This window comes from Scyliorhinus torazame, chromosome 7 (assembly GCF_047496885.1).
Source record: "Scyliorhinus torazame isolate Kashiwa2021f chromosome 7, sScyTor2.1, whole genome shotgun sequence".
In the NCBI taxonomy this organism is placed as follows: Eukaryota; Metazoa; Chordata; class Chondrichthyes; order Carcharhiniformes; family Scyliorhinidae; genus Scyliorhinus; species Scyliorhinus torazame.
This window is the reverse complement of record NC_092713.1, coordinates 316549766-316621854: the sequence shown is the minus strand read 5'-3', so window position 1 is coordinate 316621854 and position 72089 is coordinate 316549766.

Genomic DNA, 72089 nt, shown 5'->3' with positions numbered 1-72089 from the left:
GGTGGTAATATGGCAGGCTGAGGTTTTTCAGTGCAGCAAGGCAGCAGTACTGGTTACACAAACTAGAGATCCATGTCGCATGACTCCCACCTGTTGTGGGTCCGGGTTTACAGAACCCCACAGTGTTTCATGGAGTTCAGCCGACCCACAATTTTTAATAGATTGTGGTGTGGGAAGCACACGGCGTACTCTACAGGTGTGGTACAGCAATTTTGGACAAATGGTTTTTAAAACAAAAAAATGTTTATTCTATGAACTCAAGTTAACCTTTTGAAAACAAACATTGAATATCTTAACACCCATTACTTCAAAGAGAACCCCAAAAGACTACAACCCTGAATAATCCTTCAAACTGTTCCTTTAAACATCCAAAAGACTTCAAACCTTCAAAAATAAGAACACACCAGGTTACGTTCAATATATTTATAGTCCTTGGATTGCAGACATCAACAGACCAGCTCTGTGTTTCTTCCTGCAGCTCTCAGCGAAACACACAGACACTCCCAGCTGCCTTCTTAAACTGAAACCAAAAGCAGAAGTGAGCTCAGCTCCCCCCACCCTCTGACATCACTTCAGTAATATGATCAGCTCCATTTCTTAAAGGTACATTGCTTAAACATCCATTTAGACCATAAGACCATAAGACATAGGAGCGGAAGTAAGGCCATTCGGACCATCGAGTCCACTCTGCCATTCAATCATGGCTGATTTCAACTCCATTTACCCGCTCTCTCTCCATAGCCCTTAATTCCTCGAGAAATCAAGAATTTATCAACTTCTGTCTTAAAGACACTCAACGTCCTGGCCTCCGCCGCCCTCTGTGGCAATGAATTCCACAGACCCACCACTCTCTGGCTGAAGAAATTTCTCCTCATCTCTGTTCTAAAGTGACTCCCTTTTATTCTAAGGCTGTGCCCCCGGGTCCTAGTCTCCCCTGCTAATGGAAACAACTTCCCTACATCCACCCTATCTAAGCCATTCATTATCTTGTAAGTTTCTATTAGATCTCCCCTCAACCTCCTAAACTCCAGTGAATATAATCCCAGGATCCTCAGACGTTCATCGTATGTTCGGCCTACCATTCCTGGGATCATCCGTGTGAATCCCCGCTGGACCCGCTCCAGTGCCAGTATGTCCTTCCTGAGGTGTGTGGCCCAAAATTGCTCACAGTATTCTAAATGGGGCCTAACTAATGCTTTATAAAGCTTCAGAAGTACATCCCTGCTTTTATATTCCAAGCCTCTTGAGATGAATGACAACATTGCATTTGCTTTCTTAATTACGGACTCAACCTGCAAGTTTACCTTTAGAGAATCCTGGACTAGGACTCCCAAGTCCCTTTGCACTTCAGCATTATGAATTTTGTCACCGTTTAGAAAATAGTCCATGCCTCTATTCTTTTTTCCAAAGTGCAAGACCTCGCACTTGCCCACGTTGAATTTCATCAGCCATTTCTTGGACCACTCTCCTAAACTGTCTTTCTGCAGCCTCCCCACCTCCTCCATACTACCTGCCCCTCCACCTATCTTTGTATCATCGGCAAACTTAGCCAGAATGCCCCCAGTCCCGTCATCTAGATCGTTAATATATAAAGAGAACAGCTGTGGCCCCAACACTGAACCCTGCGGGACACCACTCGTCACCGGTTGCCATTCCGAAAAAGAACCTATTATCCCAACTCTCTGCCTTCTGCCTGACAGCCAATCGTCAATCCATGTTAGTACCTTGCCTCGAATACCATGGGCCCTTATTTTACTCAGCAGTCTCCCGTGAGGCACCTTATCAAAGGCCTTTTGGAAGTCAAGATAGATAACATCCATTGGCTCTCCTTGGTCTAACCTATTTGTTATCTCTTCAAAAACTCTAACAGGTTTGTCAGGCACAACCTCCCCTTACTAAATCCATGCTGACTTGTCCTAATCTGACCCTGCACTTCCAAGAATTTAGAATACTCATCCTTAACAATGGATTCTAGAATCTTGCCAACAACCGAGGTTAGGCTAATTGGCCTAAAATTTTCCACCTTTTTCCTTGTTCCCTTCTTGAACAGGGGGGTTACAACAGCGATTTTCCAATCCTCTGGGACTTTCCCGGATTCCAGTGACTTTTGAAAGATCATAACTAACGCCTCCACTATTTCTTCAGCTATCTCCTTTAGAACTCTAGGATGTAGTCCATCTGGGCCCGGAGATTTATCAATTTTTAGACCTCTTAGTTTCTCTAGCACTTTCTCCTTTGTGATGGCTACCATATTCAACTCTGCCCCCTGACTCTCCAGAATTGGTGGGATATTACTCATGTCTTCTACTGTGAAGACTGACGGAAAGTACTCATTTCTTAAAGGCACTCTCACATGACACCTCCCCCCAAGAAAAAAAAACCCATCAAACTTCAAGATGGTTTCATTTTTCACCTTTGCACCATCAATTAAGAAATGCACACAGTAAAAATACTTTACCGGTTCAAAAAAAAAACACATGCAAACAAGTATAATAATATAGTCCATTTTTTTTTTCCTCGTTCTTATTCCTCCAACTGAAATCCTTTTCGATTGACAGTCTCTTTGAACAAGAAATTCTCTGCACAATCCACCCATTCCTCTACGCCTCGGCATTTCTCTTTAAAGTTAGATACTTTAGTTCAATCGGATCACAGAGTCCCTTGCAATTCTCCAATACAGGAGCATCGGTTACCCAGCTTTCAGGCAGTCAAATGCATGTTGAAACTCCGCTGCCAATTGAAATTTTTAAATACGTTTCTTCAGCAAGTCCGTCAGTGGAGCAATCACGCTACAAAACTCTTGCACAAATATTCGATCAAATCCACTCATGTCAAGAAATCGCATTATTTTCCTTCCGGAAACTCCTCAAGGAAAGTGATTTGGGCTTTTCCAAATTCACTTCTGGCTAGGTTTATCACCAAACCCGCCTTCTGAACTCGATCGAATAACTCCATAAGATGTTTTAAATGTTCTCTCCATGTTGGGCTGAAAATTATCAGATCGTCGATGTGTACCGCACAATTGGGTAATCCTGAAACAACAGTATTAGTTAACCGTTGAAATGTGATTGGGACGTTTTTCATGCCAAATGGCATAACTTTGAATTGGTATATACCATCTGCAGTCACAAAAGCTGAAATCTCCTTCGCCCTTTCGGATAAAGGTACCTGCCAGTTACCTTTAAGTAAATCCAGTTTGGAAATAAAAGCGGATTGTCCCACTTTCTCAATGCAATCCTCCAAATGTGGGATAGGATAAGAGTCCATTCTTGTAACTGCATATAGTCTATAGTCCACAAACAACCGTTGGGTACCGTCTGGTTTAGGTACCATCACTATTGGTGAGCTCCATTGCCTGCAACCCACTTCAATTATGCCATTTTTAAGCATACTCTCAATCTCTTTGTTAACCTGTGCCAATTTTAAAGGATTAAGTCTATATGGATGTTGTTTGATTAGAACAGCATTTCCCACATCTGCATCATGTATAGCCATTTTAGTACTTCCCAATTTATCTCCACAAACTTGCCCATGTGATTTCAATAACTCTTTCAGGTCAGTTCGTTTTTCCTCTGGAAGGTAACTCAACAATTTATCCCAATTTTTAAGAACATCCTCATTTTCCAATTTAATTTGAGGTATGTCAAATTCACAGTCATCTGGATTTGGTTCGGCACTTTGAGTTAGAATCATTAAAACCTCCTCTTTTTTCTCTCCTTCCCTTTCAAAGTACCTTTTAAGCATATTCACATGACACACTCGGTGAGTATTCCTTCCATCTGGTGTTTTTTACCACACAGTTCACCTCACTTAATTTCCTTTCAATCTGATAAGGTCCACAAAATCTAGCTTTTAAAGGTTCACCTACCACTGGTAACAACACTAAAACTTTATCCCCACTGGCAAAACTACGAACTTTGGATTTCTTGTCCGTGACCCGTTTCATCACATTTTGTGCAACTTTCAAATGTTGTCTAGCCAATTCACCTGCTCTATTTAATCGCTCCCTAAAATTTGACTCATTATGTGCATTCCTAATTGCAAACAGTACGAATGGAATTCCTTTATCCCAACCCTCTGGATAATCTTGATAATATTGCCTTTAATATCTGATGCCACCTTTCTAACGCTCCCTGCGATTCTGGATGGTAAGCAGTTGATTTAAATTGCTTTATTCCTAAACTATCCATAACTTCTTTGAATAACTTTGAGGTAAAATTTGATCCCTGATCAGATTGAATTTCTGTGGGTAGTCCATATCTAGTAAAGAATTCAAGTAATTCCTCCACAATCTTTTTAGCTGTAATATTACGTATTGGAATGGCCTCTGGAAACTTAGTAGACACATCCATTATAATCAAAAGATATTTATTCCCACTTTTTGTTTTTGGAAGTGGTCCTACACAATCAATTAGGACCTTTGTAAAAGGTTCCTCAAATGCTGGAATGGGTATTAAGGGCGCTGGTTTTATCACTGCTCAAGGTTTCCCTATCACTTGACATGGATTTCAGTAAAGCGTTTGATAAGGCTCCCATCGTAGGCTACTGCAGAAAATACGGAGGCATGGGATTCAGGGTGATTTAGCAGTTTGAATCAGAAATTGGCTAGCTGGAAGAAGACAAAGGGTGGTGGTGGATGGGAAATGTTCAGACTGGAGTCCAGTTACTAGTGGTGTACCACAAGGATCTGTTTTCGGGCCACTGCTGTTTGTCATTTTTATAAATGACCTGGAGGAGGGCGTAGAAGGATGGGTGAGTAAATTTGCAGATGACACTAAAGTCGGTGGAGTTGTGGACAGTGCGGAAGGATGTTACAAGTTACAGAGGGACATAGATAAGCTGCAGCGCTGGGCTGAGAGGTGGCAAATGGAGTTTAATGCAGAAAAGTGTGAGGTGATTCATTTTGGAAGGAATAACATGGAGACTGAGTACTGGGCTAATGGTAAGATTCTTGGCAGTGTGGATGAGCAGAGAGATCTCGGTGTCCAGAGACATAGATCCCTGAAAGTTGCCACCCAGATTGAGACGGTTGTTAAGAAGGCGTGTGGTGTGTTAGCTTTTATTGGTAGAGGGATTGAGTTTAGGAGCCATGAGGTCATGTTGCAGCTATACAACACTCTGGTGCGGCCACATTTGGAGTATTGCGTGCAATTCTGGTCGCCGCATTATAGGAAGGATGTGGAAGCATTGGAAAGGGTCCAGAGGAGATTTACCAGAATGTTGCCTGGTATCGAGGGAAGATCTTATGAGGAAAGGCTGAGGGACTTGAGGCTGTTTTCGTTAGAGAGAAGAAGGTTAAGAGGTGACTTAATTGAGGCATACAAGATGATAAGAGGATTGGATAGGGTGGACAGTGAGAGCCTTTTTCCTCAGATGGTGATGTCTAGCACGAGGGGACATACCTTTAAATTGAGGGGAGATAGATATAAGACAGATGTCAGAGGTAGGTTCTTTACTCAGAGATTAGTAAGGGCGTGGAATGCCCTGCCTGCAACAGTAGTGGACTCGCCAACACTAAGGACATTCAAATGGTCATTGGATAGACATATGGACAATAAGGGAATAGTGTAGATGGGCTTTAGAGTGGTTTCACAGGTAGGCGCAACCTCGAGTGCCGAAGGGCCTGTACTGCGCTGTAATGTTCTATGTTCTATGTTCTATGTGTGACATGATTGACAAAATTCAACTACATCCTTATGTAGTCCAGGCCAATAAAAATGTTTCTGGATTTTTGCTTGAGTTTTCCAAATCTCCCACTGGTACCTCATGTGCGACTCGCAACACCTCCTTTCGATACCCTACCGACAATACTACTTGATGAACTCCTGCCCACTTTTCATCCGCCTGCATATGTACAGGTCTCCATTTTCTCATCAAGACATCACTTTTACGGTAATAACACTCTGGTATACTCTCAGATTCCTCTTCCGTATATGCTTTCTGATATATCCGTTTTATTTCTACATCTTTCTGTTGTAACTCCGCCAATGTTCCTGAACTAAAGATATCCGCCTCATCCTCCACCTGTTCTTGTTCTTTTTCAACCATCTGACCAAAATTCGTTTCTGATAATTGCACTTCAACTTCATCTTCTCTCTTTGATTTCTCCTCTTGTCTTAACCTGTGACTTTGCGACCTCGTTACTACACAATCTGGAAAAATCCCAGGATATTCGTCCTTCAACACTTCAGTTGTCTGATTTTCCACTGGCTTATCAACCACAGTAGGCATCACTCCCACCTGCGACCCAGCTATATCATTACCCAAGATAAACTATTCCTGGACAAAGTAGTTTATCTATTACTCCTACTACCACTTCACCACTCTTCACTGGACTTTCCAACCTTACCTTATATAATGGAACGCTACTCCTCTCACCCTGAATTCTGCATATCACCACCTTTTCTGGCAACATTCTTCCCAAACTACATCATTCCTCATCTCTTACCATTAATGATTGACCAGCCACTGTATCTCTTATAATTGTGACTTCCTTACCTGCTCCTCCTGATACACATGAGTAAACTTTACCCACACAAGTAAATTCTTTCAAGAGATCTGGCACCTTCTTATCAATCACCTCTTGATCAGGCTGTACAATCTTTTGCACCTCCTTCGCTTCACTTGGGCTTTCCTTTACCACTTTAACAAATCCCATTGTCTTATCCTGTTTTACCACATCAGCCTTCCCATTGCTTTTCTTCAACCACCAATACTGTGACTTTGCATGGCCTAGTTTATTGCAGTGAAAACATTTGAAACTTTTCATTCTTTTCCACCCTCCTGGGTTTCTCTTTTAATCTGAGGTACACTCTCCTTATTATCTCCCATCAGATCACCTTTACTCTTACCACTTGACTATTTCTCATGTCCCCAGTTTCTATCCCTCACAGCCTGAAACTGATGTCGGAAACCAATCTTTGATTTATGAACTAATTCATAATCATCTGCCATTTCCGCTGCTAATCTCGCAGTTTTAACCCTCTGCTCTTCCACATGAGCTCTCACTACTTCAGGAATTGAATTTTTAAACTCCTCCAAAAGTATAATTTCTCTGAGAGCTTCATATGTTTGGTCTATTTTCAAAGCCCTTATCCACCTATTAAAATTACTCTGTTTGAGCCTTTCAAACTCCATGTATGTTTGACCAAATCTTTCCTTAAATTTCTAAACCTTTGTCTGTAAGCTTCAGGCACTAGCTCATATGCACTTAAGATGAATTTCTTCACCTCCTCATACGTTCCAGATACCTCCTCCGGTAGTGATGCAAACACTTCACTAGCTCTACCTACCAGCTTTGTTTGAATCAGTAACACCCACATGTCCTGTGACCATTTCATTTGTTTAGCTACCTTCTCAAATGAAATGAAAAAGGCTTCCACTTCCTCCTCGTCAACCTTGGCAATGGTTGGACATGTTTAAATAGATCCCCACCACGTCATCGACTTTGACGCTCTTTCTCACTCTCCTCATCACTATCATCCAACTGTACGTTTCCCTTTACGTCTGCCAATTTTAACTGACTGTCATGTTTCATGGCCATTTTCTGAAGTTCAAACTCTCTCTCTTTATCTTTTTCCCTGATCTGTATCTCCCTTTCTCTTTCTTTTTGTTCTGCTGGTGCTATTCTTTCTTTTCTCATTTCTCCTCTCTCTTTTTCTTTTTCCTTTCTCTCTCTTTCTTTTTCCTCTCTACCTCTTTCGTATTCAAGCTGCTTTAATTCTTTCACATGTTCCATTTGTTTAATTTGCAATTGAATTTTTGCCATTTCCAATGAATCAAACTCAGGCAACTTTAAATGCTTAACCACCGCCATAATTACCTCATCTTTTCGCATTTTGTCAGGTAATGTTAACTGCAATATTTTTGCCAAATCTAACAGTCTTCTTTTAGTCTCTGTCCGTAAGGTACTGCGTGTGACCGTCTCCACCCCCAAAAACTTCTGAGCCTCTGAAAGAGCCATTGTCCACAACACACTCCTCACTTAAACTAAAATACCACACCTGAAAAGCAACCACAATATGCTCACCCCTCACTGTCTTTAAGTTCACTAAGCCAATCCAATAGATAGATTTTTATCCCGGACGAGCCCCAATTGTTATGGGTCCGGGTTTACAGAACCCCAAAGTGTTTCATGGAGTTCAACCGACCCACAATTTTTAATACATTGTGGTGTGGGAAGCACACGGCGTACTCTCCAGGTGTGATACAGCAATTATGGACAAATGGTTTTTAAAACAAAAAAATGTTTATTCTATGAACTCAAGTTAACCTTTTAAAAACAAACATTGAATATCTTAACACCCACTACTTCAAAGAGAACCCCAAAAGACTACAACCCTGAATAATCCTTCAAACTGTTCCTTTAAACATCCAAAAGACTTCAAACCTTCAAAAATAAGAACACACCAGGTTACGTTCAATATATTTATAGTCTTTGGATTGCAGACATCAACAGACCACCTCTGTGTTTCTTCCTGCAGCTCTCAGCAAACACACCCAGACACTCCCAGCTGCCTTCTTAAACTGAAACCAAAAGCAGAAGTGAGCTCAGCTCCCCCCCACCCTCTAACATCACTTCAGTAATATGATCAGCTCCATTTCTTAAAGGTACATTGCTTAAACATCCATTTCTTAAAGGCACTCTCACATGACACACCTCACTACAATTGTATCCCTCGTCTGGATTTTTGAGGGAGTGAAATATCCCAACCATTAAGAACGGAAAGGAAGTTGGTGGGGACCTTTGTCCTAGCAGATGAGTAGACTCTGGTTGACCAGCCTGTGCTATGAAATGCAGGTGGCCTTTGTATAGTTCTCTTTGAATTTGGTCTCCATTGCCAACATGAAGTCTTTGCACAGATAACGATACTGCCACGGGAGCTCCTTTTGTTAAGGCATCACAGACAGTCATTGTTTCAACCATTTTAAGGTGTCTGTACAGTTTTTGAAATTTTGGAAATAACCATGAGAATATCTGTATATATTTTGTAAAAAAAATATACAGGATGAGGTCATAGCCCCCTCACAATCACCTTGGCGCTCCCCAGCTCTGTAACATTTTCCAAATGGCCAAAGGCTGGATCAAACGGGTGGGTTTTTTCAGAAATGTTTTAGAAAATCAAAGCGAGGGGAAGAGTTTTAAGGTGGGAAATTCCAGAGTTTAAGACCGAGGGAACTGAAATCACGGCCACAAACAGCGAAGTGATGGAATACACAAATGTGCAAGAGACCGGAGTTGGAGGGATGCAGAGGGGCTTCGGGCTGGAGAAAGGTTCGGGGGGGGGGGGTCGGGATGACTGATCCTGGAGGGGTCTGAAAACGAGGATGAAAACTTCAAAATTGATTCTTTGTCGGACTGGGAGCCATTGTCTCAGCGAAAAAGGAAAAAAGGAAGACTTGCACTTTCACATCACTTTTCACAGCCTCAGCATGCCCCAAATGTCTTCACGGGCAATGAAGCACATTTGAAGTGGCGTCATTGTGGTAATGAAGGAAGTACGGCAGCAAATTAATGGACAACAAACTCACATAAATGGCAATGTGAAAATGAACAGATATTCTGCTCTTGTGACGTTAATTGAGGGATAAATATTGGCCTGGACACCGGGGAGAATTCCTCTGCTCTGCATAAAATAGCGCCATGGAATCCCCTGTGTCCATTTTGGAGACCGGACAGGGCCTCAGTTTAATGTCTCATCTGCAAAAAATCATCCTATCCCTCAGAGCATTCGCGCATTACTGCATCTTGACGTTAGAGGGCGGTAGGGTAGCACAATGGTTAGCACTGTTACTTCACAGCGCCAGGGACCTGGGTTCGAAACCCGGGTTTGGGTCACTGTCTGTGCGGAGTTTGCACTTTCTCCCCGTGTCTGCGTGGGTTTCCTCCGGGTGCTCCGGTTTCCTCCCACTGTCCAAAGGTATGCAGGGTAGGTGGATTGGCCATGATAAATTGCTCCTTAGTGTCCAAAGAGGTTAGGTGGAGTTACTGGGTTACGGAGATAGGGTGGAGGCGTGGGCTTAAGTAGGGTGCTCTTTCCAAGGGCCGGTGCAGAATCGATGGGCCGAATGGCCTCCTTCTGCACTGTAAAGTGTATGATTCTATTACCTTGGTTGGGGCAAGGGCGGGCTTCCCGTCCGAGGACATGACTGCCACAGTGTACAATCGCATCCCGGAGGGAATCCCCGCCATTTAATTTCACATTGTGCACATTGCCTCAAAATTTGGGGAGGGGTGTGATGGGTTAGCATTAAACAATGACCATGGAAAGGCCTATGGCCCAGAAAAATGCCTTTCGACTAATCATGTCTGTGCTTGTCACAAATGACTGGTCTGGTGCCACTTTCCAGGTCTTGCCTCTAGTTGTGTGGGTAACGACACCTCAAGTGCACATCCAAGTGTTTTATTTTCAAAGCAATGGGCGTTCCTTCCTCCAGCATCCCTCCAGGCAGTGAGAACCAAACACCCACCAACCTCTGGGTGAAGAAATGTCTCCTCAATTGCCCCGTTGATTCTTCACCTTTCTTTCAGTCTGCGCATTTTGGTTGTTGACCTCTTTGCTCAGCGAAAACAGGCCTGCCTGTCCATTATGTGTAAGTCCTTCATCATTTTGCACACCTCATTTGAATCTTCCCACAGCCTGCTCTATTCCAAAGAAAGTAACCTCAGCCCGCTTAATCTTTCCACAGAGCGAAGGTGTCCACTCCAGGAAATGTCAGCTTTGTGGGATTAGTCGCTCTTCAACTTATGAATCAAAACTGGTAAAAATAGAATTTGTCGCAGAGAAATGCGACAGTGGGCCCACGCGCGAACCTTCACCCACACTCCATCTCACCCGACTAGCTTATATTGCTATTCCTTTCTTCCTCAGATATTTATTGAGCTTCACCTTAAGGGACATCTACACTATTCACCTCATCTCCTCTTCCTGGTGGTGAGTTCCATCCAACTACTCTTGTCAATAATGTAGGCATTCCAAAATTCTTTCTCGGATTAATCCATGGAACGCAAACGAGAACTGCACCACAGTCTCCAAGCACAGGCCAACCACATTTGAAAGAACCTTCCTGCTTACGAATTCTATTCCTCATTGCTCCCAGTGATCACATGTCAGAGTGAAGCTCAGCAGACATTCAGAATGGCCTGCCGTTTTCTGAAGGAAGTGTTAAGAGTTGCCCTTGTGCTGTGGCCAGCACTCCCCTTTTCATTTACACGCTTTGGTCATTATCTGGGCGCACGATGGTTGGCACATTAACAATACCTGACAACAGGTGTACAGCACTTTGCAGGGCAGTGCAGCTGAGAGGTGCAAAAATGTGCCAGGAGAATAGATTTTGGTTTGTGTAGTAATCCAGGAGCACAAGGGTGAAAGTTCAAACAGATTTATTCTCAACTCAAAAGCAAAGCCGCGCCTGTATTGCACAGACCGGGACTAATGGAACCCCCGGTCCTGGTCTGGGATTCTGATTATCAGCGTTCTCCCCTTAAGGCCCGGTGATGTCTGGGCCGTCCTCCCTCCCACCCTATTCCCTGAGACATGATTGCCCCCTCCCTCACTCCCTGCCCTGGAAACCATACCACTTACCTGTCCTCTCCATCCCGGGTCCTCCTGCCAGGTAGCTCCTTGCAGTACCTCTTCCGGCCGCGGCAGCGCTGTGTCTGCAGTGAGCTGTCTGCCGATCTGATTGGCCATCAGCTCTCCGAGGCTGGGCTCCCTCCCAAGTCCTGCCCCTTTAACGGGCTCGGTAACACGTCCCCGCTGGGCGGGACTCCGTCCGTTACCATGGGAACTCGTACTTCACGATCCTCACAGGGAGATCGATGAGGGTCATCACATCCCTCGCACTCCAAATCCAGATCCTCCCCCTCAATCCTGCGGTGATGAAGCCTCTTTGTTTTTTTGCGCATGGCCTTGAGTCCAACATTAATAATCTTTATTGTCACATGTAGGCTTACATTCACACTGCAATGAAGTTACTGTGAAAAGCCCCTCGTCGCCACATTCCGGCGCCTGAGAGAATTCAGAATGTCTTTCGGAACTTGTGGGAGGAAGCCGGAGCACCCGGAGGAAACCCACGCAGACACGACGGGAATGTGCAGACTATGCACAGACAAGTGATCCAAGCCGGGAATCGAACCTGGTACCCTGGCGCTGTGATGCTGTGAAGCAACAGTGCTAACCACCGTGCTACCGTACCACGATCGGAGCCAGATCTGGGGGGGGGGGGGCTAAAGATAGTTCCAAGGACATTGAGAGCATTGCCCCACCTAGTGTAGCTTCTGCAGTAGAGGGTTCTTTCTTCCTGAGGTGGTCCACGTGTTTTTTCTGGTCTTCTCCCTGGTCTTGACATGCGGCCAATCTTGTCAGCTACAACTCCCAGGATCCAGGGGGATCAGTCTCTGAAAGCAAAAACATCGATGGAATCTCCCGGCCTGACGGAACTGTCGGGCCATCGGGTATTGTAATTATTTTCTGGGCCTCTTGTTTTGACTCCCGTTCGCACCGAGTTTGGAAACATTAGACTGAGTCTGGTCCGGTCCATCACCAATCCACTGGCCCAACCCCCGTCCTGGTTTGTGGCCTGGTCCTGTAATTGAAGAGGAACCAAGTGAATTTGGTGTTGAGCGAGCTGGCAGTCTGGTTACTTCAAGGTTGGGCACTGGCCTGGGTGAGGGGCAACCACTCAGGCCTCCCACAGGATGATGCCATCTTCCATGCCGAATTCTAGGCATTTAGATAGGAATGGCTTCAGATCCACCCCTCAGGATCATGCAGTGATTTTGCCAGCATGAGGTCTTTCTGGGCCCATGTCAGGATTTGCTTGGCGGATACGGGCAGGGTGTTCCAGACTGGGACTAACGGAATACCCTGTCCGGCTCTAGGGTGGCATTTAAAGGGCTCAGGAATGAATCCCTGCTGGCGTGCCTCCGCACGTTACCGTGGAAGCTCATACTCCACGAGCCCCACAGGGAGATCGATGAGTGACTCCCCGTGGTCGTCGGGAGGGTTATCACAGTTTTCCGCTTTTTACAGATGTTATGCCACCTACCAAACATTATTCTGCTTCATGGGACCAATCTGAACTCGAATGATGCAGAGGAATTTAATTAATATTGGGGGGTTCCTGCGAGTTGACAACCAGTCTGTCGACCATCACTGCAGCTGTGCAGCTGCCTGGACCCTCTTCTCCCTCTTTTCACGTGACTCCGCCCACTTTTCCCACCGAGGGGCTGCCGTACTGATGTGACAGGATGTTGGTTGGACAGGATCACTTAACGTTCTATTCAACTGACTGTTGTGCTTTTGTCACTCGGGCCTATAGATATTCCCTATTATTGGAATTAATGAGTACAGGGATGGGAGCAGGAGCAGCCCGGCTATTAATAAATATATGACCTCATACCCTGATTTGCTATAAATCATTTGAAGCAGCATGGAGTGTCTAAGGAGAGGAGACACTATTTAATTCTCTCACATGGAGATTAAACGGGGAACAATATCTATCTATAGAGTATTACAATATCTCATTATTCCCTCATACCGACTAAGCCCAGTTAATTTGACATTTCCTTAAATTAACATTCCGAAAGCCTATTGTCCACAAAAGAAACTTAATTAACTGTCCTTCCAAACCAAAGCCTTCCCAATAGGACAGTGTGCAGTCTTTAGTCACTCCATTTAAATAGTTTATGAAGTGGAGTGCCCTGTACATCTCATTTCATAAACACCCTGACTATTGGGACAAGAATGCGCAAAAGAGTAGGAAGGCTTCAGATTCGAGGCCAGCTCCGTGCTCGGTTAAATCAATGCGAGCCAATTAATTTGCTCCCAGTTTCGAGGGGCAGAATGAGCCCAGATGTCCCCTCCTGTTGACCGTTACAAATAGAAGCCAATTTGATATTTTTTTCAGATGTTGTCACTGTCATAATGTAGCAAACACAGCAGACAGTTTGCACACAGCAAGGTCCCACAACCAGCAACGTGCGAATGGCCATGTAACCAGTTTTTGTAAAATTGATTGAAGAATAAATATTGGCCAGGGCACAAGTGAGAACTCCCTCTGTTCTTCTTCAATGTATTGCCACACGGGATCTTCCACACCAATTGAGAGAGATGATGAGGAAAATAGTGCCATGAGATTGTTTTGCTCACAGAAGGACAGATGGAATCTGGGTTAAACATCTCATCCGTGAATTAGCTTATTTGGCAGCGTTGTACCTCCACAGTACTGCCCTGAAATGCTAACCTAAGTTTGGGCTCAAGTCAAGTCTTTGGAGTGGGTCTTCAACCCACAACCACCAGTGGTTCCTGCGTGTGGAAGGTGGGCGATAATTCGACGAGGCTTGTCCCGTCCTCTGCGGTCATGGGAACATGCAAATTAGTGGCAGGAGGAGGCCACTCGGCCCCTCGAGCCTGCTCCGCCATTCAATAAGATCATGGTTGACCTGATTGTAACCTCAGTCCCCCACATTCCCACCTACCCCTTCGCTGACCAAGAATCTATCTGGCTCGGCTTTAAAAATGTTCAACGATTCCACTTCCACCGCCTTTTGATGAAGAGAATTATGAGACTCACGACCCTTTAAGAGAAAAAAAATTCTCCTCAGCTCCATCTTAAACAGTCAACTTCTTGGCTGGAATCTTAGGGCCGTACATTCCAGAGAATTCTTCCGGTCCTGCCGATGGCACACCCGGTCCCGGTTTACCGGTGGTGAGGCAAACTCACTCAACAGGAATTCCTATTGACACGAGTGGGCCCAGAAGACCCTGCTGCTGTCCAATGACAGGCCGTCTTGGTGGTTGGGTTGAAAATCCCACACGAGTGACCCCTAGTTCTAGATTCTCCCACAGGAGGAAACATCCACTCCACATCCACCCCGTCAAGACCCCTCAGGGTCTTAAAGGTCTCGATCAAGTTGCCTCTCACTCTTCTAAACTCCATTGGATACAAACCTAGCATCTCCAACCTTTCCTCACAAGACAATCCGCTCATTCCAGGTATAAGTCCAAAAAACCTTCTCTGAACTGCTTCCAACACAAATAAAAGTGGCCAATGTTGCACACAGTACTCCGGATGTGGTCCCATGAATGTGCTGTATAACTGAAGCACAATGGGCCAGATTCTAAATTTCTGCCGCGCCACGTAGAATTCCCGGCCTTCACGAAATAAACGGCTGACGAATGTCCGGATCTCTGGCCGCGCATGCACATGGCCTGCAGCGGTCGCGCCGTAAAACATGGCACCGGTCATGCGAGGACCCGACCTGCCAGATAGTGCCCCCCTGGACACCCCCACGCCACCCCCTGGCCACCCGCCACCAATCCCCCCAGCCCTCGTGAACGCACCCCCCCCCGGCCAGCAGCACGGCTCCCACCTGACTGTGGTGGCGCTGGACATAGTCCGCAGCCACCACGCCGGCTTCCCGATGGGCTGAGACCATGAGTGAACCGCGTGGTCGGGAAATCGACCCATCGGGAGCGGAGCATCGGGAGAGGGCCTTCAGGCGCTGAGAATTCAGAATGCCCAATCCACCTAACCTGCACATCTTTGGACTGTGGGAGGAAACCGGAGCACCCTGAGGAAACCCACGCACACACGGGGAGAACGTGCAGAATCCGCACAGACAGTGACCCAAGCCAGGAATCGAATCCGGATGCCTGATGCTTTGAAGCAACAGAGCTAACCACTGTGCTACCGTGCTGCCCATTTTTATTTGATTTGAGCTTGATTTTAATCATCAGTTTAATGTCATGATGTTTCCAGTTTTGATCGTTGAATTGGATTTTGGCAGAATTTGCTCTCTGGATATGTGCACTGATACCTTCATTAACAGTGGCATTACCAGAGAGCACATGGCCAGTATGTGAACATTCCTACAGCCTTTGCTGGCCTCCCCGAACAGGTGCCGGAATGTGGCGACTAGGGGCTTTCCACAGTAACTTCATTGAAGCCTACTTGTGACAATAAGCTATTATTATTATTATTATTGAAAGGACTATCCGGTTTAATCCCACCCTCCAGCTCTTGGATCACATCCCTGTAGATTACGGCATCTCAGGTGCATTTCCGAGGAATCTTTCCATGCGACAAGGTTTCCAGGGAGTGACTTCCAGAACTTCACCAGGCTCTGGATGACAATTAGATGCTATTTCATACATTTATGTTCTCAATGAGCAAGATGGGAACCTCACACCCGTCATTTCCCTGCCCTGTCTGATCTCACACCAATAGTGTGGCCTCCTGCTGGGTCTGAATGGCCTGGTGATGTTGGATGGAGGTCAGTGGTTGTCCTTCCAGCAGTGTGAGGTTGAGAATGCCTTCGTATTCCAGGCTCAGGTGACAAAGAATGGCTACATGTACAACATATCCAAATCTCTCCCCAGGGAACTGTACCCCAGGAAGGGGAGAAAATCAATGGGGAAATGAGGGGCAAGATAAACACCAATGAGAGGTGGATCATTCTAGCCCAACTGTGTGACAATAAAGGCATTCAATATGGACATTTTTATGATTGGCCAACACTTAGCAACAGTCCTGTGTGGGATTGTATGAGCTGATCCGAGACTGTCTCATGCGCCGACCATGTTTGACGTTCCCAGAGATGAGATTCCCTTTTGGGCTCTGACCCTTACAGCCTCTGAGGCCTCAGCCGCAATGTGAATTCACTCCTCAGCTCTGTCTGTAGCTCATGCAGCAGCTGTGAAACCACAAAGGGAATCACTGCCGTCCGTAATAACTTTATAATGGAAACAATATCACAGCTGTAATCCGGACAGAGACATTTTTACTCACAATAATCCATGATCACGGCAGCATCTGTTTGTCACTGGAGGAAGTGGAGTGGGGTTGCATGGGAAGAGGTCAATAGAGGTTTGTGGCCTGTGTTTTCTCACTCACAGTTGATTGTAAATAATAGACTGCAGTTTGTAGTCCGCAGGCCCTGGCTGACCTTATTAAAACTAGTTTGTTTCCTATAATATCATTTTATGAGAAAAAGGATATCTACTTGTTGCCGCAGCTGGACACAATAAGTTAGAGCATTTTTCTGCAAACTATTCCATGCCCCTTAAGCTCTTGTCATTTTTCAAATGATTAACAAGCAGGTCAAAGGCTGGGAATTCTTCAGCAAGTAACTCACTTCCTGTCTCCCAAAACCTGACCACCAGCATCAAAGGCCAAGCCTAACGAGCGCCAACAATTGCACTCAAGGGACTCAACAGCACACAGGACAAGGCCACCCACTTGATTGTCCCATCCAACACTTGAAACATTCATTAACTCCACCATCGGTGCACCATGGCAGCAGTGTGTACCATCTGCAACACGGCTTTTCAACGCCGGGTCGCGACCCGTGGATGGGTCGTGGGCAGGTATCGGGTGGGATTGCGGAGCGATCATTTGTGAAGCGCCCAATGACTGCTACTGGCTTTTAAGAATGTGGGCCGCGACGGCTTTTAAATGAGAGCTATGCAGTCACCCTGCCAGAAGTGGTGACAGAGAGCAAGTCACACACCTGTCACGAACACTGATGTCACGCACCCTGTACATCCATGCTTTTGGCGCAAAATCAAAGAGGAGGGATTCCTCCATTTTCTAGCTGCGAGAAAGAAAGGCAACGGAACTGTGAAGAACTGAGGATGGTTTGATTTCTTACAAGGAAGAGAGAGCCGGAGGCACAAACAGGCCAGGATCTCACAACTGAATCTTCTAGAGAGAGCTGCCTCAGGAGAGTCCACAGCAGGACAAACAGTGCTCGTGTAAGCTGCTCAGGAGAACCCACGGCAGGTCAAAGCAGCGCTAGTGTCAGCTGGATACAGAGCTCAAGGGTCTCTGGTGAGCAACCTATTAAGAAGAAACTGAATTTGGGAACAAAGCAGTATAAAGGTGATTTCTTGATGTATGGCTTTGTTAATTGTGCAAATGCAAATTTGGATGCAAAGCTCATGTGTGTTATATGCAGGAAAGTACTGGCAAATGAGAGTTCGATGCTAACTATGTCTTACGTTTGCAGACATCATTTCAATTCTAAACAAATTGAATTTCAAATTGCAAGGGAAGGATGATGTTTGCTTTCGTTGGCTGATTGGTAAAAGTGGGTCTCGGGGAAAACGCTGGTCGATGAGATGCACGAAAGCAACTCGACAAGCTCCCTTCAACAGCACCTTTCAACCTCACAGCCGTTACCACCTAAGGGTAGCAAACACATGGAAACAACACCACCTGCAAGCTGTCCTCCAAGCCACACACCATACTGACTTGGGCATATACTGCTGTTCCTTTACTGTCGCTGGGTTAAACCCCTGCAACACCCGCCCTGACAGTACTCTTCGAGAATTCTTCGAGACAGAATCTACTCCCATTTGGAAGCAAGGGGTCGTATTAGCGAGAGGGAGCACGGTTTTGTGAAAGGGAGGTCGTGTCTCACTAACTTGATAGAGTTTTTCGAGGAGGTCACAAAGATGATTGGTACAAAAGGTGACTGGCAGACTAGTACAAAAGGTGAAGTCACACGGGATCAGGGATGAGCTGGCAAGGTGGATGCAGAACTGGCTAAGCCGTAGTAGGCAGAGAGTAGCAATGGAAGGGTGCTTTTCTAATTGGGGGGCTGTGACCAATGGTGTTCCACAGGGATCAGTGCTGGGACCTTTGCTGTTTGTAGTATATCTAAATGATTTGGAGGAAAATGTAACTGGTCTGATTAGTAAGTTTGCAGACGACACAAAGGTTGGTGGAATTGCGGATAGCGATGAGGACTGTCAGAGGATACAGCAGGATTTACATCGTTTAGAGACTTGGGCGGAGAGATGGCAGATGGAGTTTAATCCGGACAAATGTGAGGTGATGCATTTTGGAAGTCTAATATAGGTAGGGAATATACGGTGAATGGTAGAACCCTCAAGAACAAAGAACAAAGAAGAACAAAGAGAAATTACAGCACAGGAACAGGCCCTTTGGCCCTCCAAGCCTGCGCCGATCCAGATCCTCTATCTAAAACTGTTGTCTATTTTCTAACAATCTGTATCCCTCTGCTCTCTGCCCATTCATGTATCTGTCTAGATACATCTTAAATGACGCTATCATGCCTGCCTCTACTACCTCCGCCGGCAATGCGTTCCAGGTACCCACCACCCTCTGCGTAAAGAACTTTCCACGCATATCTCCCTTAAACTTTTCCTCTCTCACCTTGAACTCGTGACTCCTAGTAATTGAGTCCCCCACTCTGGGAAAAAGGTGTACAGGTCCACAGGTCACTGAAAGGGGCAACACAGGTGGAGAAGGTAGTCAAGAAGGCATACGGCATGCTTGCCTTCATTGGCCGGGGCATTGAGTATAAAAATTGGCAAGTCATGTTGCAGCTGTATAGAACCTTAGTTAGGCCACACTTGGTGTATAGTGTTCAATTCTGGTCACCACACTACCAGAAGGATGTGGAGGTTTTAGAGAGGGTGCAGAAGAGATTTACCAGGATGTTGCCTGTTATGGAGGGCATTAGCTATGAGGAGAGGTTGAATAAACTTGGTTTGTTTTCACTGGAACGAAAAAGGTTGAGGGGCGACCTGATTGAGGTCTACAAAATTATGAGGGGCATAGACAGAGTGGATAGTCAGAGGCTTTTCCCCGGGGTAGAGGGGTCAATTACTAGGGGGCATAGGTTTAAGGTGAGAGGGTCAAGGTTTAGAGTAGATGTACGAGGCAAGTGTTTTACGCAGAGGGTAATGGGTGCCTGGAACTTGCTGCCGGAGGAGGTGGTGGAAGCAGGGACGATAGTGACGTTTAAAGGTTTTGTAAGGGCCACGAAGAATCCAGCACGAGTTTTAAGGATACAAAGTAATAACATTTATTTACAATAACATATATATATAACAGCAGCAGCAACTTCCCTTGCTGCACACTCCTTCCTGCTGGTTCCAAACTGGCCAGCTTTATTTATACATGGAGTTTACTAATGGTTTCTCCGCCCCCCTCTTTGGAGAAGCTCATACTCCCACAGGATTGCGGGATTGTCATTAGTCCCCAGCCAATGGTAAGCAGGCAGGTTATAACATCCCTCCCCCCCAAAGTCCAAGGAATCCACCGAAGACCCTGGTGAAGGAGGGGGTCGGACTCGTTTTGCCGGAGGCCGGACACCATTTGCACGCGGCGCTGGATCAGGCGGCGTGTAACGAGACGGAGACCGGCGCTTCCGTGATGCACAGCGTAACGGTTGTACATCCACGGCCCGTGGACCCGAGGATTCCCTGGACTTTTGGGGGGAGGGATGTTATAACCTGCCTGCTTACCATTGGCTGGGGACTAATGACAATCCCACAATCCTGCGTAGCCTGGATAGAAAGTTGGCAAGGGATTCTCCAGGGTTCCACTCAGCGGTATTAAACGGGTAACGCTGGACTATCGTGGATGGGGTTGGGTTAAAATGTTGCCCCACTATATTCACAAGTTCATCAAACGTTTTGGTGTCCGGCGCAGCTGGGTACGTAAGGCTCCTAATCACCCCAAACGTATGCAGGCTGCAGGCGGTGAGCAATATGACCACCTGGCGCTCGTTTTCGGTGATATTGTTTGCCCGGAAATAGTAACGCATCCGTTGTGCGTACTGGTTCCAGCTTTCCAGCGCAGCATCAAAAACATCCAATCGTCCGTACAGAGGCATGGTATAATAGAAAACAACTTCCAACCTGTATCCAACAAAAATCCAGGGAGGTGGCTTCAGCAGTGTAGATAGCTATTCACTTTAACCCTCGTCGCCAGTTTTGTAAGGGCCACGAAGAATCCAGCACGAGTTTTAAGGATACAAAGTAAGAACATTTATTTATAATAACATATATATATAACAGCAGCAGCAACTTCCCTTGCTACATACTCCTTCCTGCTGGTTCCAAACTGGCCAGCTTTATTTATACATGGAGTTTACTAGTGGTTTCTCCGCCCCCCTCATTGGGGAAGCTCATACTCCCACAGGATTGTGGGATTGTCGTTAGTCCCCAGCCAATGGTAAGCAGGCAGGTTATAACAAAGGGCCATCTTGACAAATACATGAATAGGATGGGAATAGAGGGATACGGACCCCGGAAGTGCTGAAGGTTTTAGTTCAGGTGGGCAGAATGGTTGGCGCAGGTTTGGAGGGCCGAAGGGCTTGTTCCTGTGCTGTACTTTTCTTTGTTCTTTGTTCTTTAGTACTGTGGATGCACAGGTATTGTTGGGGTTTAAGAAGGTGGCACATCAGCACTATCATGACGGCAATTAAGGATGGGCAATAAATACTAGCCTGGCCAATGATGCTCACCTTCCATGAATGAAGAAATAGTAACATGCTCTGTCACTTCCTGCGCAGTACTGATAGAGCTTTGCTTAGTCAGAGATCCTTGACGGAATTCTCCGTTCCGGAGACTAAGTGTTGACGTTGGGTCAGGATTCATGGACTTCTATGACAGCAAAACTGGTGCCGCACCTGGACCGATTCAACGACTGTGGAGAGGCTAGCATCAGCACTACCTGGAACACAATCCTAGCATCAGCGCTACCTGGAACACAATCCTAGCATCAGCGCTACCTGGAACACAATCCTAGCATCAGCGCTACCTGGAACACAATCCTAGCATCAGCGCTACCTGGAACACAAGCCTAGCATCAGCGCTACCTGGAACACAATCCTAGCATCAGCGCTACCTGGAACACAATCCTAGCATCAGCGCTACCTGGAACACAATCCTAGCATCAGCGCTACCTGGAACACAATTGTTTCCAATGAAAAATGGTGCCGGATTCGCCGGGTCCGTGATTGACACTCGGGAGACTGACAAGCTGTGTCCGCACATGCACAGCACCCTCCCCACACACACTCATCCCAGCCAACAGGATGGCACAGGCGGCGCTGGAGCGCCCCCATCCCACTAATGGGTCGGCTGGGGCCAGAGGGCATCTAGGGGGGTGGCCTGGGGGAACACCTATATGGCCTGTGGCTCTAGTTTCACAGATGGGCAGTCAGCAGTGTGCGCAGCTGCATGGCTGCCTTGCCGGCTGCGTCAATGGTTCTGTGCCCGGCCACCCTGACCCCACAGCTGCTACTTCCCCCGGCCCTGGTAGAAGCCCCCTGGCTAGTTGTACAGATGTCAGCAAACTATGGCGATGTTGGACACTTTCCGTACCCACTCTCTCTCCCTCAGCAGCCACGCCGCCTGTTCTACGATATTTAAAAGCACAAGTGAACCTCGGGATCGGGAGCTCCCCCAGTGGAAGCAAAGAATCGCGGAGCCCCAGAGAATACCGGGTCAGGCTTGCTAATGATATGCAAATGGAGTTTACTGTCCATGCGAGTGGAATGCATTGAAGCCGCTGTCGATGCGCCGGAGAATTGTGGTTTGTCGTGAAACCGGCGCCCGCCACAATTTTGGCGTCAAAAACGATTCTCCGCCCAATTGGGTTTCCCGATTCTGGAGTCGGCTGATGGAGAATCCGCCCTCTGCTTTTCAGATGATATTTTAAATCTGTTTGCCCTCTCAGGGGGCTGGCATTGCACTACTTTGTTGAAGAGCAGGTGAGATGTCCCCAGTGTCCTGGCCAATAAATATCCCTTAACCATCATCATTAAACCAGAAAAAGCACTTCATTGGTTGTGAAGGACTTTGGGCATCCTGATATCATGAAAATCCGATGGCCGGAATTCTTCGGCCATTCGCTGGCGTTGGGATTCTCTGGCCCGCCGGCAGATCACCCCTTTCCGCGGGTTTCCTGACGGCGTGAGATGGCTTCAATGGAAGCTCCCATTGACGATGGCGGGAGCACAGAGTCCCGCCACCAGTGAATTGCACGCTGCGTCCCGCTGCCGAGAAACATGCGGCTGGGAGGCCGATGTAAATGTAAGTCTTTCTTTTGTTTTTTTCACTCTTTGGCCTTTTGAAACCTCAGCTTGTCCGATCCAACCTTTACTCGTAGACTTGTCTCGCCTTCTCTCTGAATTTTATTCCCTCCATTTGGTGAACTGAACTATGAGCCGTTTCCCTTCACTGAGCTTTAGAGTCCAATATTAGACATTTAAAAATCCGTTCCCATAGGCTTGGGGTGGGATTTAATAATGATCTTCATTATTGCCACAAGTAGGCTTACATTAACACTGCAATGAAGTTACCGTGGAAAGCCCCTAGTCACCACATTCCGGCGCCTGTTCGGGTACACAGGGCGAGAATTCAGAATGTCCAAATTATCTAACAGGAAATCTTTTGGGACTTGTGGGAGGAAACCGGAGCACCCGGAGGAAACCCACGCAGACACGGGGAGAACGTGCAGACTCCGCACAGGCAGTGACCCAAGCCGGGAATCGAACCTGGGTCTCTGGCGCTGTGAAGCAACAGTAACAGTGCTAACCACTGTGCTACCATGCCGCCTCCTCCCTCTGGGTATATTATAATGTGATGTATAATACGGCGGAACTGGAATAAGCTATTGGACGAGATTGTGGCTGAGCTTCGACCTCAGATGCACCTTCCCGATCTATCGCCATACCCCTTCATTCCCTCAGTATTCCAATATCTCTGAACCTCTGTCTGGAAAATACTCAAGGAACAAGCGTCCACAGCAATTCCAAATATTCCCAACCGCTGGAGTGAAGTAATTGTTTCTCACCTCGGTCCTAAATGACCAACCCGTGATTCTGAAGATGTGACCACGTGTTCTAGATTCCCCAGACAGTGGAAACACTTTTTCAGCATCTCTCCTGACAAGACACTTCATGATTTTATATGTTTCACTTTCGTGACCTCCTCTATTCCTAAACTCCAGTTAAATGCCCTCGTGTGGGCAATCTCTCCCCAGAGGACAAGCTCCCCATCCCAGGGGTCAGTCTCGTGAACCTTGGATCCACCTGTCTCTGTTCAGCGCTGTTTAGGTTGGGAGACTGAAGCTGCAGACAGCACTCCAGATGTGGCCCATCCAGGACAACAGGCCAGAAGGTGAAGAGCGATGCACTTGTTTGTTCTCTTGTATATGTGGAAGAAGTTTTGAGCAATGCTCTTGACGCTGTGAGTCCCACACCCTAGATCATAGTACATCCAACAAGTGGATCGCATACAGAAGACTTAATAGAATGACATTCCCATCCTCTTGCATTTTGTCACTTCTCATTACTGGCTTTTTGAAACGCAGCAGATTGTTATTAATTTTTAATTAAACACTGCGCAGAATAAACAGGATCTCATGTCTGGGAGTTCAGTGTAGTTGACATGTCACTTGTATGAGAGACAGTTATAATGTGCTCAGATTAGCAATGTTAATGAACCAGATAATATTTATTGTGAGATATTTCAGTGTATATTCAGTGGCAACCCTTTGCCATTCAGGATGGGAATAAAATCGACGTGGTTTGGCAAAGAAATGGAGGATGGTGATTCAGGGATGAAGTGACAATAAAGTGTCGTCCTCACACGGCTTCTCACCTTCCCCTCCCCACAGAGGGAGAAAGGATCGGGAATGCAGGGGAAAAAGAATGGAGAGAACCGAAAAGAAAGAGAAAATGAAAGAGTAGAAGGAAGATTTAATGTGCAGGTGTGGAAGCCGTTTGCTTTGAGTATCCCAATGCTCAGCCAATGAAATACTTCACTGTTGTTATGTAGGAAACATAGCAGCTAATTGTGCACAGGAAGCTCCCAAAATCAACAGTGGGAGGATTTTCTTCATTCTTTCACTTCCCTGGGTAGCCCAACATTTACCACCAGCCCTATTTGTCTTTGATTCTTGTCCTTCACTGAACAATTGCCAGGACAGCACGGTAGCATGGTGGTTAGCACAATTGCTTCACAGCTCCAGGGTCCCTGGCTTGGGTCGCTGTCTGTGTGGAGTCTGCACGTCCTCCCCGTGTGTGCGTGGGTTTCCTCCGGGTGCTCCGATTTCCCCCCACAGTCCAAAGATGTGCAGGTTTGGTGGATTGTCCCTGATAAATTGCCCTTAATGTCCAAAATTTCCCATAGTGTTGGGTGGGGTTACTGGGTTATGGGGATAGGGTGGACGTGTCGCCCCGAACAGGCGCCGGAATGGGGCGACTGGGGGCTTTTCACAGTAACTTCATTTGACAATAAGCGATTTTCATTTTCATTTTCATTCAGGTGTGGGCTTGGCTAGGGTGCTCTTTCCAAGAGCCGGTGCAGACTCGATGGGCTGAATGGCCTCCTTCTGCACTGTAAATTCTATCTATGACAGCCACACTGCTTTTATTCAAATTTTGCTGCCTGAGATGAAACCTCATTTGAACGTCTAAACTAACAAGCAGCAACTCTCCTGTCGTGCAGCACTCCCTCAATCCCTCTCCTATAGTGCAGCACTCCCTCAATCCCTCTCCTATAGTGCAGCACTCCCTCAATCCCTCTCCTATAGTGCAGCACTCCCTCAATCCCTCTCCTATAGTGCAGCACTCCCTCAATCCCTCTCCTATAGTGCAGCACTCCCTCAATCCCTCTCCTATAGTGCAGCACTCCCTCAATCCCTCTCCTATAGTGCAGCACTCCCTCAATCCCTCTCCTATAGTGCAGCACTCCCTCAATCCCTCTCCTATAGTGCAGCACTCCCTCAATCCCTCTCCTATAGTGCAGCACTCCCTCAATCCCTCTCCTAAAGTGCAGCACTCCCTCAATCCCTCTCCTATAGTGCAGCACTCCCTCAATCCCTCTCCTATAGTGCAGCACTCCCTCAATCCCTCTCCTATAGTGCAGCACTCCCTCAATCCCTCTCCTATAGTGCAGCACTCCCTCAATCCCTCTCCTAAAGTGCAGCACTCCCTCAATCCCTCTCCTATGGTGCAGCACTCCCTCAATCCCTCTCCTGTAGTGCAGAACTCCCTCAATCCCTCTCCTATAGTGCAGCACTCCCTCAATCCCTCTCCTATAGTGCAGCACTCCCTCAATCCCTCTCCTATAGTGCAGCACTCCCTCAATCCCTCTCCTATAGTGCAGCACTCCCTCAATCCCTCTCCTGTAGTGCAGAACTCCCTCAATCCCTCTCCTATACTGCAGCACTCCCTCAATCCCTCTCCTATAGTGCAGCACTCCCTCAATCCCTCTCCTATAGTGCAGCACTCCCTCAATCCCTCTCCTATAGTGCAGCACTCCCTCAATCCCTCTCCTATAGTGCAGCACTCCCTCAATCCATCTCCTATAGTGCAGCACTCCCTCAATCCCTCTCCTAAAGTGCAGCACTCCCTCAATCCCTCTCCTATGGTGCAGCACTCCCTCAATCCCTCTCCTGTAGTGCAGAACTCCCTCAATCCCTCTCCTATAGTGCAGCACTCCCTCAATCCCTCTCCTATAGTGCAGCACTCCCTCAATCCCTCTCCTATAGTGCAGCACTCCCTCAATCCCTCTCCTATGGTGCAGCACTCCCTCAATCCCTCTCCTATAGTGCAGAACTCCCTCAATCCCTCTCCTATCGTGCAGCACTCCCTCAATCCCTCTCCTATAGTGCAGCACTCCCTCAATCCCTCTCCTATAGTGCAGCACTCCCTCAATCACTCTCCTATAGTGCAGCACTCCCTCAATCCCTCTCCTATAGTGCAGCACTCCCTCAATCCCTCTCCTATAGTGCAGCACTCCCTCAATCCCTCTCCTATCGTGCAGCACTCCCTCAATCCCTCTCCTATAGTGCAGCACTCCCTCAATCCCTCTCCTATAGTGCAGCACTCCCTCAATCCCTCTCCTATAGTGCAGCACTCCCTCAATCCCTCTCCTATAGTGCAGCACTCCCTCAATCCCTCTCCTAAAGTGCAGCACTCCCTCAATCCATCTCCTATAGTGCAGCACTCCCTCAATCCCTCTCCTGTAGTGCAGAACTCCCTCAATCCCTCTCCTAAAGTGCAGCACTCCCTCAATCCCTCTCCTAAAGTGCAGCACTCCCTCAATCCCTCTCCTATAGTGCAGCACTCCCTCAATCCCTCTCCTATAGTGCAGCACTCCCTCAATCCCTCTCCTATAGAGCAGCACTCCCTCAATCCATCTCCTATAGTGCAGCACTCCCTCAATCCCTCTCCTATAGTGCAGCACTCCCTCAATCCCTCTCCTATAGTGCAGCACTCCCTCAATCCATCTCCTATAGTGCAGCACTCCCTCAATCCCTCTCCTATAGTGCAGCACTCCCTCAATCCCTCTCCTATAGTGCAGCACTCCCTCAATCCCTCTCCTATAGTGCAGCACTCCCTCAATCCCTCTCCTATAGTGCAGCACTCCCTCAACCCTTCACTGCAGTCTCAGTGAGAATTATAGGCCCTGGACTGTGTCAGAGACGTGAGCACCTTAATGAGTCAGGATTGACATTAATATGCCGTAACCATTAGAAAACTTCAACAGCACTTCAGATCCTAAATCCAAACAATTGACACATTCTGTTTTTGAAGGGTTGCTTACTTAAAATTACTTTGGGGCCCTTGACGTTTTATGCATGTCCTTTTTATACATATTGTGAGCGGCTATGAGCTAAACCGATGCACTGGAGTGTGGTGCGCACATCGACAGAGCTCCAGTTTTTTTGTCTGACATCAAGGGGACTTTAACTTGACTGGCCCCAGTGGTATTAGCATATTCCATCACAGCTGAATCACTCACTCACTCACACTTACTCACTCACCCGCTCACTCAGTCACTCACTACACCTCACAATGCGCCACACCTCTTAATCGGGGTTAAAGTTCCAGTCCTGCCATTTGAGAATAGATCCAGGCTGATACTTCTGTTGTCCACATGAGGCGTGTTGTACGATTGGGGGTGCATTCCATGAGATGTGGTGTTAAATTGTGGACGTGTTTGTCCTCTCAGTGTGAATGTAAAAGATTCAATGGCACGATTTGTAGAAGAGCAAATGAGCTCCCCCCTTGGTGCCCTGGCGAATAGTTATTTCTCAACCAACATCACAAACAGTATCGATGGCATGGTCATTTCCATATCAGCCATGATCTCATCCAATGGGAGAAAAGGCTGAGGGGCCGAATGGCCTACCCCTCCTCCAAATGTGCATGTTCGCCTTTGTGAAATCTCACTGTGCACAAAAATCGCCCACCAATTTTCCTCTGTTGCATTAGAGATTGGACTTCAAAAGTACTCCATTGCCCTCAAGCGGCTTTGTGAGTCGCGAAGAGCCAAATAAGGGCAAGTATTTATTTTATGTGTTCACATTTCAGCAGAAGCTGACAAACGCTGTTGAGGAATGGTGACTCATTTGGACCCGGTGTAGCTGCGCCAGCCTGACCATCATCAATTTATGCGACATGGTCACTTTAAGGACACTGCGATGTATTTTTTCAGTTTGCCCGTATCAATAATACGGTTTTCAGACTGCAACAGACTGACCACAGCACAGTGACGCAATTTTAACAGTATATTATTTTTCAGGTACAATTGAATAATTTGGCGAGATAGAGAGAACGTGGGCGGGATTCTCCGCTTGTCGACGTCGATTTCGTAATCGACAAACGAGCGGAGAAACCCTTTTTACGACCACATTGGGGGCGCCGCCAGTTTTCGGATTCTCCGCCCGCTCCGAAACGGCTTCATCGAGGAGTGCGTCGCACAGCGTTGGGACGGCCTCAGGACGTCACCTGAAGGCCCTCCCCGGATGCTTCGCCTCCCCCCCATGGGCCACGTTCACGAAGGCGCTGGCCACTCGTGTTCTCAGTTTTCGTGAACCTGGCGTGGCAGCTGCGTACTGTGTCCAGCGCCGCCACAGTTGGGGGGGGGGGGGAGGCTTCGGCGAGGGCTGGGAGAACTGGTGGGCGGTGGTCCGGGGGTGGCGAGGGTATGTCCAGGGGGACACTATCTGGCAGTTTCAGTCTGCACGCGGCCGGCACTATGTTGTACAGCACGACCGCTGCAGGTCATTGCAGTGGCACGCGCGGCCACGGTCCCGGCAATTCTCCGGCCGTTTATTTCGTGAAGGCCGTGTGTTTTACGATGAGCGGCTGCTAACCCCTCACCCCGTCAGAGGGTCGGTGTTGGGGCCTCCCCTATTTTTTCATCGTAAAACTAGACACTTCCTCTGGACATAGCCTCAAAATCGGAGAATCCAGCCCACTTTCTTTGCTGATATGGGGCAGTCCAGAGCAAGAAGGGCACAACCTTAAAATTGGAACTATTTGGGGCAAATGTCAGGGAGCATCGCACTCCACAAAGGATAGTGAAAATCTGACACGGGATGTCCCCAAAAATTCTGCTGGGGGTTAATTGAAAATTTCAAAACTGAGATAGGTTTTGTTGGATAAGAATTTTTTTTACAGTAATCTTTATTGTCACAAGTAGGCTTACATTAACACTGCAATGAAGTTACTGTGAAAATCCCCTGGTCGCCACATTCTGCCGCCTGTTCGGGTACACAGAGGGAGAATTCAGAATGCCCAATTCACCTAACAGCACGTCTTTTGGGGCTTGTGGGAGGAAGCCGGAGCACCCGGTGGAAACGGGGAGAACGTGCAGACTCCGCACAGACAGTGAACGAAGGGGGGAATGGCCTACTCTGTTTCCATAACAGGTAATCGTTGTTTTCGCCACCAAACCAATGACCATTCAATTTGTTTTTAGATAAGCCAGGTAAAAGGATTGTTCAGGATAAGTGTGTAACTCCCTGTCCTTCTTCTCAATGCCGTGGGGTCTCCAACGTTCACCTGATTGGACAATCAGGACTTCATTGCCTTTCTGGAAAAGAGTATTTCTGACAATGCCGTAATTCCTCTCTGTCTGCACTTCAGACTCAATTACCCACTCCAATCCCAGAGCCACTGAACTGGAGGCAGGAATGTTACCAACAGGGCCACGGCCAATTGTTGCAGGAAAAAAATCCGCATTGAAGTTAATTTATTTTGGGACGCAGTTCATTGGAAGCAGCATTGAAATCTGAAAATACCCTTGGATCCTCAGGAGACTAAAAGGAAACTGGCCATCTCGAGCAAGAAAATAAGCTGTGCTCACAATCACCTTTGATAACATCAGACACTATTTCAGGTTCAAAAAGCTCTGATGTTTGCCGTTATGCAAAACCTCATTAATGTGATTTAGGATATAACAACATTGAAGTTATCATCATAGTCATTTGCTAATTCCAGACTCAATTCCATTCCTTCCTGATGTATTGCAGTAACAGAGGGTCTGTGCAGAAAGGGCTTTATTTAGCTGTTTGTTAAATTAGTCAGCGCATGGCTCAGCCGACATCAATAAAGGACAATTAACCAGCTATCGGTTCATAGAAGAGGTCACGAGGTAATCGTTTTAAAGAGTTAAGGTCGCGATTTTTCAGCCCCCGCCCCATGACAGATTATCCCATGATGGGTGGTCTTCTGGATGAGGCGAGACATTGGTTGTCAATGATATCACCTGGTCTCAAACATTTGCCTAGCTCTCCCCACTTTGAGGGGGGTCAACTTCAGCGGGATCGGAAGATGCCACTGGTGGGAAGGGCCGGAACATCTCACGCTGGGAGGCGGGGCCGGTGATTTCTGAATAAATGCCGCTCCTGGATGAGAACACATTTTCAAATCTACACAACCAAATCTTTATTGGTCTGAGGTTTTTCTTAATCATTCTCTGTTCATTTGCACACAGAAGGGTCTTGAAGACATCACTGGGGTAAACGACCAGTTATTCTGTGCTATGTGTTCTTGTTCACTTTTGGTTCCTAAACATTGTGCATTATCGCACTTTGAGCTTGCGATGATCAGAAACGCTTCCTGTTAACTTGTGCCACAGTTCAGGGAATGGGACTGTGAGGACCTTGGGCGGATTGACATAAGAAGTGAGGAGGTATTGGAGGCTTTGACGGGCTTAAGAACAGACAAATCCCCAAGCCCGGATGAATTGCAGCCCAGGCTGCTGCGGGAGGCGAGGCAGGAAGTTGCAGGGGCCCTGACGCAAGTTTTTAATTCCTCGCTAACCTCGGGGGGAGTGCCAGAGGACTGGAGAACAGCTAACATTGCCGCACTTTTCAAAAAGGGTGGACACAAAAGGTGGTGGTGGAAGCTGTTTGAGTAACCGGATGCCAATATTCAGTGCTGGGTCCCCTATTGTTTGTTACACATATAAATGACATAGACAAGAGTGTGGGGGGCATGATAAATCCATCCGCAGATGACAGCAAAATCGGTAGGATGGTTAACAAGTGAATAAAATGGTCATAGGTTACAGGAAGATACAGATATAGATAAAGAGGCTGGTTTAGCACACTGGGCTAAATCGCTGGCTTTTAAAGCACACCAAGGCAGGCCAGCAGCACGGTTCAATTCCCGTACCAGCCTCCTCGAACAGGCGCCGGAATGTGGCGACTAGGGGCTTTTCACAGTAACTTCATTTGAAGCCGACTTGTGACAATAAGCGATTTTCATTTCATTTCATTTCATGTGCTGGTCAGATGGGCAGATGGTATTTAACCATGATAAGTGCGAGGTGATGCACTTTGGAAGAAGAAACAGGACAAGGGAGTAAGCAATGAATGGCAGGACACCAGAAAGCTCAGAGCAACAAATGGTACTTGTTCCCAAATCCCTGACGGCAGCTGAGCAGGGCAATTAAGAAGCATATGGGACACGTACCTTTCTCAGTTGTGGTATGGAATATAAGAGTAAGGAGGTGATTACATGCATAGAATTACATAGAATTAACAGTGCAGAAGGAGGCCATTCGGCCCATCGAGTCTGCACCGGCTCTTGGAAAGAGCACCCTACCCAAGTCCACACCTCCACCCTATCCCCATAACCCAACCCAATTTTGGACACTAAAGGCAATTTAGCTTGGCCAATCCACCTAACCTGCATATCTTTGGACTGTGGGAGGAAACCGGAGCGCCCGGAGAAAACCCACGCAGACACGGGGAGAACGTGCAGACGCCGCACAGACAGTGACCCAGCGGGGAATCGAACCTGGGACCCTGGAGCTGTGAAGCAATTTTGCTAACCACCATGCTACCGTGCTGCTCCAAGTTGGAACTGTACAGAACGTGGTGAGGTCACAGCTGGAGTACTGTGTGCAGTTCTGGTCACCTCATTGTAGGAAGGATGTGATTGCACTGGAGGGGGTACAGAGGAGATTCATCGGACGTTTCCTGCGATGGAGCATCTGAGCTATAAGGAGAGACTGGATTGGCTTGGATTGTTGTTTTTTAGAGCAGGGAAGGCTGAGGGGGATATGATTGAGGTGTCTAAGACTTTGAGGTGTCTAAGATTATGAGGTGTTTGGACAGGGTAAATAGAAAGCAGCTGTACCCCTTCATTGAGGGGTCAATCACAACGGGGCATAGTTTTAGGGTGAGGGGCAGGAGATTCCGAGGGGATTTGAGGAAACCAAATTCACTCAGAGGGTGTTGAGAATTTGGAATGCGCGGCCTGGGAAGGTAGTGGAGGCTGGAAACCTCTCAACCTTTAAAAAGCACTTGGATAAGCACCTGAAAAACCATCACATTCAAGGATATGGAGCAAGAGCAGGTAAGTGGGGTTAGCGGGAGATTGGGGTAGTTACTGTCAGTGCAGACTCGATGGGCCGAAGGGCCTTTTTTACACTGTATGACTCTATGACTCTAAGTGGTGAGTTGCCACACTGCACGAGCGACCTTGTCGTCCCTACGTTAGCAAGAGTCATGCTTGCTAATGCTGTCTCATTTTCTGGTTGTGCTGTTAATATTGTCTCCCTGGATATTAATATTTCAGGTGTTATTGATCATCTTTTCTGTTTTCCCAGCTCTGGGTTCAATCCAATATGAGCCCTGTTCCTTCCCCTTTGTTTACTGGTTTTGGTTTCAATGACGTTTGACCTGGGTGTGGTGGCTTCTGCAGCAACCTTTGCTGGGTCCATGTTTTCATGATCGCTTTGTGTACCTGCAAACTTTGTCCTTTCTACAGCTCAGGTTCCGATTGAGCAGACTTGTTGGAATACTCACCTCCTCTTTCCTGTGCTTCAGTGAGATGTTCTCTCACTCCCTCCTGGCCACAGAGCAGTTGCATATTTCCTGCCATTCTGTACCCTGCCGCTGGTATCGTGTCAGCGTTGAGCGTTGTGAATCGGAGTGACAATAAGGCAAGGTTTGGCTCTTCCTTTTTTTCTCTGCGTTTCATGGAATATTTTTTTACAGTCCAGAAGGAGGCCATTTGGCCCATCGAGTCTGCACTGACCCTTGGAAAGACCACCCACTTAAGCCCACACTTCCACCCTACCGTAACCCCTCCTGACCTTTTTGGACACGAAGGGCAATTTAGCATGGCCAATCCACCTAACTTGCACATCTTTGGACTGTGGGAGGAAACCAGAGCACCCGAAGGAAACCTACGCACACACGGGGAGGATGTGCAGACTCCGCACAGACAGTGACCCAAGCCGGGAATCGAACCCGGGACCCTGGAGCTGTGAAGCCACAGTGCTAACCGCTGTGCTACCGTGCCACCTCATGTTTCGCGAGGATTCTTTTAGCTGTTTGAACATCTTTCATGGTGTCCTTGAGGGTAATGTTGTGATGAGGTGATAATGTTGAACCAATACTATTCCGTGAATCCCTTAACTTCCCTGTCATGTTTTTACAATGATATAAAGGCACCAATCACTCATAAGGGTTGTGTAAACAGGCGGTGGGTTCATTTCTATAGACTGTGCGCAGGGGAACATTTGTACAAAGGTAGAAAATTTGGAGACATCAGGAACAGGGCTGTGTCTGTTGTGTTCTGCTCACCAGCTGAAGTGAAGCTGTGAAACATGACACATTTCCCTTCTAGCGATGTCATGCTGCTATTCCTTGAAGGCAGATTACAACATCCTCTTTTCTTTTTAAAGACACATTCCTCCATTGCAATTATTTGCAACACATGTTTAGTTACCATTACACAAGTGTATAGAACTGATGCACCTAAGAATCTCAGAAGCATTGACGTAATCTGATGGTACGGCCAGATCTTGTAATGGTAAGCTCACCTGGAGATTTCTTTAATTGTTCACAGTGATCTGTGGGGTCATTGTTCTTAGATGTTGTTCCTGGTTGGATTTTGGATCTTTTCCTTGATACAATCGGACTTCATGGCGATTGAGGAGCTGGAATGGATATCATTTGTCCTCGATTACGCTTCACCGTTGTGCTTTTTCATGCAGTAGCATCATAGCATCTCGATTCTCAACAAACCTTTATCACCTCAGCTCGGTGTCACGTAACGTCTGTGGGATCCCAGAAGCAAACCTATTGTTCCAACTGTAAACTTGGCAATTTTATACCCGCATTTATATCGTGAACATTGGTTATCTTCTCTTGCAGATCTGAAAGTTGCTCTCTAGTTTTTGGAGAGAGTATAATGGGTAAGAGTAGGTAAATTGATACATGAAAAATAGACAATAGGGGCAGGACGAGGCCATTCTGCCTTCGAGCCTGCTCTGCCATTCAGTATGATCATAGCAGATCATCCAACCCAATAGCCTGATCCTGTCTTCCCCCATATCCTTTGAGCCACTTTGTCCCAAGTGCTATATCTAATGATTCGTGAAAACATGCAATGTTTTGACTTTAATTACTTCCTGGGATAACAAACTCTACAGGCTTACCTCTCCCTGGGTGAAGACATTTCTCTACATCTCTGTCCTCAATGGTCTCCCCAGAATCCTAAAATCCCTGGTTCTGGACACCCCCCACCATCAGGAACATACTTATTTCATCGACCTGTCCAGTCCTGTTAGAACTTTGCAGGTTTCTATGAGATTCCCCCCTCATTCTTCTGAACTCCAGCGAACACAATCCTAACTGACTCAATCTTGCCTCATACATCCATCCTGCCATCTCCAGAATCAGTCTGGTAAACCTTCGCTGCACTCCCTCTGGAGCAAGAGCATCCTTCCTCAGAGAAGGAGACCAAAACTGCACACAATATTCCAGGTGTGGCCTCACCAAGACCCTGTATAATTGCAGCAACACATCCCTGCTCCTGTACTCGAATCCTCTCGCTATGAAGGCCAAAATAGTTCTGCCTTCTTTACCACCTGCTGTACCTGCATGCTTATATTCAGCGATCGGTGTAAGAGGATACCCAGGTCTCATTGCATATTCCCTCCTCCTAATGTATGGCCATTCAGATAATAGTCTGCCTTCTTGTTCTTGCTACCAAATTGGATAACCTCGCATATATCCAAATTATACCGCATCTGCCATTCATTTACCCACTCACTCAACTTGTTCAAATAACACTGAAGGATCTCTGCATCCTCCTCGCAGCTCACCCACTCACCCAACTTGGTGTTAGTTGAAAATTTGGAGATATCACATTTTGTTGTCTCATCTAAATCATTAACATATCTTGTGAATAGCTGGGGTCCCAGCACCGATCCCTGCGGTACCCCACTAGACACTGCCGGCCAATTTGAAAAAGGCCCGTTAATTCCTACTCTTTGTTTCCTGTCTGCCAACCAGTTTTCTGTCCATCTTAATACACTACTCCTCATCCATGTGTTTTAATTTTACACACTAATCTCTCAGGTGGGACTTTGTTGAAATAAACCAACATCCACTGGCTCTCCCTAAGCAACTCTACTAGTTACATCCTCAAAGAATTCCAGTAGATTTGTCAAGCGTGATTTCCCCTTCATAAATCCATACTGACTCTGTCCAATCCTGCCACTGTTTTCCAAATGCTCTGCCATAAAATCTTTGATAATGGATTCTAGAAATTTCCCCTCTATTGAAGTCAGGCTTATTGGTCTATAATTCCCTGCTTTATCTCTACCTCCCTTTTTAAATAGTGGAGTTACATTAGCTACTCTCCAATCTGCAGGAACTGTTCCAGAGTCTATAGAATCCTAGAAGATGGCCACCAATGCGTCCACTATTTCTAGAGCCACTTCCTTAAGCACTCTGACATGCAAATTATTAGGTCCTTGAAATTTATCAGCCTTCAATCTCAGAATCAACGACTTCACTCTCTACCTTGATGAAAAATTCTATCATATTATGGTCGCTCACCCCAGGGGGGTCACACACAACTAGATTGCAAATGATTCCCTTCTCAAGCCCCTGGGGCTGAGGGAAGTGCTGAATCGTATCAGGGGTACGAAGTCAGGGAAGGCCCCTGAGCCGGATGGGTACTCAGCGGAATTTTATAAGGAATTTGCGACGGACCTGACACCACATCTGTTGGGGGCGTTTAATGAAACACTGGAGAAGGGGGAGTTGCCGGAGACGATGACGCAGGCAGTAATCACACTAATCCCAAAAAGGGGAAGGACCCGATGGAATGTGGGTCGTATAGACCCATATCACTATTGAACACGGATGTGAAAGAATTGGCTAAGTTGTTGGCGGGGAGGCTGGAGGATTGTGTCCTAGGGGTGGTTTCAGAAGATCAAACAGACTTCATGAAGGGCAGGCAGCTCGCGAGTAATATAAGACGGATGTTGAATGTGGTCATGAATCCGTCGGGGGCTCTGGTACTGGATGTGGTGATGTCCATGGACATGGAGAAGGCATTTAATCGGCTGGAATGGCGGTATTTGTTCGAGATTTTCGGAAGGTTTGGATTTGGGCCGAGATTTGTGGCATGGGTGTGGTTGCTGTATGTGGCAACAAGGGCGAGGGTGAGGACGAATGATATGAACTTACGAAGCTTTGACTTACACAGGGGTACGAGGCAGGGGTGCCCGCTGTCGCCGCTGCTGTTTGCGCTGGCCATAGAGCCATCACCAATGGCTCTCAGTGGATCGGCGGTGTGGCGGGGATTATGAGGGGACAGAGGGAGCATCAGGTGTCGTTCTATGCCGATGACCTTTTGCTGTATGTTTTGAATCCATTGGAGAGTATAGGAAGGATTATGGGCCTGCTGGGGATGGTTTGGTGGGTTCTCGGGGTACAAAATGAATGTAGGGAAAAGCAAGGTATTCCCGGTGAATGAGCTGGAACAGCAGGCTAATTTCGGGGGGATGCCATTTACTGTAGCGAGGGATAGGTTTAGGTATTTGGGGATTCAGTTAGCGAGGGAATGGACGGGGCTCCGTAAGTGGAACTTAATGAAGCTGGTGGAGGAGGCCAGGGAGGATCTTAAGAGGTGGGATACACTGTACGTAACGTTGGCGGGGAGGGTCCAAGTGGTGAAAATGAATATTCTGCTGAGGTTTTTGTTTATCTTTCAGGCTCTCCCGATCTTTATACCAAAGGCCTTTTTTCGGAAAGTGAACACGATCATTTAGGACTTTGTATGGGCGGGGAAAGTGCCGAGGGTGGGGAGAACCCTGCTACAGAGGCAGAGGCAGCAGGGGGGGTTGGCATTGCCGAACTTGCATTATTATTGGGCAGCAAATTATTATTGGGTGGCGAATGTGGACAAGGTGCAGTGGTAGTGGGAAGGAGAAGGGGTAGAGTGGGTTAGGATGGAGGAGGAATCTTGTAAGGGGTCTAGTTTGAGGGCTATGGTGACGGCAGCATTGCCAATGGCTCCGAGTAGGTATTCGAGGAGCCCAGTGGTGTAGTCCACGGTGAAGATATGGAATCAGCTGAGGAGGCATTTTAGGGTGGAAGGGATGTCGGTGCTAATGCCACTGTGTGAGAATCATGGGTTTGAGCGGGGGGTGGGCTAGTGTATGCAGGAGGTGGAGGGGGAAGTGGTGCTGGTCAAGGTGAGGGATCTGTATTTGGAGTAAGGGTTCACCAGTCTGGAGGAGCTAAGGAAGAGGGTAGAGCTGCCGAGGGGTAGTGAGTTCAGGTACCTGCAGATTAGGGACTTTGTGCGAAAGGTCTGGAGGGGGTTCCCTAGATTGCTGGGATACACCCTGCTGGAGCGACTGCTGCTTCCGGATGTGGAAAGGGAGGGAAGAATTGGGGATATATACAAGTGGCTGGGGGAGCAGGGAGGCGAGCGGGTGGGGAAGATCAAGGAAAATGGGACCCGGAGTTGGGAGGAGAGATCAACTGGGGAGAATGGAGTGAGGCACTGCGTAGCGTAAATGGGACCTCCTCTTGTGCAAGGATGAGCCTGATACAGTTTAAGGTGGTGCACAAGGTGTATATGACTCGGGCGAGAATGAGTGGGTTCTTTCAGGGGTAGCAGATGAGTGTGAGAGGTGTGGGCGGGGGCCAACGAATCACGTGCACATGTTTTGGGGTTGCGAAAAATTGAGAAGATTTTGGGCGGGAGTGTTTGCAGTCTTAGCCAGGGTAGTGGAGGAGGAGGTGACCCGGACCCTTTGGTGGCGATATTTGGGGTTTCAGAGAAGCCGGAGGTCATGGAGAGGAGGAAGGCCGATGTCGTGGTCTTCACCTCTCTGATTGCACGGCGGTGAATTTTGCTGGAGTGGCGGTCGGCATCGCCACCGGGGGTAGAGGCGTGGTTGGGTGATCTGTACGACTTCCTGCGTTTAGAGAAGATAAAGTATGAGTCAAGGGGCTCAGCAGGGGGATTGGAGGAAAGGAGGGGAATGTTTGTGACCGTGTTTGAGAGGCTGTTTGTCGCGGGGGCGGGGGGCGGGGGGCGGTGTGGGGGGGGGGGGGGGGTGAAAAAGGGAAAAAATCTGTGCAGGCTGTATAGTTGATTGTTGGGAAGTATGTTTCCCGGGGTGTTTATTCACTGTAACCTGTTTTGATCCATGTTTGTAATAAAATATATTTAACAAAAATGATTCCCTTCTCATTACACATTTGCCAATCTAGAATAGCTTGTTCTCTAGTTGGTTCCTCAACGTATTGGTCCTGAAAAGCATCCCCTGACTAATTTGAATTGCTTATCTATATGCAAATTAAAATCACCCACAATTACAGATGTTCCTTTATGCGTCTCTAATTTCCTGTTTAATGTCACATTAACATCATCACCACTGCAGTTCGAGAGGTCTACATACAACGACCACGAACGTTTTCTGCCCCTTAGTGTTTCTCAGCTCGACCCAAACAGATTCCACATTGTTGGAGCTACAATCCTTCCTCACTATTGTGTTCATCTCCTCTTTAACCAGCACTGCCACTCCACCATCTTTTCCTTTTTGTCTGTCCTTCCTAAATGCTGATTGCCCCTGGATGTCCAGTTTCCATCCTTGGTCACCCTGCAGCCATGTCTCCGTAATCCCGATTATATCATACCCGTTTACATCTATTTGCGCGATTAGTTCATCCACTTTATTGCAAATGTTCTACGCGTTACGACACAAAGCATTTTGGTTTGTCTTTTTAACATTACTTGAACAGGAGAGGTGCCAGAGGACTGGAGGGTAGCCAATGTGGTTCCATTCTCCAAGGAGGGAGGAAGGGATAAACCAGGAATCTACAGACCAGTCAGTCTGACCTCAGTGGTGGGGAAACTATTGGAAGCAATTCTGAGAGACAGAATTAATCCCCATTTGGAGAGGCTTTCGAGTGAGTCCAGAGGAGGTTCACAAGAATGATACCGGGAATGAAGAGCTTGTCATATGAGGAGCAGTTGAGGACTCTGGCTCTGTACTCGATGGAGTTTAGAAGGATGAGGGGGCATCTCAGAGATAGATAGGTTCTTGATTAATAAGGGGATCAGGGGTTATGGGGAAAGGCAGGAGAATGGGGATGAGAAAAATATCAGCGATGATTGAATGGTGGAGCAGACTCGATGGGCCGAGTGGCCTAATTCTGCTCCTATGTCTGATGATCTTATCTCATTGAAACTTACAGAATACTGAGAGGCCTGGATAAGGTGGAAGAGAGGGAAAATGCCTGTGATGATGACACCATGTAATCATGTGACACACTTCAGAGAGGGCATTGGTTACAATACAAACCATCCCTTCCCTTTACTCCTATAGAGTGACAATTAATATTAACTTAAACTTTTACTCTTGGTGAACAGTAAATATCTGACCAAGTATGATTATCATACAATTATATATATAAACACATCATCATGAGAGTTTTTTAGCCTTTTTCCAAACTTTTTGGTTTTGGTGTCTGCTCACGGCGAGTGACTTGGTTTTGTTGTTGTCGCTCTACTATGGTAGAAGTGTCAGGCGAATCAGTTTTGATTCTCCATAGCAGTTTTCCATTTTATATTGACCGGTAAAGATTGAATGCAAGATTCCTCATGTTTATCCGACGGTTTACCTTTCAGGAACATGTCCATGACTTTCCCCATCACTGGATCTGACCTTGTGTGTCTTTGAACTTGAGATGCAGTAATAGGTTCACCATCAACCTGGAAAAAGTACACATAGTTCTCCTGTGATTGGGCTTTGTCCATGTGGTAGAACATGGCATTCTCATCTTGCTCAGATCTTCTTTATTTAATCTTGTAATTATGCATTGATAAGATGAGGGACCATCTCTTTAACGACTCGTAGCTGGAGACGGTATTCCTTGGTATGTTTCTGTTGGGCCAAGTGCTGGCAGGTGGGATTAGGTGGGCACGTCAGGGCTTTCATGTGTCGGTGCAGACTCGCTGGGCCGAAGGGCCTTTTTTGCACTGCAGTATTCCGTGATTCTGTGAACAAAAATCATTGTCAAAGGCCAGCAGTCTGTTAACGAGGTAAAATGTCTTCCACACAAGTAGTGATGTAATCGTTTGACTCCATATATACTCCAAATATTCTTTTCCCAATAAGCATAATTCTGTTCAGCGTTGTCAATATTCTCGGAGCAAAAGCTATTGGTCTTTCATCTCCATTTGACATTATATTGAGAAACAACTGCACCCACCCCAGAGGGCGATGCGTCACTTGCGAACTGTAACTTCAACTTAGAATCAAAATGTGACATATTCTGTGGTCTTGGTGCATCTAACATCACGTCATCTTCTTAAGCTTCTTTTGGAGCCTGTCCTTATCAATTACATGGCCAATAGTAGTTATTTATAGGCCAATATAGTTTATTGATGATTGGAAAAATTCACATTTCTCTCTCTTGGGACGTGAAGATTGTGTCTTTCAAGACCCTTGAATGTGTCTTCTGAATTCTTTAGGTGCCGCTGTTCATTCCTGCCGATAATTAACATGTTGTCCAAATAACATTGAACACCATTGGCGTCACTGAGGATTGGTCCCTGGGCATTTAGAATAGGATCGGTGTAGAGATTATTTCAAACGGTCGGCGCTTGTGTCTGAACAGTCCTTTGTGTGTTATAATAGTTAGAAGATGTTACGACCCATCTGGAGGTTTGCTTGGGAGAAATCTCTCTTACTGAACTTCTGTCCACCCAACAATCCAGCAAATAGATCCTCTATTAATGGTAAGGGACACTGGTAGGTGCACAACACTGGGATTGTCGTCATTTAAAAGTCACCCCAGATTCTTCCGGCTTGAAAACTGGGACAATTGGGGTTGCCCAATCGCTCATCGCCCCACTCTCGATCGCTCCACCTTTGATCAATTTGTCAACTTCCACTTCAACGTTTGGTTTGATAGCACACGGTACAGTTCTTGCCTTTAAGCATTTCTGTAATGTGTTCTTTCCATCAACCAATTGGTTACAGCTTGCCAATTTAGTTTGATTTTATTCAACCAGGCTCTTCAGAAAAGTGCAGGAAAATTACCCTTTGCTCCGTGTAATGGCAATTTTGCAGATTGATCATTTACTTCAACTTGCACCAAGATAAAACCTTTCACTGGAACTACCTCTTCTGTGTCAGTTCCCAAGATTATATCAGATGGTTTTAATGGTATGTTCTTTGGCTTTAGTTGATAAAAATTTTCAGAGATAAGAAAAAGAGCGTCTCCCATATCTACTTCCATTTTAATTTTGTTCCTATTTAGGGAAGCACCTGGAGCACACCAGAATGACAGGGAGTGGGACAGCTTGATCTTGGTTTCGGACAAAGCTCGGCACAACATCGAGGGCCGAAGGGCCTGTTCTATGCTGTACTGTTCTATGTCGTATGTTCTATTTACTTTCGGATTGACCCAAACTCTTTGTGCATCGACACTGCACTGAGTTTGAGCTCCTTGATCTCACTGCATATCGTGTCTTCCTGGGAATTTTCACAGCCTTCGGTCATACTATAGACTCTTTTGGGGGATTTGGGTGTGTTCCTGTGTTTACCCACCACCACGGTGTGAAGATACTGTCTCGCCCAGCATGCTTTTGTTATGTGACCTTTCTTGCCACAATTACAACATTTGGTTCGCAACACTCAACGTTCCTGTGGAGAATTCCCTACCTGAGCAAATCTATGGCATGCTTGCACGTTGAGAGATTTTCTTTTATAATTATTCATCTTGTTTATTTTGACAACGACCTCCAATTTGGGAAGTTTTTTTGTGCTGCCAACAATATCGACACTGCTATCTGGTTTGAGTGTAACAGAGCTTTCTGCCAGTAATTGTTGCTGAATTGCCTAATTTCTCAATCCGTACACAAGTCTGTCTCGCAGCGCGTCCTCAAGGGTCAATCCAAATTCACAATACTTTGCGAGTCTCTGTAGTACGGCTACAAATTGTTGAATGTTTTCACCCTCTTCTTGGCTACGTCGATGAAATCTGAATCTCTCCGTGGGTGAGAAGTGTTCTTCCTCGTAAGTTATGGAACCAGGCCTTGGTAGGTGGAAAACACTTTGCAATAAGGTGAAGATTTTCCATCCAGTTGCATTCAAGAAAATTTCTACTTGAATTTAATTTGGTATCCTGTTTTCAGCAAGGTAAGATTGGAATCTCTTTTCATAGGAACTCCATGGTTCCTCATCCTCATCGAATGATTCCATAGATCCACCTTTACCATCATCGCAGTTCCCTGATCTTAACTTGTATGGCTTTCTTTAACTTTTCCTTCCCACTAATTTCTATTTTCTTCTCAATTTAAGTTGTATAATACCTATTGCTGTTTCTTCAAAAAAAATCTTTCCTTGGTTGGACTGCGACTCTTTTTTTGCCAACAACAATCTGTTTTAAAATCGGAAGAGCCGGAATTCTCCAGCCGTTCATTGGCGGCTGGGTTCTCTGTTCCCGTCGGCAGCGCCCGCCTGTCCACGGGTGTCCCGGCAGCATGAAGTGGCTTCAGTGTGAATCTCCATTCTCAGTGGCGGGAGCAGAGAATCCCGCCACCAGCGAATAGGGCGGTCCCCTCCGATCGCCAGGAAGGAAGTGGCTGGGAGACTGGAGAATCCAGCCCAGATTTCAGCTAAAATTCTCCTAATTTTTGGTTACTATTCATCCTTTTCCGGCAGTCCGTTCCCAAAAGCAGCTCTCTCTCTCTCTGAGTTCGAGGATCCGAATCTGCAGCCTGCGACGTGTGAAGGCGGCAGCTCCCCAGCTCGTTATGGAACTTTTCTTTTTACTGCGTACTCCCTTATTTCCTGGCTTTCTGCTTTCCAGGAGTTTTTTTTGACTGAACACACCAATTGTGCAAATCGACTGGCGCAACAGTCGAAGCTCTGGCTAAAAAAAAAAGATCTTTTCCCATCTCTGACTCTCCGAGCGCTCCCGGGTCACGGAGAAATATTTTCAGGAACTGTCCTATCAGTTCTAAAATTAATAATAATAATCTTTATTATTAATTAATAATAATCTTTATTATTGTCACAAGTAGGTTTACATGAACACTGCAATGAAGTTACTGTGAAAAGCCCCCAGTTGCCGCATTCCGGCGCCTGTTCGGGTACACGGAGGGAGAATTCAGAATGTCCAATTCACTGAACAAGCACGTCTTTCGGGACTTGTGGGAGGAAACCGGAGCACCCGGAGGAAACCCACGCAGACACGGGGAGAACGTGCAGACTCCGCACAGACAGTGACCCAAGACGGGAAGCGAACCTGGGACTCTGACTCTGTGAAGCGACAGTGCTAACCACTGTGCTGCCATGCCGCCCATAATAATCGCTCTGAGCGGGCTAAAATCCCCGCTCCCCACGGCCAGTTTTACTGCGCATTTCAGGATGGTGGATTGGTCTCCCGAAAATTGACCTGCACCTCGAGGTCCAGATCTAGGTGGTTTCCTCTGACCTCTTGCCGGAAGGAATCTCATTTGCACTGTAGTAGTCTGTGAACAAAAATCATTGTCAAAGGCAGTAGTCTGTTAACGAGGTAAAATGACTTCCACACAAGTAGTGATGAAATCATTTGACTCCAAATATTATACTCAAGGCTTATTTTCCTAATAAGCATAATTCTGTTCAGCATTGTCAATATTCTTGAAGCAAAAGCTATTGGTCCTTCATCTCCATTTGACATTATGTGAGAAACAAGTGCACCCACCCCATAGGGCGATGCATCACATGCAAGCTGTAACTTCAACTTAGGATCAAAATGAACTTCCGATTTCTTCAGCACGTTTTAGACATCGTTTCCTGCCTGTCCACAGTCTTTTGCCTGTAGCCACGTAAAATGGCTGCGTCCCGATTAATTTGGCCAAAACCCGACTTAAAATGGCTAAACGGAAAGGCTGCTGGGAAAAGCAGGTAACAAGACAGAAACGGACAGTTGCAGACAGAATAGCATATTTGGCTCTGGGGAAGTTGGCCCAGATCGATACTCGGGGCTATTAACCCAGACATCTGCAGTTTAATCGGCTATCCCCGGGAACAATTGCAACATATTGGCAACTGAATACCAGGCCAGACCTGTCGGCACCTGCAGTGGCTGAAACAAAGGCAGGTGAACGACCACCCCCCGATCGGGGAATCGCCTCGCAATTGGACGAATCGAACCCAGTGATTGGGAACAAGACCAATCACTTGGGACTCAGGGTCAAGGGCTGCCCCGGGAGGCGGGAAGCCCCTGGGCCCTATAAAGTGAGGGGCCAAGTTCAGATCGCTCTCTCTCCCTTCTTCGCCTGCTCGAGACCTCCGCAAGAACAGCAACCGGCAACCGTAAGTTTGAGTCCCGCGATCGCTATCTGATAAAGACTCCTAGCCATCGACCTGTAGCAGCCTTTTGAATCCCGCGGGCCAGATCCGATTGGATAAGCCATTCGTTTCCCTGACCTGGTGGGCTCTTCCTAAAGTTAAGTATTGGCCAGTAGTGATAGGTTTATTATATAGATAGTAGGATTATTGTGTAAACATTACTTGTTGTATATAATAAATGACCGTTGATTTCAATCTTACTAAGCGGTGTGCTGACTTATTAATCATAACTCGAGCTTGAACCATGTGGCGGTATCAGAAAGATACCTGGCGACTCGTGAGCAAAGGTGACGCAATCAGAGCTAATAAACTAAGGCTAAAAAGAGCAACATGCCCAAGTCCATTGTTGAGTCACACATAATAACGCACGACGTGGTTTTAATACGGTAGCGATATTTGGAATAAACTTTCCATCGTAATGGATGAGCTCTAAACATGATCTCAGTTGAGATTACTTAACCAGTTGTCAGAGTTTATTTCGAGGTGTTGCTCATTCACAGTCGGAGATGGAAGAGGGGAAAATCTCCCAAATGCCTCTGATGATGTCAGCAGGTAATTTACATAGCCATAGAATTTACAGTGCAGAAGGAGGCCATTCAGCCCATCGAGTCTGCACTGGCTCTTGGAAAGAGCACCCTACCCAAGGTCAACACCTCCACCCTATCCCCATAACCCCACCCAACACAAAGAGCAATTTTGGACACTAAGGGCAATTTAGCATGGCCAATCCACCTAACCTGCACATCTTTGGACTGTGGGAGGAAACCGGAGCACCCGGAGGAAACCCACGCACACACGGGGAGAACGTGCAGACTCCGCACAGACAGTGACCCAAGCCGGAATCGAACCTGGGACCTTGGAGCTGTGAAGCAATTGTGCTAACCACAATGCTACCGTGCTGCCCACTAATCATGGTAATCATGTGATGCATTGCACGGAGACTCATTGGTCACAATACAGAGCAGGTTCCTCTGTCTGTTGTGTTTGCAGCCTCATTGTCATCGTCATAGATGTTTTGGTTTGCGTTCCTGTCCATTTGCCCAGTACCTTTGGTACTGCTGCCTCATCTCTCGCATTCTCCTTTGTTCTGCACATCATTGTCCAAAAATGTTTTGTAAAATTAATTTAAAGCGCCCAATTCATTTTTTCCAATTAAGGGGCAATTTACCGTGGCCAATCCGTCTAGCTTGCACATCTTTTTGGGTTGTGGGGGCGAAACCCACGCCAACACTGGGAGAATGTGCAAACTCCACACGGACAGTGACCCAGAGCCGGGATCGAACCTGGGACCTCGGCGCCATGAAGCCACAGTGCCAACCCACTGCGCTGCGGTGCTGCCCTATCTTTGTCAAAAGATTGACCTTTCCACCAACTCTGTAGATTGGTCCATATGTGGGACATTTCCTTCTCCTTGGTTATTCATGTCGCCGTCCACAGCAGGGAGGCATGGAGGGTGCAGGAAAAGAAGGCCACGGGCCTGTCCGCCTGGTTGAGGGTGGCGACCAGAGCTACATCCGATGCATCGCTCTCCACCTGAAAGGGGAGGGACCCGTCAACCGCGTGCATCGTGGCCTTGGCGATGTCCGCCTTGATGCAGTTCAAGGCCTGGCGGGCCTCAGCCGTCAGGGGAAAAATTGTGGACTGAATGACTGGGCGGGCCTTGTCTGCATAATTAGGGACCCACTAGGCGTAATAGGAGAAAAACCCCAGGCATCGTTCCAGGGCCTTGGGGCAGTGGGGGAGAGGGAGTTTGAGGAAGGAGCGCATACGGTCGAGGTCGGACTCCATTTTCCACTAGATAGCCAAGGATGGCTAAGCGGTTGGTGCGGAACATGCATTTCTCCTTATTGTATGTGAGATTAAGGAGTTTGGCGGTATGGAGGAATTTTTGGAGGTTGGCGTCGTGGGCCTGCTGATCGTGGCCGCAGAGGGTGGCGTTATCTAGGTACGGGAAGGTAGCGCCCGCAGTCTGTACTGGTCAACCATTCGGTCCATTTCTCGCTGGAAGTCCGAGACCCCATTAGTGATGCCGAAAGGAACCCTAAGGAAGTGATAGAGGCGGCCATCTGCTTCGAACGCAGTGTATTGGCAGTCCTCCGGGCGGATGGGGAGCTGGTGGTAGGCAGACTTCAGGTCCATTGTGGAAAAGACGATAGTGCGGAATCTGATTGACCATGTCAGATATGCGTGGGAGGGGGTACGCGTTCAGCTGCGTGTACCGGTTGAAGGTCTGACTATAGTCAACGACCATCCTGTGCTTCTCCCCAGTCATCACTACCACCCCTTGAGCTCTCCAGGGGCTGTTGCTGGCCTCAATGACCTCCCGCAGAAGCCGTTGGACCTCCAACGTGCCCACGGGGCGCACATGGCGGGAGGCATCAAAGATGGCGGCGCCACAGGTCGCACATGGCTTGCAGTGAGGAAGATGGCGGCGCTCACGGGCCGCACGTGGTTTGCGAAGGGGCAAATGGCGGTGCCCCTGGGTCGCACATGGGGGGTGTAGAAACGCTGGGCCTGGAAACAGCGGCGACCGACCGGTTGGATGAAGGTCCTGTCCTGAGCACTGTACCGTTTGCTCCTACTGGCGACGAGTTTGCAATCCGGGGTGAGCTTCGCAAACAGGGAAGGTGGATCGACCTTAAGGGTCGTGAGGCCGCAGACGGTGAGGGGTGGTAGGGGTCCGCTGAATTTTAAAGTCAGGCTTTGGAGATGGCACTGAAAATCCAGGCTGAGTAACAGAGCAGCGCAGAGGTGGGGGAGGACGTAGAGCCGGAAGTTGCTGAACTCTACGCCTTGGACGGTGAGGGTCACGATACAGTACCCCTGGATGTCAACGAAATGGGATCCAGAGGCCAGGGAGATTTTCTGGCTGACGGGGTGTACCGGGAGGGAGCAGCCCCTTACCGTAGCGGGGTGGGTGAAGCTCTCTGTGCTCCCGGAGTCAAAGAGGCAGGTCGTCTCGTGCCCGTTGATCTTCACCGTCGTCGTCGCGGTCGCGAGGTCGCGGGGCCAGGACTGATCCAGGGTGATAGAGGCGATCTGCGGAAGATGCTGGGAGGTCCCGGGCTGGTCAGCGTTGGCGGAGGTAGCGGTAAGCGATGAACGGCCAGACGAGCAGAGGTCCTGAGGCAGCATCCAAAATGGCGGGGAAGATAGCGGTGCCCACGGCCACACGTGGCTTGCGAGGAGGAAAATGGCGGCGCCCCTGGGATGCACGTGGGGGGTGTAGGCACGCCGGGCCTGGAAATAGCGGTGACCGACCGGGTCTGGCAAACAGAAACAAAGTGTCCTTTCTTCCCACACCCGTTGCAGGTCACGCTCCGCGCCGGGCAGCGCTGCCTGGGGTGCTTGTTTTTTCCTCAAAAATAACACTTGGGCCCCCCAGAGTTGGCTGGCTGCCGCGCGGAGGAGGCTTACGGTGAGCTGGAGTCGGCAGCTGGTGGGGCCCATGATGCCCACGAGGGTGCCGCACGGTCGGGGGCGTACGACTGAACGTTACGGGAGGCCACTTCTAATGAATTGCAAGCTGCAAGATCAAGCGTACCCCCTTCCAGCAGCCGCTGGTGGATGTAGGCAGACTTCATGCCCGTGACGTGAGCATCTCTAATTAAACGTTCGGTGTGCTGGACTGCCGAAACTGCCTGGTAGTCACAGTTCCTACCTAGGACCTGCAGGGCATGCAAAAATCATCCAGAGTCTCACCGGGGAGTTGCTGTCTCATGGCCAGGAGGTGCCTGGCATACACTTGTTCCACCAGTCAAATGTAATGTCCCCCGGAGTAAGTGGGCTCATCCCGGATGAGGGGAAAAATGTCAGGGCTCACCCGTGAATAGAGGACTTAGAGCTTCTGCGCGTCTGAAGGTTCTTCAGCGGCTGCTCTGAGGTAACGTTCGAAGCAGGCTAGCCAGTGGTCGAAGGTGGACGTAGCATTGGCTGCTTGAGAGCTCAGCTGCAGGTGACCAGGCTTCATGCGGAGGTCCATCGTTTAAAAAATCTTGTTCAATAAATTGATGCACCGTCATTTACCACAAGACGAGAATGGTGGAACAATCGAGGCTTTGTTGAACAAGATGTTGTGCCTCCTGTAGCTGGAACCAGAATGGGAGCAGCGCCGGAGAGCACACACTTTTATACACCGCCTGCTGGGGTGGAGCCAGCAGGCAGGGATTTACCATTGTACCTCTAATATACGGGCAGTGCCGTAATGCATATAATATACCACTAGTGGTGACTACCACAGACACATCTGTCTCTTTTGTTTCTGCTGCACTGTATCGATCCAATTGCCTCTTTTTGAGCTGAAGCGGAGCCTTGGTTAAGTGCGCTCTGGCAGTGTCTACATCCTGCGATGTGATGAGCTCTCCCTTCCTGATTGACGCTTTCTGTACTTCAGACTGTGCAGAACCCCAAATGAGTTGATCCGCCAGCATGCCGTCTGCTTTTCTCAGACGGACATTCGCCACCTGCATTTTCTCATATTGTTACAAAGTCATCAGCTGGGCTGGCCTGATTCCTGTCTGAGGCTTTGAAATTCATACCAGTCGACCCGATGATTCGATTCTGGCTGGAAATTGGATGCTGAACTTTTCAAAAACATTGTCTCGCTCTTTGCTGTCCTCTTCAGCAAGATCCGAGCTGTCAAATACATTTAATCCAATATTTCCTGCCCACAGAACAATATCACTGACCCTCCCTTCATTGTTAGGGCTGTTTGGGGAACGACTAAATGTTCGTCTGTAATTTTGTTAAAACTTCAGAAATGCCTCTCCAGCATCAGCCTCGTAATTCATTGTGAGATGAAGCTGTGGGTTGAAGAATGAGAGGTGACCTTATTGAGACATATGAGATTCTCAGGGGCCTTGACAGGGTCGATGCTGAGAGATTTTTCCCTCTTGTGGGAGAGTCTAGGACCAGAGGCATAATCTCGGAGTAAGGGGCTGTCCATTTAAGACAGGGATGAGGAGGAATTTCTTCTCTCAGAGGACAGTGAATCTGAAACGTTACCGCAGAGAGTTGTAGAGGCTGGGTCATTAAGTATGTTCAAGGCTGCGATAGACAGATTTTTAAACAGCAAGGGAACCAAGGGTCATGTTGATAAGGGTTGAAAGTGCATTTGAGGATTATCACATCAGATCGGTTATGGTCTCGTTGAATGACGGAGAAGACTCGATGGGCCGAATGGCCTACTCCTGTTCTTACATCTTACAATCTTATTGCTGTGCCGGTGGACATGTCATTTCTCATTTTCGCGCGCTTCAACAACTTTTCCTTCCGGCACTGATATGGGTCTATGTTGTAAATCAGAACCAACTTAATTGATAATGCTTATGGTTAACTCATAGCTATGGGGCTGGTTTAGCACAGTGGGCTAAATAGCTGGCTTGTAATGCAGAACAAGGCAGCAGCGCGGGTTCAATACCTCTCTCCCCGAACAGGCGCCGGAATGTGGCGACTAGGGACTTTTCACAGTAAATTCATTGAAGCCCACTTGTGCGAATAAGCGATTATTATTACTCGCTGCCACCAGCTTATATGTTCTCGTTGTTTCTTGGTTCTCAGATGTTGTTGATAATCACACTTTAAGGTTAGAAAGATAAGGAACTCTTTGGATGGACTCCCCGACCCGCTGCACCAGTTTCCTGGTGAGGCGCGCCCACCGCCGGTGGCGGGATTCTGTGTCTCGCCAGCTGGCCAATGGGGTTTCCCATTGTGGGCAGCCCCGCGCAGTCGGGAAATCTCCGGGCTGCCAGCGAAATTGAGAATCCCAACAGCGGAGGATCCAGCCCATTATGTTTATTGTTGCCATGTTGTCTGGTACAAGAAGGACCAGATTGAACTGGTTCCATTATACTTCACTTGAGTCTCTAGTGTAGTGACCTGTGCCACCCCCAAACACTTACACATAATATGCAAGTTCCTAGCTAAGTACTTCCTAGCTCTTTGCAGAAATTTAACGTAACAATGCACACTATTCTGCATTGCTGCTTGAAGTACTGACCAGGATACAGGGAGAACTATCTCCTTCTATTAGTGCCATCTTTTATATACATCTGAACAGACATATAGGATCACTGGTGAAGAGAACTTTTGAAAGGCGCCACCTCCAACAGTGCAGCACTGCCACCAGGCTGCACTGAGGAGTCAGCCCAGTTTCTGTGTTCACGTCTCGGAATGGGTCTAGAACCCACAACCTTTCAATTCAGAACTGAGCCAAATGCACACGGAAGAATGAGAGAGGGCTGAATTGCCATGCGATTCGATGTTCAGGCAGAAAGACATCAAATGCGATATTCAAATGGCGCTGATAGATTTTAACATGCTCATACACTTGGGCATAGAATTTAGCCCGTAGTATTTTACTTACAGAAAGGGTTGAATTATTAGCTGTGGGTAAAGTTTAGCAGATGATTATTCAATGAGAACAAGATTTATGGTTGACTGACTTCTAATGAGTGAAGGTACATGTTCATCGCTGTTAAATATTGATATTCTGACTGATATGGAGCAGCACACGCATTGTGCAAAAATTAAATTGCTAAGAGAAATATGAACCCAGAATAATAATACATGGAACAAAATTCAGTAATGAGCTTAGAAAATTAGGTAATATTGTAGTGATGGCCCCATCCCAACTTGGTTGGGCTCCTTACATAGGAACATAAGTACCAGAGATGTAGAGGGAAGGATTGCAAAGATGATTCTGGATAGGAGCGAAAGCAACAGGGTAGTTGTTATGGGGGACTTTAACTTTCCAAATATTGACTGGAAACGCTACAGTTCGAGTACATTAGATGGGTCCGTTTTTGTCCAATGTGCGCAGGAGGGTTTCCTGACACAGTATGTACACAGGCCAACGAGAGGCGAGGCCGTATTGGATTTGGTACTGGGTAATGAACCAGGACAGGTGTTAGATTTGGAGGTAGGTGAGCACTTTGGTGATAGTGACCACAATTCGATTACGTTTACTTTAGTTATGGAAAGGGATAGGTATATACCGCAGGGCAAGAGTTATATTTGGGGGAAAGGCAATGAACATAGAACATAGAAAAATACAGCACAGAACAGGCCCTTCGGCCCACGATGTTGTGCCGAACCTTTGACCTAGATTAATCATAGATTAACATTGAATTTACAGTGCAGAAGGAGGCCATTCGGCCCTTTGAGTCTGCACCGGCTCTTGGAAAGAGCACCCTACCCAAACTCAACACTTCCACCCAACACCAAGGGCAATTTGGACATTAAGGGCAATTTATCATTGGCCAATTCACCTAACCCGCACATCTTTGGACTGTGGGAGGAAACCGGAGCACCCGGAGGAAACCCACGCAGACACGGGGAGGACGTGCAGACTCCGCACAGACAGTGACCCAAGCCGGAATCGAACCTGGGACCCTGGAGCTGTGAAGCAATTGTGCTATCCACAATGCTACTGTGCTGCCCTTGAGAACAAATAAATCTACACTATCATTTTACTGTAATCCATATACCTATCCAATAGCTGCTTGAAGGTCCCTAATGTTTCAGACTCAACTACTTCTACAGGCAGTGCATTCCATGCCCCCACTACTCTCTGGGTAAAGAACCTACCTCTGATATCCCTCCTATATCTTCCACCTTTCACCTTAAATTTATGTTCCCTTGTAATGGTTTGTTCCACCCGGGGAAAAAGTCTCTGACTGTCTACTCTATCTATTCCCCTGATCATCTTATAAACCTCTATCAAGTCGCCCCTCATCCTTCTCCGTTCTAATGAGAAAAGGCCTAGCACCCTCAACCTTTCCTCGTAAGACCTACTCTCCATTCCAGGCAACATCCTGGTAAATCTTCTTTGCACCTTTTCCAAAGCTTCTACATCCTTCCTAAAATGAGGCGACCAGAACTGTACACAGTACTCCAAATGTGGCCTTACCAAAGTTTTGTACAGCTGCATCATCACCTCACGGCTCTTAAATTCAATCCCTCTGTTAATGAACGCGAGCACACCATGGGCCTTCTTCACAGCTCTATCCACTTGAGTGGCAACTTTCAAAGATGTATGAACATAGACCCCAAGATCTCTCTGCTCCTCCACATTGCCAAGAACTCTACCGTTAACCCTGTATTCCGCATTCATATTTGTCCTTCCAAAATGGACAACCTCACACTTTTCAGGGTTAAACTCCATCTGCCACTTCTCAGCCCAGCTCTGCATCCTATCTATGTCTCTTTGCAGCCGACAACAGCCCTCCTTACTATCCACAACTCCACCAATCTTCGTATCGTCTGCAAATTTACTGACCCACCCTGCAACTCCCTCATCCAAGTCATTAATGAAAATCACAAACAGCAGAGGACCCAGAACTGATCCCTGCGGTACGCCACTGGTAACTGGGATCCAGACTGAATAATTGCCATCCACCACCACTCTCTGACTTCTGTCGGTTAGCCAGTTCGTTATCCAACTGGCCAAATTTCCCACTATCCCATGCCTCCTTACTTTCTGCATAAGCCTACCATGGGGAACTTTATCAAATGCCTTACTAAAATCCATGTACACTACATCCACTGCTTTACCTTCATCCACATGCTTGGTCACCTCCTCAAAGAATTCAATAAGATTTGTAAGGCAAGACCTACCCCTCACAAATCCGTGCTGACTATCCCTAATCAAGCAGTGTCTTTCCAGATGCTCAGAAATCCCATCCTTCAGTACCCTTTCCATTACTTTGCCTACCACCGAAGTAAGACTAACTGGCCTGTAATTCCCAGGGTTATCCCTAGTCCCTTTTTTGAACAAGGGCACGACATTCGCCACTCTCCAATCCCCTGGTACCACTCCTGTTGACAGTGAGGACGAAAAGATCATTGCCAACGGCTCTGCAATTTCATCTCTTGCTTCCCATAGAATCCTTGGACATATTCCGTCAGACCCGGGGGACTTGTCTATCCTCTCAAGTTTTTCAAAATGCCCAACACATCTTCCTTCCTAACAAGTATTTCCTCGAGCTTACCAATCTGTTTCACACTGTCCTCTCCAACAATATCGCCCCTCTCATTTGTGAATACAGAAGAAAAGTACTCGTTCAAGACCTCTCCTAGCTCTTCAGACTCAATACACAATCTCCCGCTACTGTCCTTGATCGGACCTACCCTTGCTCTAGTCATTCTCATATTTCTCACATATGTGTAAAAGGCCTTGGGGTTTTCCTTGATCCTACCCGCCAAAGATTGTTCATGCCCTCTCTTAGCTCTCCTAATCCCTTTCTTCAGTTCCCTCCTGGCTATCTTGTATCCCTCCAATGCCCTGTCTGAACCTTGTTTCCTCAGCCTTACATAAGTCACCTTTTTCCTCTTAACAAGACATTCAACCTCTCTTGTCAACCATGGTTCCCTCACTCGACCATCTCTTCCCTGCCTGACAGGGACATACATATCAAGGACACGTAGCACCTGTTCCTTGAACAAGTTCCACATTTCACTTGTGTCCTTCCCTGCCAGCCTATGTTCCCAACTTATGCACTTCAATTCTTGTCTGACAACATCGTATTTACCCTTCCCCCAATTGTAAACCTTGCCCTGTTGCACGTACCTATCCCTCTCCATTACTAAAGTGAAAGTCACAGAATTGTGGTCACTATCTCCAAAATGCTCCCCCACTAACAAATCTATCACTTGCCCTGGCTCATTACCCAGTACTAAATCCAATATTGCCCCTCCTCTGGTCGGACAATCTACATACTGTGTTAGAAAAGCTTCCTGGACACACTGCACAAACACCACCCCATCCAAACTCTTTGATCTGAAGAGTTTCCACTCAATATTTGGGAAGTTAAAGTCGCCCATGACTACTACCCTATGACTTCTGCACCTTTCCAAAATCTGTTTCCCAATCTGTTCCTCCACATCTCTGCTACTATTGGGGGGCCTATAGAAAACTCCTAACAAGGTGACTGCTCCTTTCCTATTTCTGACTTCAACCCATACTACCTCAATAGGGTGATACTCCTCGAACTACCTTTCTGCAGCTGTTATACTATCTCTAATTAATAATGTCACCCCACCACCTCTTTTACCACCCTCCCTAATCTTATTGAAACATCTATAACCAGGGACCTCCAACAACCATTTCTGCCCCTCTTCTATCCAAGTTTCCGTGATGGCCACCACATCGTAGTCCCAAGTACCGATCCATGCCTTAAGTTCACCCACCTTATTCCTGATGCTTCTTGCGTTGAAGTATACACACTTCAACCCATCTCCGTGCCTGCAAGTACTCTCCTTTGTCAGTGTTCCCTTCCCCACTGCCTCATTACACGCTTTGGCGTCCTGAATATCGGCTACCTTAGTTGCTGGACTACAAATCCGGTTCCCATTCCCCTGCCAAATTAGTTTAAACCCTCCCGAAGAGTACTAGAAAACCTCCCTCCCAGGATATTGGTGCCCCTCTGGTTCAGATGCAACCCGTCCTGCTTGTACAGGTCCCACCTTCCCCAGAATGCGCTCCAATTATCCAAATACCTGAAGTCCTCCCTCCTACACCATTCCTGCAGCCACGTGTTCAGCTGCACTCTCTCCCTATTCCTAGCCTCGCTATCACGTGGCACCGGCAACAAACCAGAGATGACAACTCTGTCTGTCCTGGCTTTTAACTTCCAGCCTAACTCCCTAAACTTGTTTATTACCTCCACACCCCTTTTCCTACCTATGTCGTTGGTACCAATGTGCACCACGACTTCTGGCTGCTCCCCCTCCCCCTTAAGGATCCTGAAGACACGATCCGAGACATCCCTGGCCCTGGCACCCGGGAGGCAACATACCTTCCGGGAGTCTCGCTCGCGACCACAGAATCTCCTATCTATTCCCCTAACCATTGAATCTCCTACAACTATTGCTTTTCTATTCTCCCCCCTTCCCTTCTGAGCCCCAGAGCCAGACTCAGTGCCAGAGCCCTGGCCGCTAGGGCCTTCCCCCGGTAGGTCACCCCCCCCAACAGCATCCAAAACGGTATACTTGTTTTGAAGGGGAACGGCCACGAGGGATCCCTGCACTTTCTGCCTGTTTGTTTTTTTCCCCCTGACTGTAACCCAGCTATTCTTTTCAATGATGATGCGATGAGGCAAGACTTAGGATGCAACAGATGGAGAGGAAAACTGCAGGGAATGGGCACAATGGAAATATGGAGCTTGTTCAAGGAACAGCTACTGCGTGTCCTTGATAAGTATGTACCTGTCAGGCAGGGAGGAAGTGGTCGAGCAAGGGAACCGTGGTTTACTAAAGCGGTTGAAACACTTGTCAAGAGGAAGAAGGAGGCTTATGTAAAGATGAGACATGAAGGTTCAGTAAGGGCACTCGAGAGTTACAAGTTAGCTCGGAAGGACCTAAAGAGAGAGCTAAGAAGAGCCAGGAGGGGACATGAGAAGTCTTTGGCAGGTAGGATCAAGGATAACCCTCAAGCTTTCTATAGATATGTCAGGAATAAACAAATGACTAGGGTAAGAGTAGGGCCAGTCAAGGACAGTAGTGGGAAGTTGTGCTTGGTGTCCGAGGAGATAGGAAACGTGCTAAATGAATATTTTTCGTCAGTATTCACACAGGAAAAAGACAATGTTGTCGAGGAGAATACTGAGATTCAGGCTACTAGACTAGAAGGGCTTGAGGTTCAGAAGGAGGAGGTGTTAACAATTCTGGAAAGGGTGAAAATAGATAAGTCCCCTGGGCCGGATGGGATTTATCCTAGGATTCTCTGGGAAGCTAGGGAGGAGATTGCTGAGCCTTTGGCTTTGATCTTTAAGTCATCTTTGTCAACAGGAATAATGCCAGAAGACTGGAGGATAGAAAATGTTGTCCCCTTGTTCAAGAAGGGGAGTAGAGACAACCCCGGTAACTATAGACCAGTGAGCCTTACTTCTGTTGTGGGCAAAATCTTGGAAAGGTTTATAAGAGATAGGGTGTACAATCATCTGGAAAGGAATAATTTGATTAGACATCGTTAACACAGTTTCGTGAAGGGTAGGCCGTGCCTCACAAACCTTATTGTGTTCTTTGAGAAGGTGACCAAACAGGTGGATGAGGGTAAAGCAGTTGATGTGGTGTATATGGATTTCAGTAAAACGTTTGATAAGGTTCCCCACGGTAGGCTACTGCAGAAAATACGGATGCATGGGATTCAGGGTGATTTAGCAGTTTGGATCAGAAATTGACTAGTTGGAAGAAGACAAAGGGTGGTGGTTGATGGGAAATGTTCAGACTGGAGTCCAGTTACTAGTGGTGTACCACAAGGATCTGTTTTGGGGCCACTGCTGTTTGTCATTTTTATAAATGACCTGGAGGAGGGCGTAGAAGGATGGGTGTGTGAATTTACAGATGACACTAAAGTCGGTGGAGTTGTGGACAGTGCGGAAGGATGTTACAAGTTACAGAGGGACATAGATAAGCTGCAGCGTTGGGCTGAGAGGTGGCAACTGGAGTTTAATGCAGAAAAGTGCGAGGTGATTCATTTTGGAAGGAATAACAGGAAGACAGAATACTGGGCTATTTGGTAAGATTCTTGGCAGTGTGGATGAGCAGAGAGATCTCGGTGTCCATGTACATAGATCCCTGAAAGCTGCCACTCAGGTTGAGAGGGTTGTTAAGAAGGCGTACGGTGTGTTAGCTTTTATTGGTAGAGGGATTGAGTTTCGGAGCCATGAGGTCATGTTGCAGCTGTACAAAACTCTGGTGCGGCCGCATTTGGAGTATTGCGTGCAATTCTGGTTGCCGCATTATAGGAAGATGTGGAAGCATTGGAAAGGGTGCAGAGGAGATTTACCAGAATGTTGCCTGGTATGGAGGGAAAATCTTATGAGGAAAGGCTGAGGGACTTGAGGCTGTTTTCGTTAGAGAGAAGAAGGTTAAGAGGTGACTTAATTGAGGCATACAAGATGATCAGGTGATTGGATAGGGTGGACAGTGAGAGCCTTTTTCCTCGGATGGGGATGTCAGCACGAGGGGACATAGCTTTAAATTGAGGGGCGATAGATATAAGACAGATGTCAGAGGTAGGTTCTTTACTCAGAGAGTAGTAAGGGTGTGGAATGCCCTGCCTGCAACAGTAGTGGACTCGCCAACACTAAGGGTATTCAAATGGTCATTGGATAGACATATGGACGATTCGAGAATAGTGTAGATGGGCTTTAGAGTGGTTTCACAGGTCGGTGCAACATCGAGGGCCGAAGGGCCTGTACTGCGCTGTAATGTTCTATGTTCTATGTAGGAACTGGGCCAATCTGCACCACAACTCTATTTACCTGTTTATGCTCCACATAGTTTGATCTCCCAATACAACAAAAATCGGGTAATCACTGTCTTGAAAGTTCAACTCTTCCCAGCCTCCACGGCCTTTGGGGAGCGAGTTCCAGGTTTCGAGTTTGAAAAACGTCCTCCCTGATTTCCCTTCTCGAATTGCCTCACTTCAATTTTTAGATGAGATCTACTTGTTCCTGACTATCCACCAAAATAAATAGTTTTACTACATTTACCATCTCAAATCCCTTTTACATTTTTAACTTTTTGGTTTATATATCTTCAAACATACACACCTTTCACTCTCTGGGGAATAGTGGGGAAGTGTTGAAAGGATTCCTGCACTGATTATCAGCCTGTTTGTACCTTGTTATGGACTCTTTCTCCACCCAGAGCGTCTGGCCCAGATGTTGAGATGCTACCTGCTGTGACACCAGGGGCTGGATTCTCCGATCCCGATACCGAAATCGGATTCGGCGAGGGGGTGGAGAATACCCGATGATGCCAAAATTGGGGGCAATGCTCCACCCCTTTGAAAGCGGCATACTCTAGGAGTACGCCGCACGCCATATCCACGGCCTCAGGCCATTGCCTGAGTCCCGCCCCGCGATGCTCCGTCCCCGACCAGCTGAGTTCCCAAGGGCGTGGGACACGTGTGATCTCACCCATCGTGAACTCAGTGTGGCGTCTGCGGACTCAGTGTGGCGCCCGCCACTGTCGGGGGAGGGCTGATCCGCGGGCAGGCGGGGCTTCATTTGGGACTGGGGGCACTGCGGGGTGGGGAGTGGTCTAGGGCGCCGCAACTGCGCATGCGCGGCCACGGACCCGGCAATGCTCCGGCATGCTAGCCCCCAGCCAAACAGAGGATCGGTGGCCGTCTTATGCCATTATCTCTGTCGTAAAACGCCACCTTTGCCACGCCAGCATGGGGGACACAGCCTCAAATTCGGAGAATCCAGCCCGGGGTATTTCTTGGTGCTGTTGTCGCTGAGACCCACCCTGCTAAACACGCTCTAAACCAGACGTAGATTTTTCTTCTGGTTATTACCCACATTATTCTCCATCTGCCAGATTCCTGTCCACACACTAAACTTGTCGACATCCCTTTCCAGACCATGTCTTCTTCACAACTTACTTTCCTGTCTATCTTTGTGACATCAGCAATTTGAGCAACTATACTTAGATGTATAGATACACAGAAGATAGGAATAGGAGGGTGCCTTTTGGCCCTTTTTTGTGAGGGCCACGAAGAATCCAGCACGAGTTTTAAGGATACAAAGTAATAACATTTATTTACAATAATATATAACAGCAGCAGCAACTTCCCTTGCTGCACACTCCTTCCTGCTGTTTCCAAACTGGCCAGCTTTATTTATACTTGGAGTTTACTAATGGTTTCTCCTCCCCCCTCATTGGGGAAGCTCATACTCCCACAGGATTGTGGAATTGTCATTAGTCCCCAGCCAATAGTAAGTAGGCAGGTTATAACACCCTTCGAGCCGGCTCCGCCATTCATCACGATCATGGCTGATCATCCAACTCAATAGCCTAATCCTGCTTTCTCCCCATAGCCTTTGATCCCATTCTCCCCAAGTGCTATATCTAGCCGCCGCTTGAATATATTCAAAGTTTTAGCATCAACTACTTCCTGTGGTAATGAATTCCACAGGCTCACCATTCTTTGTGTGAAGAAATGTCTCCTTATCTCTGTCCGAAATGGTTTACCCTGAATCCTCAGGCTGTGACCCCTGGTTCTGGACACACCCATCATTGGGAATATCTTCCCTGCATCTACCCTGTCTAGTCCTGTTAGAATTTTATAAGTCTCTATGAGATCCCCCCTCATTCTTCTGAACTCCAGTGAGAACAATGCCAACCTAGTCAATCTCTCCTCAAACCATGCGTTTGATCCTTACATTCACGTCATTGCATCAACTACAATTAGTTGAGGCCCCAGCGCTGATGCCTGCGGCACTCCACTCATCTTGCCAACACAATAAAGACCCATTTACCCCTATTCTTTTCCTGCTGTTAGCGATTCTCTATCCATTCTATTATGTTACCCTTCCAACTTATTTCGAGCAGTGACCATTGTTAGTCAAACACGATTCCCCTTTCACAAAACCATGTTGACTCTGCCTGATAGTGTTGAGATTTTCCATGTGCCCTGCGAGGGAGGGACTTCCAGAGCGTAGGCAGCTGATTATACTGCCGGCAATGATGAGTGCTTAAAATCAGGGGTGCTCAAGATGGGAGAATTGTAGGAGCATAGAGAACCCCGGGGGGGTCACAGGGCTGGAGGCGGTTACAGAAATAGGAAGGGGTGTCTGAATGCCCTGGAGTGCCCACTTCTCCCTCCACTAAAATGTCTGATGAAATTGCAGATCTAAATGCAGCACAGAAGGAGGTAATTCAACTACAAGTGCACACTCCCTCAGTATGGCATTGAGGTGTCAACCTAAACTATGTGCGTGAGTCTATGGAGTGGGACTGGAACCAATAACCTCATAATATCATAGGTGCGCTCCACTGAACCACAGTTGAGACTTTACTGCTGGGTTTATAATATCGCTAGAAACACTGACCAGATGAATTATGGTCGACCATGGATAACAGCGCTGCTGAATATCCTGTCTAATTTCTACTGACAGCCAGAGATAGACTTGCTTAGTCGGAAAAAAGACTGTCATGGACTGCACGGGTTAAATTGGAGAGGACTGTGTGATGCAGTGTGACTGAGAAACTATTAAATGGTGCCAGCCAGTACCACTGTTTATGCAGCGTTCAATCATTGTGACATTGATGGAGCGATCTTAGTTCTGTTGTTCGGAAGCTTTGATATTGAAAATATGGAGCCTGAAAATCATAATAAACTGTAAATCACCGAGTGAAGACTCTACTGCGTGTTTTCAGAAAGGCTCACAAATGTGCATTTACTCTTTCCTGAAATGATTTACTGAGTGCTGTGAACTGCTGTCACAAATGGTAACAGCACAACCAGGTTTGGCTATTAAATAAGGCCAGCGCCTGAAATGTAAGCATATTGCTTTCTGACTTGCACCTCGTCTCTCCCTAAAGTGCTGACTCTGGCTAATGTAAACTTTTGCAAACAGCAGCCACTCTCCGGTAACTTGTCCGAGTGACTGTTTTTCTCTGTGAGCCTAGCCGGTGACCTATTTTACCACGGGGGCCATCACAGTCCATCTTGACCCGATCCTCCTTGATGTCCGTTGGCATCCATCTTCCGGGATATTTTCCAAATGTCATTCCTCCAAGCTCCCCTCCAAGTCACGCATCAATCTGACTCGCACGTGTACCACCTTTCCTTTCCTGGACCTGGGTCAAGACACTTGGAATACCTGCCCAATATCATTGTGGGAGCGCTATTTCCAAAATGATCCAAAATGAATTCTTAGGGCAATTCAGGAATAGGCAAATAATGCCAGCCTTGTGACTGATTCCCACTTAAAAATACAGAAAGTAATAGATAGAGAAGAATGTGAGAGGGGAGAAATGTTTAACCATGATGCTCTCTGAATGCTAGGATGGGAGGCAGGTTGGAGGGACCTATTTATTCCTGCCCACCAATCATGTACGTTACTAATATTGCACAGTCGACATGACAACCTATTGCTGTTTAATTACCAAAGATTCAGTGACTTTAGGACATGGATTGGAACATCTCAAAGGTTTGCGTAGGAAATGAACGCACTTGCCCGAGAATGTTTTCTTTCAAAAATGCCTTCATGTTCATCAGGTCGATAAAAAGAAACTATCCTCTCTGGTTGCGGGAGGCTAGAACAAGTGGGTAGAACTTTAAAATTCAAGCCAGGCCGTTCAGAGGTGATGTCAGGCAGCACGACAGAAGTACAGGCGAATTACTGATTCACTTGGAAGGGGTTTCCGACATTGGATGACGAGAAAGGAGGAAATAAAAGAGCAGGTCTTGCATGAACCCTTTTGTGATGATGTCGAGATGACGGCGTTGGAGTGGGGTGAGCACGGAAAGAAGTCTCACAACACCAGGTTAAATTCCAACAGGTTTGTTTCGAATCACCTGAAGGAGCTGCGCTCCGAAAGCTAGTGATTCGAAACAAACCTGTTGGACTTTAGCCTCATGTTGTAAGACTTCTTACTGTGCCCTTTTGTGATGTAATCTCTCCTGTCCGCCACACTACCACATACTTTCCATTTCCCCGAACAGGCGCCGGAATGTGGCGACTAGGGGCTTTTCACAGTAACTTCATTTGAAGCCTACTTGTGACAATAAACGATTATCATTTTATTTCATTGCATTTTCATTTCCCTTCCCCTCTTTCATTTACAACCTATTACATTGCTCAGTTCCGGTGAAAGATTACAGAACCAAAACATGACCCTCCACAGATGCTGCAAGCCCTCATGGAGTCATTACATAGAACATAGAACAATACAGCGCAGTACAGGCCCTTCGGCCCTCGATGGTGCGCCAACCTGTGAAACCACTCTAAAGCCCATCTACACTATTCCCTTATTGATACGGTCCAGGAGATCATTTGGCCCATCAAATCTATGTCAGCTCTCCAAAGCTCTTCAAGTTAATTTCCTTCAAATGCCCATCCAATTTCCTTCGGAAATTTGTTGAGCATCTCTGCCTCCACTATCCTGTTGGGCAGCCATTTCCAGCTCACCGCTACTCACTGTGCAAAACAAAAGGCTCTGCCTGAGCATTTCCAGCACTTTCAGTTTTTAGTTCAGATTTCCAGCACCTGCAGAATTTTGGCTTTTAATGAGTGTTTTTTAAAAAATGTATTGCTTTATTATCGCAAAATCTGGGCCCACACTGCTGGAATGCTGCATTGTTGTAGGTCCACGACGGGATTCTTCCGCCCGCCGGCAGGCTGGGGGGTTTCCCGACGGCGGGCGGTGGCCCACAATGGGGGAACCCCATCGGCCGGCTGCAGGAGGGGAGAATCGCACTGTTGGTGGGGCCGTGCCACGCCGGAAAACGGGGCTGGAGGGAGGGAGAATTCAAAACAATATTTTGAAGAATAGCAATGAGGGGGGGGGGGGGGGGGTGTTCTTCCCAGTTTGGTGGTCAAAGTTTATCCCTCGATCAACTCTTAATCCAGCAGAGCTCATCATTTACTTGTGGGAGCAAGTTGTGTGCAAATCAGGTGCTGTGTCAGAACATAGAACATAGAACATACAGTGCAGAAGGAGGCCATTTGGCCCATCGAGTCTGCACCGACCCACTTAAGCCCTCACTTCCACCCTATCCCCATGACCCAATAACTCTTCCTAACCTTGTTTTGGGGGCATTAAGGGCAATTTATCATGGGCAATCCACCTAACGTGCACATCTGTGGACTGTGGGAGGAAACCGGAGCACCCGGAGGAAACCCACGCAGACACGGGGAGAACGTGCAGACTCCGCACAGGCAGTGACCCAAGCCGGGAATCGAACCTGGGACCCTGGCGCTGTGAAGCCACAGTGCTATCCACTCGTGCTACCGTGCTGCCCCGTGTTGCCAAGACTACAACAGTGACTGCACTTCAGAAATACCTCATTGGCTGTGAAGCAGTCTGGGACATCCTGTGGTTGTGTAAGGCGCTCCGCGAGGCCAGTTTCTGTTTTCTTTTTACTCAATTTTTGTGACTTGCTGTGGCAACTGCTGATTGCCCTTCTCCCTGAGGGCGGCTTCTGTTCTCTAATGTGTGTATCATCTCTTATCAGGGTTACTGCTGTGTTTGCTCCTGCTGGGAGCTGCAGGTTGCAATGGAGAAATTGGAGTCAGTATCGTACCATGTGGAATAACAGATGGCTTTTACCACTCTATTGATTGTAAGGGAATGGTGCTGGATGCTTGTAGTGGTCCACAATCTGAGTGTTTCTGATTTAGAAAAGCTGACAGCAGAATGCGTTTACATGATCTATTGTAAACGGTGAAATAATAGACTTCTACAACAGAACTATCCTCTCTGTGCACTGTGGGCACATTCAAACAGAAGGGCATTCACTCACTGCCTTGAAGTCTTATGTATTTGGGTTCAAATCAATAATCCAAAGTACAGGGTCTCCATTGCTAAAATGTCTTCCTGTAGGATTTATTCCCTATTTGAGAAACATTAAACTGACCGATTTCCGAAAGGGAGCTCGGAGCTGCCAGTAAAGATTGAGAACAATTTGAATTCTAATCTAAAGCCTAACACCTTGCACAAATCCCCAGTGCTTTTCTGCGATGTGACAAGTGCTTTGCAAACTTGCCCCGGCTTTCATGGATGGTGGTAAACCAATCATGGCAAAACCTCTCCCTTCCCCGTCCCGTCAAACCCCCTCCCCCATTCTCCTCCATCATTCCCGTCACCAATGCTTCAGCTGATACAGTCAGCACAACCAAACTGTGAGGACTGGGCTGTGCTCCATGGACTGTGTGGTAGTTACCACTGTTGTATTGTATATACTGCACACGAGGGTATTATGGTAAGGCCCCTGTACTACAGGTGCGGGGGAAGACCCCTGCCTGCTGGCTCCGCCCAGTAGGCGGAGTATAAATGTGTGGGCTCTCCGAGCTGCAGCCATTTCGGCAGTAGCTGCGGGAGGCTCCATATCTCTGCGTAATAAAGCCTCGATTACTCTCTACTCTCGTCTCGTCGTAATTGATAGTGCAGCAGACTGATTACAGTCTAACTCCCAATGATGGTTCTACATTCAGCCCTCACATCAGCAGGTCAGGAAGGCTTCCTCTCCATGCACTCTACCTCGAGGAGGCAAGCGGGCCTGCCTCAATGTCAGGCGAGAATCAAATTGGGTTGTTGTGCCTCCCCCACAGCTGAATAGTGAGCGACTCGCACAGTCTTGGGGTCATTCATGAAGAAGCCCCTTAAGGAGAAGTATCAATGGGTGGCCTGTGCTGACGTCCTGCAAATTGCAGTGGGCATCAGGGGAGGGGAGAATGTGGGAAGGAGGGAAAATGTCCTGATCTTGTCCATCTCCACCGGCAGCTCCCTCTACCCCCTCTACACCCATCCTTCCCGATTCCTTACTCTGAACAAAAAAAGGAAAAAATCGGGAAAAGCATCATCAGGAATAAATGGAAGGTACTGAGCAGAGGTTACCCCGGAAAATGGCAAAGTGTCATTTCCGGCGAGAAAATAGGTATGCTTCCTGGAGGCCCCCATGGCACGATCCGGAAGGCGAACATTGGGCACTTTGAAAAAATATTCCCCCCCCCCGTGAAAAGCCACGCCTGAGACATGGAGATTGAGTGATTTTTTTTCAAAAGATGAGAAAATCGGGTTAGGATAAAAATGGCCTGTTTGGTACCAACCCCAGTATCTCTCCATGACGACAATGTCGAATCATTTCTTTAAAAAATCCAATACCTTGGCCTCGGCCACCAATTCCAGTTGTTGGTTTTGGTTAATGTCTCTGTGAGGAAATAACTCTCGGCATTTAGTCGCCACTGCAGCACGGTAGCATGGTGGTTAGCATAATTGCTTCACAGCTCCAGGGTCCCAGGTTCGATTCCCGGCTTGTGTCACTGGCTGTGCGGATTCTGCACGTTCTCCCCGTGTCTGCGTGGGTTTCCTCCGGGTGCTCCGGTTTCCTCCCACAGTCCAAAGATGTGCAGGTTAGGTGGATTGGCCATGATAAATTGCCCTTCGTGTCCAAAATTGCCCTTAGTGTTGGGTGGGGTTACTGGGCTATGGGGATAGGGTGGAGATGTGGGCCTGGGTAGGGTGCTCTTTCCAAGAGCCGATGCAGACTCGGTGGGCCGAATGGCCTCCTTCTGTACAATTGATTCTATGATAGTAATTGGGAAAGGGCCAAGGCCGGTGTGTGTGGGGGAGGGGGAGGAATCCCAGAGATTCGAGTCCTCACCCACTGTGAAGAACAGGGCCTGGAGATCGCAGAGTTGCCCGAGGAGAGAGCAGTCACTAACAGCAAGGTTGGCTCGCGACAGAGAGGTGAGGATCCACTGACTCTTCACCCAGGTGACCTGTGTCAAGTGAGTTGTTAATGCCAGACAAAATGATCCTTTCCTCTCACTCACCACGTGCCCATTGTCTCACAGAATCTCCATCTGATTGGGCTGGGCCATCTGGACTCATCCCCCCACCTTGGAGGAGAGCGCAGAGGAAACCACCATTCAGGCATCACAGTTACCGGCCGTGCCTTCCACCGATTACAACGGGCTATCTACTCCTGTGGAGGGAAGGAGGTAAATGGGGGGCGGGGGGATTTGTGGGAAGTAGGGAAAAGCACCAGCACCGTCAGCTGAGACCCCAGTAGGTATGATCATCCTGGGGTGGTCCTCAAAGACCCTGGGGATCTCTGAGTGTCCCAGGATGTAACTGTCATGCACGCTCCCTGGGTAGCCTGCAGTCACATGTATGACACAGAGGGGGTGGTTGCACACAATCTGAACATTCAGGGAGTGGAACCCCTTCCAGTTAACAAAGGGCACTCCCTGATGCCCAGTGCGCTCAGGGTGACATGCATGCCATCTGTTGCCCCCTGGACCTGGGTCACCTGGCGATAGAAGAGAAACCTGTTTCCCAGTACCTTGGTAAACTTGGTCCCGCAAAAAGGTGATGTAGTTGGATGCACCCGTGAGTCACAGCCTGAGAAATGCTGCACATGTCCCTCCTCGAAACCTGGAATGAGCCAGTTACATAATAGTGCTGGGCTGCAGTGCCCGTCACAGCCACCGGGAGCAGGTGTGATCCTCCTCCACAGGGGGCCATGTCTCTTTGTTGAGACAGTGTCTCCTGCGGCATTTGGTGACCGTTATTTCACTGAAATGCCAATGACGTCTGTACGCCTGGGTTGCCGCCGGCCTCCCCCTCTATATCCCTCCTCAGCCTGATGGGCGGCCGAGCCTTCGGGGTGCGTGGCGGACCCCTGCCCATGGGAACCCCCTCCAGCCTGTCACTGCTGCCGCCTGCTCGGGCGTCTGCCCGCCGTGGCTGCCACCAGCACCACAAGAGCAGCCTCTGCGGGATCCACACTGGAAAACAGCTTTTAATCTGGCATATATTGGGGAAGTTGAGAGCCCGAAAATCCATTAGAGCTTCCATCCCGGGACTCTTAAATCTCACAAGTCCCCCTTATCATGACTGTCCTGCCTCCTCTCAGTGTGCCATCCAGAGAGCCAGTTGTGCTGGCAAACCTTGCTCTGCCCACTCACCCCAGGCCATCTCAGGAGACCCTAGACCCCAGATCCCTTTGGGAGCATCAAGGGAGCCGTGATCAGGCCCTCCCCTGATCCACACTCACCCTGTGGTCACAAGAATATCCCCAGTGGTGAAACCTTTCTCTTTAGTGTTTGATTGTTGGCAGCTGTCTCTCTGGTGCTGAACCTCCCAGAGATCAGGCTCACTGTTCAGGCATCAAAGTTTCCTTGAGATGCTAAGCACTAATCATGCTCTGAGACATGGCACGGGTACCTTGGAGGAGGTACCTGAGAGCTGAGGGGTGTGAAGTGCACTCACACCTAACAAGGCTAATTCGTCTTTTGCAATAGCCTTCAGTTATGAAGCTAGAGGCTGCTCACTGTCAAAGGGGGTGAAATTTCAGGATAGAAGCCACAGCAGGGCTCTGTCCTGTAAGTGTTTGGTGGGACAGACAGGCTGTGGCTGTGATTGTCCCTGTATTGGGTCTCTATAAAATTTGAAGATGGCTCGAATGTCTCGTGTCTCATAGGCACAAAGCCCCTCCCCCAAATGTCATAATATACACCAGTATATCATGGTGCAGATACACACACACTGATGGGCACACAGTGGGGCCAATCAACACACACAACACCGCAACCAATCACTAGTTAGAGCAGACTCACTATAAAGACAGGGGGCATCAGAGTTCCCGCTCATTCGGGATGCAGCCTCCTAGAAGGACAGAGCTTACAGCTTACAGCACAGATCCTCACCATGTACTGAGTGCATAGACTGGTTAGGACAGGCATAGGTCTTTAGTTTAATCTAACATCGTGTTAACCCACAGTGAAAGTATGTTCAACAGTTTCTAACTTAATAAAATAGTGTTGCACTATTTTAAGTGTTGGTGGCCTGTATGTGTTCCACGGATTCAGAGCACCCAACACATGATGATACCAGGAGTTGAGGGATATTAGAACTTCTTAGACCTACCTGCAAGTGATCTGTCTTCCACCAGCATACAGTCATCCTGCAAAATGGACAGCGTCCGCCCGCCGCCGCCGCTCCGCATCACCGGTAACCTGGGGGGCCAACTGGAAGACTTTCAAACAACGCTTCCAGCTCTACCTGGAAACCACAGACCGGGAAGCTGCCTCAGACACCAGGAAGATCGCTCTCTTCCTATCCACAGCCGGGGAACATGCCATTCACATTTTCAATTCTCTCACCTTTGCTGATGATGAAGATAAATCAAAATTCAAGACGGTCCTCCTCAAGTTTGACACTCTCTGCAACATAGAGGTGAATGAAAGTTTCGAGCGCAATGTATTCCAACAACGTTTGCAGGGTAAGGATGAAACTTCCAGTCCTTTCTCACCCACCTCAGCACCCTTGCGCAGTCCTGTAATTACGGGCCCACCTCCGACTCCATGATATGCGACCAAATCGTTTTCGGTGTTCAGTCGGACCCCCTACGCCAGCAGCTCCTCAAGGTAAAGCAGCTCACCCTAGCGACTGCCATCGAGACCTGCGTGCTACACGAACACGCCACTAGTCGGTATTCCCATATCGAAGTGGCTGAGATGGCGCGGCAAGGTCCCCACGAGGCAGAACGGGTCCAAGCAATCGAGCAACTCCAGAGCTTCACCCTGGATGAGGGCGGCCATTTTGCGCGCTTTTCGCGGACTCCCGCGCTTGTGCGCACCGAACGAGGGGACGGCGATGTCGACGAATGTACTGCGCAGGCGCGCACCACGTATGACCGCACCATGCATGCGCGGTGGTGCAGCGAACGTACTGACGCTAAAACGTGCGGTAACTGTGGCTCCGCCCACTTAAAGCGGCAATGCCCTGCCAAATCCCGACAATGCCTGAGATGTGGCAAACTTGGCCACTATGCTGCTTTATGCAGATCAGCTCCGCCTGCCAATTCGTATCACTCCGGCCAGCCTCGCAGGAATGTCCGGGCCATTCAACCCACGGTCACCGAGTCCGATGCGGACCTACTACCCGATATTGACACCGAGGGCCCGAAGGCACCTTTTCGAGTCGGTATTGTTACAAAAAACAGAATGTCCCCGAAGCAAAGAATCCAGCCTCTATCGGTATACAGCATCGATCCAGACGATGAGTGGTGTGCCACCCTGATGGTCAACCGATCCCAAATACAATTCCGCCTCGACACTGGTACCTCCGCCAACCTCATTGCACGGTCTGACCTCCAAAGCCTTTGTGTCAAACCTGCCATCCTCCCATCAGCCTGCCAGCTATTAGATTACAAGGGCGATGCCATTGCTGCCAGCGGCTCGTGCCAACGTGAAGTGACGCACAGATCACGCAAAGCCATCCTTCTCTTTGAAATCGTGGGCTCCTCGAAAGCCCCCCTGCTTGGCGCGCAGGCATGCAAGCTGTTGAACCTAGTTCAGAGAGTTCACTCTCTCTCTCCTGCTGACGCATCTGCCTTTCAGGACACTCACTTCAGGGCGCAGCTCGACACCATTATCAACCAGTACCACGACCAGTCTTCGAGGGCATGAGCACGCTCCCGTACACCTACAAGATTTGATTAAAACCAAATGCCACGCCTGTGGTGCACGCACCTCGCAAGGTCCCAGCACCCTTAAGGACCGCCACAAGCAGCAGCTGCAGGACCTCCAGGACCAAGGAATGATTTCCAGAGTCACGGAACCAACCGACTGAGTCAGTTCCATGGTGTGCGTAAAAAAGCCTTTCGGCCAATTGAGAATTTGCATTGATCCCAAGGATCTAAATCGCAATATCATGAGGGAGCACTATGCAATTCCCAAGCACGAAGAGCTGACATGTGAGATGTGAGAAGCCTAGTTGTGACAATAAGCGATTTTCATTTCAATTTTCATTTCATAGGATTATGGAACAAATGATGGAAGACATTGAAGATGTTCGCATCTATATCGATGACATAATCATTTGGTCCACCACCCCGCAGGAGCATGTTAGTCTCCTCCAGCGCGTATTCAAACGTATACATGAGCATGGCCTCCGCCTCAACAGGGCCAAATGCTCTTTTGGCCAGACGGAACTCAAGTTCCTCGGGGACCACATCTCCCAATTGGGTGTGCAGCCGGATGCGGACAAGGCAGCTGCCACCACAGCTATGAAAACACCAGAGGACAAGAAGGCAGTCCTCCGATTACTGGCCATGGTCAATTTTTTAGGGAAATTTATCCCTACCTCGCCTCTCATACCATGGCTCTCAGGAACCTGGTCAGGAAGCCGACAGACTTCCAATGGCTCCCTGTCCATGAGCGCAAATGGAGAGAACTCAAAACAAAACTGACCACGGCCGCGGTCTTAGCTTTCTTTGATCCAGCAAAGGAGACCAAAATTTTGACCGATGCCAGCCAATCCGGCATTGGGGCAGTGGTCAGTTTTGTTCATCCTTCAACGTGATGAGGCCTCATCATGGGCCCCCGTTGCATATGCGTCACGTGCGATGACCCCCACGGAGCAGCGCTACGAGCAGATAGAAAAGGAGTGCATGGGCCTTCTGACCGGTGTGGTTAAGTTTCACGATTATGTCTACGGACTTCCTCAATTCACCGTCGAGACCGACCATCGCCCGCTGGTCAATATAATACAGAAAGACTTGAACGACATGACGCCTCGCCTCCAGCATATTCTTCTCAAGCTCCGGCGATGTGACTTCCAGCTGGTATACACCCCGGGCAAAGACCTCATCATTGCTGACGCTCTCTCCAGGGCAGTCAACACTCCATGTGACCCAGTGGGATTTGTCTGCCAGGTTGACGCCCATGTGGCATTCGCAGCCTTCAATCTACCTGCCACGGATGAACGCCTCGTCCAAATTTGCCGCGAGACGGCGGCTGACCCCTTGCTACAGCGTGTCATGCGCCACCTATCGGACGGGTGGCTCAAGGGCCAATGCCCTCAGTTCTATAATGTCAGAGATGAACTGGCGGTAGTAGATGAGGTTCTTCTAAAACTGGACCGCATTGTCATCCCGCATAGCATGCGCCAGCTTGTCCTGGAACAACTACATGAGGGCCACCTTGGCGTGGAAAAGTGCCGCCGACGGGCCCGAGAGGCAGTGTACTGGCCCGGCATTAATGAGGACATCGCCAACACAGTGCTCAACTGCCCCACTTGTCAGCGCTTCCAGCCGGCCCAACCACACGAGACCCTGCAGCCCCGTGAGTTGGTCACGTCACCATGGACCAAGGTGGGCATCGACCTGTTCCACGCGTTGGGTAGAGACTATGTCCTGATCGGGGACTACTTTTCGAATTACCCGGAGGTGATACGGTTGCACGACATCACCTCGTCTGCAGTCATTCGTGCTTGTAAAGAAACCTTTGCTCAACGCGGCATCCCGTTCACGGTTATGTCGGACAATGGCCCCTGCTTCGCCAGCCAGGAATGGTCCAACTTTGCCAGGCAGTACAATTTTGCCCATGTGACATCCAGTCCCCTGTACCCCCAATCCAACGGCAAAGCAGAGAAAGGAATACATATCGTCAAACGGCTCCTATGCAAGGCTGCCGATTCTGGGTCCGATTTCTACCTCACCTTGCTGGCCTATCGCTCCGCCCCACTGTCCACTGGCCTGTTGCCAGCCCAGTTGCTCATGGGTCGTACCCTGAAGACGACGATACCGTCCATCCATGTCCCAGACCTCGACCACGTTCCGGTCCTTCGCTGGATGCAGCTGTCTCGTGCACAGCACAAGGTGGCTCATGACTCCCGTGCAGCTGATCTCCCTGCTCTGGCTCCAGATGACAACGCCCGCGTCCATCTTCCGGATGATGGCTGGTCTGCAACCGCTGTTGTCCTTCGGCAGGTGGCCCCCCCGCTCGTTCCTGGTTCGTCTACCGGATGGCTCTATCCTGCGCCGCAATCGACACGCCCTTCATCTCGTTCCACGCTCGCCACGTGATC